The 72,089-nt window shown below is 35.2% G+C and overlaps 1 protein-coding gene and 2 long non-coding RNA genes across 14 annotated transcripts; 1 reads left to right on the top strand and 2 right to left on the bottom strand.

Annotated features, from left to right (window-relative positions):
* Positions 1 to 1,072: 1,072 nt before the first annotated feature.
* LOC138334419 (uncharacterized) lies at positions 1,073 to 7,569 on the bottom strand. The gene is made up of 5 exons (XM_069283087.1): positions 7,440 to 7,569; positions 6,244 to 6,434; positions 5,507 to 5,689; positions 5,101 to 5,243; positions 1,073 to 1,852 (listed from the first exon to the last, which is right to left on the bottom strand). The coding sequence occupies exons 2-5, from the start codon at positions 6,290 to 6,292 to the stop codon at positions 1,073 to 1,075; spliced, it is 1,155 nt and encodes a 384-aa protein (XP_069139188.1). The 5' UTR covers positions 6,293 to 6,434; positions 7,440 to 7,569.
* An 11,618-nt stretch (positions 7,570 to 19,187) lies between these two features.
* Positions 19,188 to 29,637, top strand: LOC138334831 (uncharacterized). The gene is made up of 11 exons (XR_011210192.1): positions 19,188 to 19,644; positions 20,419 to 20,560; positions 21,424 to 21,665; positions 22,439 to 22,580; positions 23,442 to 23,683; positions 24,450 to 24,591; positions 25,455 to 25,696; positions 26,477 to 26,618; positions 27,485 to 27,726; positions 28,507 to 28,648; positions 29,514 to 29,637. It is a non-coding gene; the product is annotated as an uncharacterized lncRNA (long non-coding RNA).
* Positions 29,638 to 34,415: 4,778 nt separating this feature from the next.
* On the bottom strand, positions 34,416 to 63,368 carry LOC138334829 (uncharacterized). 12 transcript variants are annotated; one of them, XR_011210189.1, is made up of 10 exons: positions 54,174 to 54,221; positions 44,970 to 45,062; positions 41,050 to 44,099; positions 40,650 to 40,740; positions 39,729 to 40,232; positions 39,127 to 39,201; positions 38,686 to 38,763; positions 38,183 to 38,230; positions 37,558 to 37,627; positions 34,416 to 34,869 (listed from the first exon to the last, which is right to left on the bottom strand). It is a non-coding gene; the product is annotated as an uncharacterized lncRNA (long non-coding RNA). The 12 variants fall into 12 exon arrangements; XR_011210182.1 differs by lacking the exons at positions 39,127 to 39,201; positions 54,174 to 54,221 and adding an exon at positions 63,214 to 63,368; XR_011210186.1 differs by having other exon boundaries at positions 39,127 to 40,232.
* Positions 63,369 to 72,089: the final 8,721 nt, after the last annotated feature.

Raw genomic sequence — 72,089 nt, 5'->3', positions numbered from 1 at the left:
TCTCTACTTTGTCCTGTGACCGTCGTATCAAGATTACAAATGCGTATCGGATTTCAAAATGATTAATCCTATTTGGTGCGAAAAAGGAAACTACAAAAACAGTAATTGATTACAGTAATTACTTCTGAATTACTTCAAAAATTGCACATTTAAAAACTCATGTGTTATATATCCAAGTGACCAAGCATTAAACCAGGTGCAAAAACATGACAATACACAATACTTCAGCTATGATTAAAGGGTTTACAATCTGAACTATAAAATTTATGAATAAATTGTTGTACAGAACTAAAACCAATAGTCATTTAACCTTGAAAATGAATTATCTAAACTATGTACAATGTACGTGTACTCCATTTGTAAATAGCGCACACTCTCAGTGACTTTAGTACCGTATTAACAAACATAACTAAATTACAGGTTATCATTAACAGCAAAGTATAAAATTTATATCATGATAATACTATCATTCAAAATTCCAGTAAAAAGGCATACCTAAGTCATTGCATTCAAAACACCTGGGCTGCAGAGTTAACTGAAGGCTGGACGTGTGGCATCAGGACTACCTAGTGCACTATACACCTGCTCTGCCCACTCCGGGGCTTCTGCAACATTTCTAAACTTCTTGCTCACCGTACCTCTCTGTAGGACTTTCCCAAACCTTGTATATCTCTCTAGACTCTGTTCGCAGGACCATCCCACATGACTCATAATATCCACAGCATCACCGTATCCTGACACAGCCATAGTCACAGCAGACCCCCCTCTTATGCTATGGGTTGTCTCCCCTTCGTCTATACCCATGTCTTTTAAATAGCTTTTTAGCCTGTTATACATAGAAGAAGTTGAAACAGCCTCCTCCAGAACAAGTTTTCTTGTCCTGTCCAATGGCCTAAACAGATAGCCATATCTCAAGTCTATACCTACCGAATTTGCCCCAGAGATATACTTCTCCAAACCTGTAACTGGACACACACTTCTGTTGTCCATTCTCATCACGGTAAACTCATTGACCTTCCCATTATTCAAGGTTTTCCCGACTGTATGACCAAATAACAGACCAGCCCCATCCTCAAACTGATGAATCTCCTGCGTTAAAACATTTTGCCAAATCACCAGCCCTATCCCCACTGAAAAATTGCAACTTAAAGAAAGCCTGGTCTCGTAGAAGAACAAATCGTTCAGCGGGATTCTCGCTGACTTTAGAAAGAAGATCATCAATGTGGCTAAAAACCTTTGTTAACTTCCCAAAAAACAAAGGCTTGGCTTGACTAACTTTTACATGAGACTTCGCTTGCTCCTGCTGGATAGCCTTTACATATTTCTGTACCCTCAAGCTACTTGCTGGGTTCCCAGAACACAAACCTTCGTCCCATTCCACCCCAAGTCCCCTCACCTTAAAGATGGACTTTAACTGACCAACAAGTGACTGAACTGTTCCCGCAGACAATCTGGATGGGCATTCACATTCTGATGGCCCAACCCTACCCAAGTATGGGCAATTAACCGAATGAATTCGTGTCTTCCCTTTCCCATCCTTCTTTATAAGGAAATGGCAAATATCCTCTGGAGAAATACGCCTTATATTGCAAACAGATATATCAAAGAATGCTAGCAATTCACGTTCCAAAGCTGATTTCTTCTGATTATAAGGAGTACTATCAACACTTCGTTCAAGCTCTGCGAGCCTGCTGTGAACTGTCGCTGGCATACGAATCACTGACTGGGGGGATTCCAGCCTGGACAGGAGGGCTCCAGGAAAATTACAGGAATAGGCGATATTGGTCAAAGGGCAGCAAGAAGCACCTGTAATCACCATCGGGGTCCATGGTACCGGGAACACTACCGATCCCTGCAACATTGGAAATTGTAATAACACCTCAACTTGACTACTACCAGTACCACTATCAATATACACAAAATGCTCATTCAACTAATTGGAAATTAGGGAAAGGCAAGCCTGGCCACCATCAAGGGAGTACGTAAAGCAACTGGACTGAAGCCAGACTTTGATGGACCCAAAATGACACTAGTATCACCCGTTGTCCCCAGTTCGAGCCAGTCTGTAGCATGTGAACATAGCTTTGGCCACCATGAAGGCAACACCTCAGGTTTTGGAAAAACGAAAGTGCACTGCTTTGGTTTTTGTTCTATCAAGAACTTAAGAACAGAAGAAATTAGGCAAAATGGGGGAAAGACATAAGGAAACCTCTCAGAAGAAAGGTCCTGAGCAAAAATGTTCACACCTGCCGACTCTGGTAATGGGTATGGGGTAAAATGGCGTAAACGCTGGCCATCCCTTTCTAACATTGCATTAGAGTCCAGCGCCATGAGGTCCACAGTGTGGGGACCAAAAACTGATTGAACCCGCCCCCAAACAGACTCCGACAACTTGCAGTCTGCCAAAGACTTACGTCGGGATTCAAGATCTGCTGGGTTCTCTGCTGATGGTATGTACTGTAAGCGTAGGTCAATATTGCTTCTTTGTGTTATTGCAAAAATCCCCTTTATTAGATCATTTAACTCTGAGCTTCGACACCCCTGTCCTTCCCATGCAGCCACCACAGCCCTATTGTCAACATGTGCATCAACCCTGTGGTTTTTTTCATGCTCCCCTCATGGGTGGCAATAGTTTTTAGCACAGCGTCTGCCTCCTTAAGGTGGATAGGGCGGTCATCATCTGTTGGGAAGAAATCCCCAATGCCTCTTTGTTCTCCAACCACTGCTCCCCACCGAAACAGGGAAGCATCTGTTGCTATACTAACCTGGAGATGCCTCTCAGCTCTCCATGGCACCCATTCTGTAAAAGTGTCCATGAACTCCCCAATGCTGAATTTCCTCTCGGAGCTTGTCATCTAACATAACTGGTCGACTGTTCTTGCTTGCCCTACCGATAGCCCTATTGACCTCCCGAATAAACAACTTTGCACCAGGGACGGCTAGCATGAAAGAAATACACTTTCCGGCGAACCGTTGTAAAGTGTTTAAATCAACACACTGACCCTTGAGAACAGAATTTCTAAGTAACTTAAACTTCTCAATCTTGATGGGGGGAATACGAAAACACTGATTAGCCGAATCCACCAACATCCCAAGAAACTGTAGGATCTGGCTGGGCTGAAATACAGACTTCCGTAAGCCGATGAAATAGCCAACTCTTACAAGAACTTCACACACTATGTACAAAGCAGCTGTTGCTCTTTGAGGATTGCCACATTGATCTTTGCTCATTCCACCTTGAGCTGTAGCCTCACCAATCAACCTGTCGTCGATATACTGAAGACAGGGTACACCAAGCTGCCTACAGTAGCTTGTAACTGACATACCAGTCATTTGGTAAATATAAGCACTAGCTTTAAATCCAAAGGGAAGGGAAGTATAAACAAGGTACCATCCCCCAAACTGGACACCAAAATACTTCCTGGAGTTCACCGAAAGACTGATGTGGTCATACCCAGACTTGTCGTCAATGTTCGACATGTATGAACCCTTAGGGATAACCCGAGGAACTTCCTTCAGTGTATCAAGGGTAAAACTATTGTCCTTGATCCAAAGATTAAGAAACCGTTCATCATGACAGAGGCGAGGTTTACTAGGTTCAACTGTGAGTGGCATCACCAAATATGGTGGCTCAACTTCCCCAACCTTTCCCCATACGACCATAGACCCATTTGCTACTCTTTCCAAAAGAGACTGCAAGATAAATTCTTCATAACCTATGCATGTTTTGGAATTAGATAATAAGATAGGTGGCGGTGTATCAGAGTCATAAGAAACACCCCTGAAGTCTCCCTTAAAATGCACAAAATGCCTACTAACATCTACCCCATATTTTATCCAATCTAACACCTCCTCACATGCATTAATTCTTTCCCAAAACTGGAGGTATTCCGACTTACAAACATTTCCTGCTAAGAAATAATCTGGGTCCCGAAAAGGTAAGTCAGCCAAACTGAACTGGGCCCCTGAAGCCACTTCCTCTGCCCTGGCATGTTGGAATGGGGGCTGAAGAGCTTTTCCTCTGTAATTTACCCACCGACATGGAAGATCCCTTGCTGCAATCTTTGAGGGGTCAAACTTTAAACCGATCTCCCACTCTGGAATAGACGGCTCAAATCTGGCCCTCTTAACTGTTTGAGGGATATCCTGTGATCTACAACAAGTTAAAAGGATAAATCTAAATAGAGGAAAAACACTTCAGCCCTCATTCCACGCGACTTAAAAAGCCACTAAGGGATTAGCTACCCTTGGAACGAGAACCAAAGAGTGCAACAAAGACTTTCCCCTGCACATATCAATGTGTTACTAACCATGTATATTAAAAGAAAGGCATCCTAAAATAAATCAATTATAATTAGTTTTCATCATGTTAGGTAAACCTTCCTCATAACCGACCGAAAACATCAAAAAACTTTAAATTTGCTATCAAACAAAATATAAATCTACCACAAAACAGCTCCCATCAACTATCATTTTGCTATCAAATACCACAGCTATTGTTGACCTTAAAGACAATTAGCTATATCATGGCCCCATTTCCTTACAAAGGTTCTAGGACTTTTTGAGGACCTTAGGGCAATTAGCCACATAATGACCCATTTCTTTGCAAAGGTAGCATGTTCCCCTTTTCTTAACAAACCTGGGGCGCCCCTGCCTGGCACCTCCCATAGCCGAGAAATCTGGATAGGGGGGAAAATAACCCTGGCCAGGCATAAAAGGCATCACTGGTTGTGGTGGAGTCCCAGGAAAAGGAGGGTATGGGTATGGTGCATAACCCTGAGGATGTGTGTAGCCCTGGGACACGATTTCCCCTTTCGCCGGACTCTCCCTATGACTTTCTTTCTTCACCTCCCTCACATTTGATTTTAACCAATCAGCCACAGTGGCAGATATCTTTTTGTCCTCTGAGGAACCTAATAACTTTAAACAAAGTGTAGGCATATCAGGATTGTCTTCGTGTTGCCTACACACGCTTAAGGCTTTCGAATAAAATTCTATCTCAGCAGCACCTGCCCTCGAGGCACAATCTACTAGAACCTCTAAAGAAGCGATCAGTGACATTGGGGCGGTTAACGAAGGCCTCCCCGCCATAAATCTTACATTGCGGAGGGCCTCCTCCACCTTGTCTTTTCTTTGTGACTGAGTGGACACCGACAGCTGCTGCTCCATCTTTTTTAAGCGAGCCTCCATTGCTGAATCCTGGACGTGAGTGCTGACCTCTGCACCGGTTCCCACATCTGTGACTATAAACCAATACACAATGTCATACATACAGTAAACCTTGACTTTGACATGACTTAAACAAACATCATCATTTTTTTTTTTTTTTATTATATAACACTATAAGCAAGATCTTCACTAGGCATAGCTAGCAATATATATACACTGCCTTCATTTAGATTAGATAGTGACATTGACAAAAAGATCAGTACAAGACCATGACCCTTAAATCCTAAAAAATACGATCTTAACCTTCAGTCAAGATTTACAAACATCTTCAAAGTACCTGCGTTCTTTGAGATCCCACCCTCCTTTCCACCCTGCTGGCTGGTCTGTAGGACTGCTCCTTTGGGAGCACCGATGCTGTTAGCCAGAATAATGGCCAGGTGGAGTGCGTAACGGATATGTGTAGGCGATGTAGGTGATGTATCTTTGCCTGCTAGTGATAGGACTGTCTCCACATCTTGACCTGGATCAACAGAGGATTGAAAAATTACCACCCCAAAACTAAATAATTACTGCATCCAAAAAGTATTTATCTGCCATTCCTGATTGTCATCCTGTACAAAAATTTAATTTGTTAATCTGCTAAATAACAAAACAGTCCCAATTACAATTTTTTTTTTAATCCAAGCAATATTACAAACATGAATCCAAGCCGAATCCAAGCAATTCGAATATTTTAAGGTCCTTTTAACAGCCAGGGTCATTAGGACGTGCCAGGTTTGTTGGTGGAGGAAAGCCGGAGTACCCGGAGAAAAACCACCGACCAGCGGTCAGTATCTGGCAACTGCCCCACATGGGATTCAAACTCGCGACCCAGGGGTGGAGGGCATGTGGTAATATGTCGGTACATCCTAACCACTCGGCCACTGCGGCCCCCAAGCAATCTGGCTTCCTAGGGCATTACAAACATGATTAAAACCAGATTTTGTGTCAAGACACTCGATTTATCAAAAAGAACCCTATATATATTTATGAAAATGTACACTGCATAAATCTATTTCAAGAGACCCATAGTACCTGTCAACTTCTTAAATTCTCTACTGATCTCTTCCTCAGAGTAATCCATAAGGCTGTGATCCCCCTTAAGCCTGCTTGTCGCAGCCGAGTCTGTAATATCATCAGACCTGGTCGTCTTAATCTCGAGGACCAGCGGAAGGATATTCCTGTCGTTGAGGTTATGCTTTTGGCTTTAATACTTGATAAGACATCTACCGAGTAAGCAAACAAGAAGCAAAATAAGAAGCAAATAAAAGTAAATATCCAAATCATAAATGGTGATTTTCACGCACCAATGTCTTCTCGTAAAGGAAAAATATCCCCTCAATAAAATATTTGCTTGCTAAATAAAGGGTACATACTGTACTAGTAGATATATACAATTTTTTTTTTTTTTTTTTTCACACGCCTAACCAAAAGTTATTGCACATTTAAAGGTTGCTGAAGTATACCATAATTTAAAAGCACTGAATTAGGCTAATAGCTGTAAGCACATCGCCAAGCTCACCCCACTAGAAGTGTCAATCACTGAATTTATGGGTAGGTCAGCCTGCGAAATATGGCTATCATGTTCTACAAACAAGACTGAATCGGAGACTAAAAAACGCTATACAACAGACCATAACCCATATTGACCATCCCTCCGCACAACGTCCTGTATTACTGTTAGGCATACTTGTAAGTAAGTACATGCCGGACGACCACGTGGCCCAACCGAAAAATAAAAAATTCCCTTTTTTCTACGTTGCCATAAACATCTATGCAACACATAAATCTCCAAGAAAGAAAAATCCTCTGAATCTCCATACAACGAGTCAACAGCCGAACTACCAGACATTCACAAATCACAAACAGAAAATTCGTTGGTCTGCGGCCGCACCGTCTGACCTCCCAAAAATGAAAAGGCAAACACTGTTGGTCTCCGGCCGCACCGTCTGACCTCTCAAATCGAATAAACCATGTTCGAGTCTCCAGCTAAAACTGTCTGACATCAGCAACAATACAAAGTAAGAGGCAAAAGCCTAAAAGCCTGTTAATGCCAGCAGCCGAACTGCCCGACACAATCGAGAAAATACAAGAAACCTGGACCTCGGTCAAAACCACATGGTCCCCATCAAAAATAAATCGATTAAAAAAGTGTCTTCGGCCGTACCTACAGACACGAATTTCCCCAAACAATTTCACAAACAATACAAATATATATATATTCTACTTACGATGCTGTCTAAACACAGGCTAACGCCCAGGCCAGAACACGAAAATCTTCTCTCCGAAAAATGGCGCCTGCCTCGCTTCTCGAAAAGTGAAAAGTGACAAATCTCGTAATCTCTCGCGTGATTTCAGTTGAGATACAACGAAAAGTCAACGAGGTATACAAAAACTTCACGGATTTTTTATACACTGAAATGGAACGCGCCTCTATGAAAGTAAATCCATCGATCAATCACAAAAAATCAAACAAATCGTTTTGTAAACCCTTCTGGAACGAGGAGCTACAGAAACAGTGGGACAATGTTTGTGAAAACGAAAAAGCATGGCTAGGATTTACTGGAATTGGAAACCAAAAGCGCGCGCTCAAGGATACATACTGCAGGGAAAGGAAGATGTTCGACAAGCTACTTCGCAAATATAAACGTAACTATCAACTAAAGAAACAACAAATTATGGCAAGGAAACTTGAAAGCAATAATTCACGTGATTTTTCGCGGGAAATTGGCAAGATTGGTGTACAAAACGAAAGGAAGCATCTAATTCCTATGGAGGTTGTGGACGACAACCGTAATATACGTGATGATATTCCAAGTGTTTTAAACAGGTGGAAAATGGATTACTGCGATTTGTATAATGACATCAGTGACGAGGTCTCCACGGATGGGTCTACATCACATGACAACTATTCCATATAGAACGCGACACGAGCAGCCTTAATCAGCCCATCACCTATAAGGAAGTTGATGATGCAGTCTCGCGCGCAAAACAAAACAAGGCCGCAGGAGTTGACGGCATTCCATATGAAGCTCTAAAAAACGACGCAAGCAAGAGAATGTTATTCGATATTATCAGTACCTGTTTTATAAATGGAATTGTACCAGATGATTGGAAAAGGGGCATGGTTAACCCTATAATTAAACCGAAATCAACAAACCCCCGAGTACCTCTCTCATACCGTGGGATCACGTTACTTTCAACCCCATATAAAATATACTGTGACGTACTGAATACTCGTCTGTCTAAATGGCTAGAATCAAATAATTTAATTGAAGATGAACAGAACGGATTTCGGAGGAATAGAGGATGTCAAGATCATATATATGTACTGTATTCTATTATTAATAATCGGAAACGCTCCAATCAATCTACATATGCCTGTTTTATAGACTTGAAAAAAACGTTCGACACGGTTGACCGTGATCTTCTGTGGATTAAACTTAAACGTCTCGGAGTAAACGGGTACATGTTTAAGGCGATAAAGTCTCTTTATGATGACGCCAAATGTTGTATCATCTCACCGACTGGTTCAGCGTAGGAAGGGGATTAAAACAGGGCTGTTTGGCTTCACCGACACTTTTCTCATGGCTGTGTTAATGACTTGATCAAAGAACTTCGTGATATCGATAGTGGAATCATTGTAGATGATTTCAACATCTCTTCTCTTTTCTATGCAGACGATATTGTACTACTCGCGTCAACTCCGGACAAACTCCAACGCCTAATTGATCATGTCGGTTCATGGTGTAAAAAAAATGGAAGCTATCTGGAAGCGTCCAGAACCATCTGAAGTGTGCACAGGAGATACAAGAGATGATATATCCAAAATCGGGGTAAGCGGTAACCATGTTTCTGTTATGGCCCCAGTATTTCAAACACCTACGTACAGTGCATAATTTTTGCCACTTTTCGCCAATTGTCAAGTTCATGATCTCATGCTGCTTTACAAATCTAGTCTAGACCAATATCAACTGATTATATTATAATTTCGAACCCTTGTAAACAGCCTCTCAAAAGATTTTCTAAATCTAATACCGGATGATTGAGAGATACGATTTTGAAAATGTGTCGGTAAAAGTAACGTCATTATTGCGGTTGACATAAAGTAGTTTTTCGTGGTTGCGGAAAATGTAAAGTAAAAAAGTAACGTCATTGATTGTTGCGGTTGGGATAAAGTAGGTTTTATGAGTGCGGATTGTCAGATGAGTCCTAAATGGACGAAATGATACCATCTGGTGCAGCTTATCCCCCTTTTCGACTTACTGCATCGATTACTAAATTATTTATAATTAGGTGCCAGTAAACTGTGTATCTTTTTATATCGTTTTTTTAGCAATGATTCAAGTGTTTTTTTACATAGTCTATGAATATATGGATTTTAGAATATCAATTAATTTTTCTTTATCGGAGAGATTTTGATTTATATTATAGTTGGCAAGACATCTTACTCTTGCTTGCTGATTTAAAGAACAATGAAAAAAGAAGTGCTCTTTACATTTTCCATGTTTACCACCACCAAATATTTTTTTGATTTTTGTATCTTTCTTCGCTAATCTCAAAAAAAATTGGCACTCAAAACCCACTTTTGCTTTATTTTTGTTTTTTTTTCTATCTGCAATTTGAAATTAAAATTCAAAATTTTCAATTTCTTTGTAAAATAAAGTATTATGCTTTTCCACCTCTCCAATTAGAAGGAGTTTTGATTTTAATTTACAATGCGTATATATACTAATATTTCAGCAATAATATACAAAAATTCAATTCAATAGCTTAAAAACCTTTGTGTCTACATTACCTATAAGCCATTATCATTGGGTTCTCTGCCCAAGCTTCAATGTCTTAGATTGATTTTAATTAATTACAATAAGGATGGTCAATAAGAGATTGAACATGGGGCAACATTCCAAAATGTAGGTGCATTGATTGTTTCTCGGACCATCTTTGCAATTAGAACTATCTTTCTGTTTCACTCATTTTACATTGCATTAATTTGCTCTCAATTGGTACTATATTATTTTATGTGAGAAAATTTCAATGGAAAGTTTTCGATTGTTTTTTTTCTTCTGTAACATTAGTATGGTTTGATGAAAATCTCTATTCACTATCATATCTTGGGAGGTTTGACTCATGCAAAATCTCCCTGCCCCATGTATTTTGTCTTTTAAGTGGATATTCAATAATCGGTTTTAGCAACAAGATGGTTAAAAGTTTTTTGTAATCTTATCATATTTCTTTAGTTATTGAATAAATTTGTTTTGTTTCATAAATTGATTAAGTCTTTTTCCTGTTCAAAGCAATCTACTCATTCTTCCATTGCTTGGTATTGTATTCTATTACACAATTAAAATTCAATGGAATAATATTATGTCAGGTTATATTTATCAACACAAAACCTTTCATATGTTAAAAGTACATTGTTTTACCTATACATAATCTTTTTTATATAAACAAATATTTTTTTCAACTCAATTGTTTGTAGAAAAAAGTTTTTTGTTATCATTCTTAATGAAATTATTTAACAATTATTGGTTGAGTGAGGCAACTTAAAAATGGGGTTTCGTGCTGCGGTTGTGGGAGTGCCTCTCACCACTTTTAGATCAGACCCATAGCATATAAATTTGTCTTTCCAAAAAAGTATATTAAAGATCTACCTAATTTCCAAAATCCCATTCTGTTCTTAGCCTTAAGACCTTGTACCCCTAAATATGCTTCAAATTTATTCTTAATGATGTGACTTCCTTGGAGATAATAATGTGACTGGGGTAGTCTTTTAGTTTTTGTATTCCTAACACTTTTTCAAAAGAATGAACTAAAAAGTTTAAAATATGAAGGGTAACTCGTTGTCCAACCTTCATTCATAATCCCCATTAACATTTCATTTTCGTTTTTACTTTTTCTTATTTTATTGTTTCCAAATAAATTCAAAAAAACAATTTCTGGAGATCTTGCCCAATTTGAGGAGGGCGGATCTCGAGGTTAAACTGTCATTGAATTGGGATATTAAATGGGTAGAGCTTAGACTTTTTAATTTACAGTTACTTTACAAAATGTATGGTAAGATTTCTTAAATGGAGCCTGTCATTTAGTAGTCTTTTTAACCAGAAGTTAATTTTTGATTAACTAATAAATTATCATATCAATATATATTTCTGATAGGCTAGCATTGTATGAAAATGCCAAGTAATTAGATATTTATATTGCCCTTGATGATTCCAGGCCTTAAATTTTTCTTTCTGGATGTATTTACCACTCACCCCTACAAACCCCTTTTTGCCCCAATCCATATTGACCGGCGTTTTTTCAATGATTATCTTAAGATACAAGGATATATGGCCAAATTACATGTTATTAAAGTATCAAGATACATATTATTCATAGAGTCGTGGATCATCTGTTAAGTTGATGGAAGTGTCATCAGCAATCTGACTTCAATAGATATTCAGGAGTGATTTATTGTGATACCTTGTATTATCAGGTATGGCAATTTAATTGTTGAGCTTAAATTTATACATACACTATAGAATAATTATATTTGGAATGATGGGGTCACCCTGCCTAACTCCACGAGCAAGAAATTTTTAAAAAATTCAAGAACAAATGACCCATTATTTGTACACTAACCAACCATGTACTATACTTTTTAAAAAGTTTTTATCCAATTTAAAAAAGAAGGTCCAAAACCAATAAAAAGAGGAGATGTTTTACAAAATTAAATTAAAAGTCTAAAGAATCACGAAAGCTTTTTCATAATTCAATTTGCAAAAGTAAAACCTGGGATATTCCTTTTTTCTGTTTTAAATTTCACAAAGCATTAATTATTCTACTCGAAATCCACAATCTATCTCCTTCCATTTTAATAACCCCTTTTTGAGTTTACAATGATGTATACTATTTATTACTTTTTTAAATCTATTAGAAATTAATTGTTTGTTACAATCTGTTAGTCTACATTTAATAGAGTATATGGGTCTCCAATTTTTTAGATATATTACTTTTGATTTACACTTCTTTCGGGATACAAGTTATTCATACCCTGACGTTGGACTTAATTGAGAGCATACCAAGTGCATGTGCTTGATTAAAAGAATTTATCTAAAAATTATAAATATCAGCCCAGAAAAAATTTATTAAAATTCCACAAGTATAACCATCCAATCCTGGTGACTTTTTATTATTCATATTTTTTTAATGATTTCAAGACATTCGTCATAATTAATAGCACCTTCCTAGAATATTGTGTTGCTCAACAGAGAGTTTGGGGTTATAAAAGGATTATCATTGTGAAAAAATAAATTATCTGTTTTTGCTGTTTACATTGTCCATTAGTGGCTACCAGAGTTAGAGACATTTCATTAATTAATGTTTTTTGTTCATGTACAAATATCTTGTAGGATCTGGTAATTTCATCACCAAGTATTCTTTTTATAAAAGCTTTGGTTTTATTTTTTTTCTTGGTAGTGCACCTTTTCTCTAGATTACAAAAATTACCAAAATTTTTTTTCGATACAGTCGCTATGATGTTCCTATATGGGGATTTTTTTTTCATTCGCACAGTGGCTATTTCTTTGTCATTGTTTCAACTAATATGGAATTCGCTGCTTATAAAAACGCGTAGATTATTTTAATGCGTTATAGGGAACGTCGTCGTGGGACATATTCTTTACTAGTGCCGAAGAAGGAACACATTTTTGTTTTCTTGTCCTGTTTACCTGGTTTCTGTTACGACAAAACTGAATTCTAAAAAAATCGATGTATCGAGTAATTTACATATCGCGTGGATTATTTTTTCGATATATTTGCAGGGGAAACAGATGTTCTGAGTTAAGATGGGAACAAAACAGTAACATGCTTGACTCACCATGTTTAATTGGCTTATAGTTCATTCTGTTTCCCATTTTTAATCTCTCCTGTTTCTCTTATTTAGGTAGTTTGTGAATCAGAGGATGGATTTTTTTTGTTGTTCTTTGCCCTATTGAAACAGTAGAATGGTTAACGAGGTTCAAGTAAATGTGACCATTCCACAATCTCAAATATAATAATCTGGTTTGTTGGTAAGGGAACGGTAACATGAATCCTCTATTAGAATCTTTCAATTATCAAAGGTCAATTCAAATCTTTATTTTTTTTATTTTTTTTTTTTAATTACTTTTATTTATTTTCTGTGTTTTCATCGCGCACTGTAGCAGTTGGCGGCTCTTGTAGCGGCTACTTGGGACATACTCTTTATACAGAAGAACTACAGGAGTAAACACTTATTCAAATCTATGTATTTTTTTTAAATCAACAAAAACTAAATCAATCATCAGGGGGGGTTTTTTAACAAAACGTGGGGTTGTTGGGGTTTTTTTTTATGGTTAATTTTTGGGGTCTATTTGGGGGTGTGAAAAAAAACAATTATTGGGGCCTATTTTCATTGGATCTTCATGTTAATTTTGCTATACATTTTTTCCCCTTGTTCTGTTGCTACCTATGTTTTTTAAATAACAGAATGTATAGTTAAGGCTGGACATACAATTTCTTACACTAAAAATTACCATTGTCTAAATATATTAAAACTGATCAATACGGTACGGAAAACTTAATTGATTGTCTTAGTGGATTAAAAACATTAAACGCAAACTATCTCCCGATACAATCTCTCTGAGGTCATGGTAATTTGGACTTTATTTTTCGCCCATTTATTCAGCTATTGAAATGTACCAAAAACCGCAAATCCACCCACATTTTTTACTTTATTGACAAACCGACTACCTCATTCCATAATATAATTCTATTCAGTTTTTAATGGAAATTTTTCTTGACACAACACAAATGTAATTTCAGCGGGGGTGTTTTTAGAAAATCAACACACAAAATGGGAAAGTGGGTCTTTTTATAAAACTTAATATTGGCCTTAAAAACATTATTGAAAAATTGTGATTTGTTTACATATAATTTCCGATTTCGGATTTTTGTCGTGGAGTGTTTGAACTCCTACAAAAAACATCTGACAATATCGAAACATGCCTTGAATTCTTACATAGTGTGCTACAATCCGTGAGCGACTCATTTTTTTGATTAGATTCGATTGATTTTCGTTATTTGACAATTTCGTGGACCTACCTCTCAATTTTCCATCTCTTCGGTGATACACCGCAATCTTCTGCGTTACTTCAACGCAATCTCAAAGTCCCCTTGCACTTGGACACGGTGTGTTGGGCCCAAACATCTGTGAACCACACTGTAAATCGAACGTAGTTCACGCTCCGTTTGTTGCTTCTTCTGTACCTTTAACGAACACACTTTATGCAAATATCATCCGCCCTTTGAAAAATTGACAAAATAAACCGCAACCCACCATTTTTTACTTTATGTCTCAACCGCAACCTCCATCCTTCAAAAATTCAATTCAGTTTTCATGGAAATTTCTTGACACAAACAAATGTCATTCAGTCGGGGTGTTTTTAGAACATCAACACACAAATGGAAAGTGTTTATAATAAAATAATATGGCTTAAAACATTATGAAATTTTGAGGATTTGTTTACAAAAAAATCCGATTTCGATTTTTGTCGTGGAGTGTTTGAACTCCACAAAAAACATCGACAATATGCGAAACATGCCTTGAATTCTTCAATGTGTGCTACAATCCGTGAGCGACTCAGTTTTTTGATAGATTCTCTAGAATTTCGTTATTTGACAATTTCGTGGACCTACCCTCTCAATTTTCCATCACCTTCCGGTGATAACCGCAAACTCTGCGTTACTTCAACCGCAATCTCCAAAGTACGGTTGGACACGGTGTGGAAGCTATCTGTGAACCACAGTAAATCGAACGTAGTTCACTTCCGTCATTCTTCTGTACCTTTAACGAACACCGCTTTCTCTTTGGAAAACACTCCAATTGACATCAAAGACAAGTATAAATATCTGGGAATCTGGTTTGACCAACATCTTACATGGAACTTCGCCATACAGGAATTAGCTAAATCAGACAGCCGGGCACTTTGGAGTTGTCCGTAATAAGTAAATTTATCGCTTGTGGAGGAATGCCATACACTGTATATACCAGACTGTTTGAGTCCTTAGTACAACCAATTATGTTATATGGATCCTGCATCTGGGGGATAGCGGAACAACGATTAATAAATAACATACAAAATCGAGCGATGAAAGCTTATCTTTGGAGTAAATAAATATACGTCAAATGTTGGAGTTCTTGGAGATTTTGGATGGAAATCATGTCAAGCAAAACAACACATGGAAGTTTTTAGACTTTTAATGTAGATTACGTACTGTTAATACGGGTCGACTTTTACATAGAGTGTATATTTGGTCTTCCAGGAGAGGAAATTCTTGGGAAGCGAGAGTCCGTAAAACTAGGAAAAAAAAACTCAACGTTTTAGATATTGTCGATAACCAAACATCGGTAAAATGCAAACTGCAAAAAATATCTACGGTCCATTATCGTGACAGACCCTAGTTTGTTTAATGACCGAATTCGTTTGGTTCTACAAAAATCTTGGCCGTCTATCACGTTTAGTAGTACGTTGGTTTTTTTCTCTTTTGGTACGATAAACCCACTTGGATGATGTTCGATTACATATGTGTAGCTCCAGTGCAAGGTTCAACGAGTAAGGACAGCGGTCTGACTGGGGTCAGGATAGCCGACATAAGTCCAATAGCAGTATTCGGGACTCAAAGGACTTGGCCAGGTTTGCGGGAACAATAAAGGAAAATTAGAAAAAAATTGGTTTAACAAGGACCCGTCTTAGAGACCATAGCGACAGATTAGAAGCTTTTGTTGGGGGGTCTACGAAAGCAAAGAAACAACTTTCTGAAATAAAAGAAACTCTTACTTGCTGGGTAAGTGATGAAATTCTTCATTAATAAGCTACTTTTCCAAGATTTGAGCACGTTTAAAAAAATAGAAATCATTTATTTTATTCTTTCTCTTGCTTTCAGGGAAACCTGTTGAATAATGGTCTTTTGGAGCTGGGACAAATTTATGACTGGAACATTAGCATAACTTGAGATAGCGTTTCCAGGATAGAGTTAACCAGTAAGTTTCAAAAGAATTTTAGAAGAGCTTTACCTTTTCATAAATGAAGTTAGAGTACCTTTCGGTTTTGCGTGTGAGCCATTAACAGCGACAAAGTCACGCTTAACGAGGTTTTATAAGACATAGTAAAAATTGGTGAGCAATTCTAGAACGAATCTCGAGATAGAATCACTATTCAATCATTGAAGAAATAAACGAGAACAGACAGAAGGAATAGGTAAAATCTGTAGGTGTTCGATGGTAAAACGGCATAAGTTTGATCAGTGATGATGTGTCAAGAACCGCGAAGAAAGCCGAAAAAGCCCCCGCCGGAGGACGACTAATCAGCCAGCTTTCAGATAAGCCGAGACGAAAGTTAACTGTCATACACTATGTAACACCGTCATAGAAAGTGAGTGACCCCGAGAGAAGTGTTTATTTTGTTTTTTATTTTTTTTGTTGAAAGCGAAGGATTAAACATTTTTGATACCAGTTTTTAGAGAGGAACGTTTTTAGCATTTTATGTTTATGTTCTTGGATTTGCTCAGAGGTTTTTAATTTGGGTTTTTGGACCTTTCAATTGGTAATACCCTATGAAGGCTCTTTACTAAGAAACTGTTTTCACAGACAGTAAAATCATAAGGGCTAAGGGGTGAGAGATCCTTTTTTCGTGTAGCATTGATACTTCTATTCGTTGCCAAAATATTGCTTTATAAGACAGATAAATCACCAACACTAGAGATTTAAGAATGGTAGAAGGTATGGATTTAATACCCTGTAATAATCATTTCTTTATAGCTGGCGAAAGACTACACGTATTCCTTATACTCTAAGTTGAACGCTGAGTCTGGGGGTTGGTTTTTTTCGTGGACTTTTTGTTGGGAACCTAATTTTTTTAGACAGCAATGATTCATTACAAAAAGATGGATAACCAATTCTTGAATGAGTGAGGAATGAGTTATCTCGAGGAGGTAAGGTTCATTTGAATAAAATTGTCGTTGATTCCTGTAGTACAATAACTTTACCGGGTTTTGTAGTTACGTGGAAAAGTGCTTGGTGGAAACGCGTTCTCATGGGTACAGACAATATCAAATCGGTAAGTTTCAGAGAAGAAATTTTACACATTGGAAAAAATTCAGGGGTATTTTTTTTCATGATAATGATTAGGGTTGAAAGGGGGGTTGGTTAATAGTGGTAAAATTTGAAGGGTTAGAGTTGGTAGAGGGATGGGCTAGAAAGGAATAAACATTCATTAGTGGGGAAATGAGGGTTGTGGGTGACAGTTGGGATAAGCTGGGTTTCAATAAGAAGGGTTAAGAAGGAAGGGGTTTATGTTTTGTGTTGCCTGGGTTATAAGGAGTGACCTGGGGGGTGGGATTTGGTGGGAAGGGGGTGGTTATGGATCATTGGGTAGGTTGGTGAATGTTTCAGAGGGCAATTCAAAAGTGGGGTTGGATGAGGTTGAGAGTTTTTGGGATTTCCTGAAACATTTCATAGTTGTCATGAAAGGGTACTTGTCGGGTGGTGGGGAATATTGACAATGGTATTCTTTTTTAAAGAGCTAATAAGGGGGGTGGGGGAGTGTTTTACGGGGGTGACGTCGAGGATATGCAGGGATGTGGCGATTTAGAGAAGGATAATTCAGGTTGGACGTAGGGATCCTATGAGTGTGATTTATCGGATTAGGGGTTGTTGAAAGGTTTGGTTCTTGGTCGGAGCGGTTTGGGGGGAGCGTGGGAAAATTCAAAGGTTTTTCACTCGTGGGTTTTAGTAGGGGGTACCTTTGGGAGGGCTTATGGAGGATAGGTACCTGAGATATGTTGTGCACGGGGGTGGGGGTTTGGGGGTTCGAGGTGGGGTGGGGGGGGGGTTCCTTGGGGGGATTTGTTGAAAGTTGTCTGGTAATGGTGGAGTATGTAGGTGTCCCCATTACAATGGGTATTTGGTTGGTGGGGTACATATGTGACTTTGGTGTTATTTTGTCTATGATTGTGGGTTTCAGGTGTATGAGGCGTGCGGTACATTTTTGAGGAATGGGGATTCTTGAGATTTACTAATTAGGTAGGGGGGCAATGTATCAATTAATTGGGTCATAAGGTCATTTATAGGTTGTTAGATAGGGGTTTTGGGAATGATTCAAGGTTATATGGAGGCCTGGATTTGTGTGGTATTAAGGTGAGTATTTAGGGAATTAGTTGAGGGTTGTTTGGGACTCGTATATGGGGTTTGTTATCTGGGGGGTTGATTTTTTTTGATTTTATGGGGGGTTCTTGTTGTTTGGGGTGGATATTGGGTTGGAGTATTTTGTTTTTGTCACATGGGGTTGTTTGTATTGTTGATTTGGGGTACTTGGAGCTGGGGTTTTTAGGTATAAAGTTTTGATTATGGTTGGTAAATTGTAGATGTAATGTGTGGGATGATGTCCAAAATGGTTTTGTTATATTTGTGAGGTTCAAGTAGTTGTACATTTGTGGAGGAGGTTGAGAATGGTGGACTAATAGACACATGTTATTGGGGAGGTGTTGGTGGGTGGAGGATACAGTTGGGCGTGGTAAAGAATTTTCATAGTGTTTGATAAGGAGGGATGAAACGAATCATCTCGCAAAGTTAGGGTGTCCATGTTTCACGGGATGGGGGGAGTGTGAGTGTGGGGTTTTTTATGTCCTTGGAATCTTTCAGAGGTTGATAATTCCCTTTTTCACTTCAATTGGTATACATTTGTAATTTTAGAATCATCTCATTCAGAAAATCAGGGCAAATTTGAAATTTTTGGGGCTGTTTTGTATCCATATTTTATAAGCTGCACCATACTTTCTCTGTGTTATATCAGATGTATTATGACATAATATGTTATAATCATTTCTTTATGATATTGTTTTGATTACTAAGTTATATATCTATAGTATTGGGCCAGTTTTGGAACTTTGCTTTGGCTTAAATTTTCAGTTCTGGATATTTTTTGCTAGATATTCCAAAAATGGGGGGGTGGGGGTAAAGAATATGAGTTATCTCCCCCTGATCTTCAAGTTTAATTCAGTTGTTCATATTATCCTGTAGTACACTAACTATACTATAGTTATAAGTAAAAGTCAAAAGTCTAGGTTCAAATTTCATTGAAATATTTAAATTTTTATTTCTAAACTGTTTCAATTCTCATAATTTTTCTTACAGGAATTCCCATCGTCGATACGAGTACATAGCTTGCAGTACCAGACCAACCCATGCAGAGAGCAAACTCCCATTTTGGAATCAGACCTTATGGACATGTAGCTTTCCAAAAATGGTAAATTTGAAAAATATGTAAAATGCTATAGGATGACAACCGGATATGACGTTTTCATCATTCAGCGTCCCTGGACACCATTTGACTGAACCCAATCTGCATGTTTTTGACTGGAAATCGAATGTTGAAGGTATTTTGCTTGTACTTTATACATATTTGGTAGTCATTTTTAATACGGAAGCCTACCTGTCTTGATAACAACACTGTAAATTGGAGGATTTTGTTAAAAAAATCACATTACACATATGTTGTTAATATAGCTTAGCACTTGAACCAATATCTTAGAAAGTGATTATACAGAAGATGTTTATGTCACAATTATGACACAGGGGTTTGGGGCAGTATGACACAGGGGCTAGGGTCCTGGCCGGGGGGGGGGGGGGTTTTAAACATTACATGTAAGAAGTCAGCTGACTTAGAATATGATGTGTATTTCAATGATATTTAGTAAACTTCTATGAATCGGCGTGATACACTGTGATTAGGAGTTATTCAAGCATAATATTAGGCTTTAGGCATTATCTCTTTCCCTGTATTTATCTATTTATCATAATCACTAATCTATTTATCTGTACATGTAACTCAAATATTTTATGTATTTATTCATCATATGGATATAGTGTTGTTTGGTTCTGTAAAATATACAGTATAGTCTTCTTTTTGAATATTAAGTGTTTAAGACTGGTCAGGAATAGGTAATATATTCAGGCTGTAGGTCGGTGGTTTTCATTTGGGTACTCTGGGTTCCTCTAAGTACAATTGACTCATTCTTAAATGGCCATGAAACCTAATCGATCTATATAAAACACTTTCTGTTTTTGTGTTCATTAATCAGCTACTTTCACTCATTCATTTTAGTTATTTAATTATTTAATCATTTATTTATTCATTTCTTCTGTTTCAGCCGAGCTTTGAACATGGTACCTTTTGGGCCGACAAGTTTAACAGCTTATTCCTGACTTGAAGACAGCGCCAAGAGGAGTTAACTCATTTCACGAAAATACTAGACAGAGTTACCTTTCCATAAATGACCTGAGTATTTATTTGTGAGTATAATTTGTCTTTTTTCTCTATATATTTCTCTTATATACCTCTTTGGTTCAATTATCAGTGTTATTAATTTCTTCGAGATGGATAGTCGAGTGAAATTCGAGTTATCTCCCTTCCATTGTCTGTAGGTCTCTGGTAAACGGAGTTATTTAACAGTGAGATGGTGCAATTTTAGCGGTGAATTGTGTAATTCTTTCACTTCCAGATCTTGTAACTGACTAGTTTACATCATGATGTGAGTGAAGGATAAGCTTTATTCTATTTTTCAAAATTATTTTCTTTCTAATAGCCAGGATTCTTAAGTTCTGACCAGTTTTTCGAGTTCAAACGTTGCTCTAGATTTGATTTTATGTCCTTGGAATCTTTCAGAGGTTGATAATTCCCTTTTTCACTTCAATTGGTATACATTTGTAATTTTAGAATCATCTCATTCAGAAAATCAGGGCAAATTTGAAATTTTTGGGGCTGTTTTGTATCCATATTTTATAAGCTGCACCATACTTTCTCTGTGTTATATCAGATGTATTATGACATAATATGTTATAATCATTTCTTTATGATATTGTTTTGATTACTAAGTTATATATCTATAGTATTGGGCCAGTTCTGGAACTTTGCTTTGCTTAAATTTTCAGTTCTGGATATTTTTTGCTAGATATTGCAAAAATGGGGGGTGGGGGTAAAGAATATGAGTTATCTCCCCCTGATCTTCAAGTTTAATTCAGTTGTTCATATTATCCTGTAGTACACTAACTATACTATAGTTATAAGTAAAAGTCAAAAGTCTAGGTTCAAATTTCATTGAAATATTTAAATTTTTATTTCTAAACTGTTTCAATTCTCATAATTTTTCTTACAGGAATCCCCATCGTCGATACGAGTACATAGCTTGCCATACCAGACCAACCCATGCAGAGAGCAAACTCCCATTTTGGAATCAGACCTTATGGACATGTAGCTTTCCAAAAATGGTAATTTTGAAAAATATGTAAAATGCTATAGGATGACAACCGGATATGACGTTTTCATCATTCAGCGTCCCTGGACACCATTTGACTGAACCCAATCTGCATGTTTTTGACTGGAAATCGAATGTTGAAGGTATTTTGCTTGTACTTTATACATATTTGGTAGTCATTTTTAATACGGAAGCCTACCTGTCTTGATAACAACACTGTAAATTGGAGGATTTTGTTAAAAAAATCACATTACACATATGTTGTTAATATAGCTTAGCACTTGAACCAATATCTTAGAAAGTGATTATACAGAAGATGTTTATGTCACAATTATGACACAGGGGTTTGGGGCAGTATGACACAGGGGCTAGGGTCCTGGCCGGGGGGGGGGGGGGGGGGGGGGGGGGGGGGTTACATGTAAGAAGTCAGCTGACTTAGAATATGATGTGTATTTCAATGATATTTAGTAAACTTCTATGAATCGGCGTGATACACTGTGATTAGGAGTTATTCAAGCATAATATTAGGCTTTAGGCATTATCTCTTTCCCTGTATTTATCTATTTATCATAATCACTAATCTATTTATCTGTACATGTAACTCAAATATTTTATGTATTTATTCATCATATGGATATAGTGTTGTTTGGTTCTGTAAAATATACAGTATAGTCTTCTTTTTGAATATTAAGTGTTTAAGACTGGTCAGGAATAGGTAATATATTCAGGCTGTAGGTCGGTGGTTTTCATTTGGGTACTCTGGGTTCCTCTAAGTACAATTGACTCATTCTTAAATGGCCATGAAACCTAATCGATCTATATAAAACACTTTCTGTTTTTGTGTTCATTAATCAGCTACTTTCACTCATTCAGTTTAGTTATTTAATCATTTATTTATTCATTTCTTCTGTTTCAGCCGAGCTTTGAACATGGTACCTTTTGGGCCGACAAGTTTAACAGCTTATTCCTGACTTGAAGACAGCGCCAAGAGGAGTTAACTCATTTCACGAAAATACTAGACAGAGTTACCTTTCCATAAATGACCTGAGTATTTATTTGTGAGTATAATTTGTCTTTTTTCTCTATATATTTCTCTTATATACCTCTTTGGTTCAATTATCAGTGTTATTAATTTCTTCGAGATGGATAGTCGAGTGAAATTCGAGTTATCTCCCTTCCATTGTCTGTAGGTCTCTGGTAAACGGAGTTATTTAACAGTGAGATGGTGCAATTTTAGCGGTGAATTGTGTAACTTTCACTTCCAGATCTTGTAACTGACTAGTTTACATCATGATGTGAGTGAAGGATAAGCTTTATTCTATTTTTCAAAATTATTTTCTTTCTAATAGCCAGGATTCTTAAGTTCTGACCAGTTTTTCGAGTTCAAACGTTGCTCTAGATTTGATTTTATGTCCTTGGAATCTTTCAGAGGTTGATAATTCCCTTTTTCACTTCAATTGGTATACATTTGTAATTTTAGAATCATCTCATTCAGAAAATCAGGGCAAATTTGAAATTTTTGGGGCTGTTTTGTATCCATATTTTATAAGCTGCACCATACTTTCTCTGTGTTATATCAGATGTATTATGACATAATATGTTATAATCATTTCTTTATGATATTGTTTTGATTACTAAGTTATATATCTATAGTATTGGGCCAGTTCTGGAACTTTGCTTTGCTTAAATTTTCAGTTCTGGATATTTTTTGCTAGATATTGCAAAAATGGGGGGTGGGGGTAAAGAATATGAGTTATCTCCCCCTGATCTTCAAGTTTAATTCAGTTGTTCATATTATCCTGTAGTACACTAACTATACTATAGTTATAAGTAAAAGTCAAAAGTCTAGGTTCAAATTTCATTGAAATATTTAAATTTTTATTTCTAAACTGTTTCAATTCTCATAATTTTTCTTACAGGAATCCCCATCGTCGATACGAGTACATAGCTTGCACTACCAGACCAACCCATGCAGAGAGCAAACTCCCATTTTGGAATCAGACCTTATGGACATGTAGCTTTCCAAAAATGGTAATTTTGAAAAATATGTAAAATGCTATAGGATGACAACCGGATATGACGTTTTCATCATTCAGCGTCCCTGGACACCATTTGACTGAACCCAATCTGCATGTTTTTGACTGGAAATCGAATGTTGAAGGTATTTTGCTTGTACTTTATACATATTTGGTAGTCATTTTTAATACGGAAGCCTACCTGTCTTGATAACAACACTGTAAATTGGAGGATTTTGTTAAAAAAATCACATTACACATATGTTGTTAATATAGCTTAGCACTTGAACCAATATCTTAGAAAGTGATTATACAGAAGATGTTTATGTCACAATTATGACACAGGGGTTTGGGGCAGTATGACACAGGGGCTAGGGTCCTGGCCGGGGGGGGGGAGGGGGGGGGGTTACATGTAAGAAGTCAGCTGACTTAGAATATGATGTGTATTTCAATGATATTTAGTAAACTTCTATGAATCGGCGTGATACACTGTGATTAGGAGTTATTCAAGCATAATATTAGGCTTTAGGCATTATCTCTTTCCCTGTATTTATCTATTTATCATAATCACTAATCTATTTATCTGTACATGTAACTCAAATATTTTATGTATTTATTCATCATATGGATATATAGTGTTGTTTGGTTCTGTAAAATATACAGTATAGTCTTCTTTTTGAATATTAAGTGTTTAAGACTGGTCAGGAATAGGTAATATATTCAGGCTGTAGGTCGGTGGTTTTCATTTGGGTACTCTGGGTTCCTCTAAGTACAATTGACTCATTCTTAAATGGCCATGAAACCTAATCGATCTATATAAAACACTTTCTGTTTTTGTGTTCATTAATCAGCTACTTTCACTCATTCAGTTTAGTTATTTAATCATTTATTTATTCATTTCTTCTGTTTCAGCCGAGCTTTGAACATGGTACCTTTTGGGCCGACAAGTTTAACAGCTTATTCCTGACTTGAAGACAGCGCCAAGAGGAGTTAACTCATTTCACGAAAATACTAGACAGAGTTACCTTTCCATAAATGACCTGAGTATTTATTTGTGAGTATAATTTGTCTTTTTTCTCTATATATTTCTCTTATATACCTCTTTGGTTCAATTATCAGTGTTATTAATTTCTTCGAGATGGATAGTCGAGTGAAATTCGAGTTATCTCCCTTCCATTGTCTGTAGGTCTCTGGTAAACGGAGTTATTTAACAGTGAGATGGTGCAATTTTAGAGCGGTGAATTGTGTAACTTTCACTTCCAGATCTTGTAACTGACTAGTTTACATCATGATGTGAGTGAAGGATAAGCTTTATTCTATTTTTCAAAATTATTTTCTTTCTAATAGCCAGGATTCTTAAGTTCTGACCAGTTTTTCGAGTTCAAACGTTGCTCTAGATTTGATTTTATGTCCTTGGAATCTTTCAGAGGTTGATAATTCCCTTTTTCACTTCAATTGGTATACATTTGTAATTTTAGAATCATCTCATTCAGAAAATCAGGGCAAATTTGAAATTTTTGGGGCTGTTTTGTATCCATATTTTATAAGCTGCACCATACTTTCTCTGTGTTATATCAGATGTATTATGACATAATATGTTATAATCATTTCTTTATGATATTGTTTTGATTACTAAGTTATATATCTATAGTATTGGGCCAGTTCTGGAACTTTGCTTTGCTTAAATTTTCAGTTCTGGATATTTTTTGCTAGATATTGCAAAAATGGGGGGTGGGGGTAAAGAATATGAGTTATCTCCCCCTGATCTTCAAGTTTAATTCAGTTGTTCATATTATCCTGTAGTACACTAACTATACTATAGTTATAAGTAAAAGTCAAAAGTCTAGGTTCAAATTTCATTGAAATATTTAAATTTTTATTTCTAAACTGTTTCAATTCTCATAATTTTTCTTACAGGAATCCCCATCGTCGATACGAGTACATAGCTTGCCATACCAGACCAACCCATGCAGAGAGCAAACTCCCATTTTGGAATCAGACCTTATGGACATGTAGCTTTCCAAAAATGGTAATTTTGAAAAATATGTAAAATGCTATAGGATGACAACCGGATATGACGTTTTCATCATTCAGCGTCCCTGGACACCATTTGACTGAACCCAATCTGCATGTTTTTGACTGGAAATCGAATGTTGAAGGTATTTTGCTTGTACTTTATACATATTTGGTAGTCATTTTTAATACGGAAGCCTACCTGTCTTGATAACAACACTGTAAATTGGAGGATTTTGTTAAAAAAATCACATTACACATATGTTGTTAATATAGCTTAGCACTTGAACCAATATCTTAGAAAGTGATTATACAGAAGATGTTTATGTCACAATTATGACACAGGGGTTTGGGGCAGTATGACACAGGGGCTAGGGTCCTGGCCGGGGGGGGGGGGGAGGGGGGGGGGGGGGGTTACATGTAAGAAGTCAGCTGACTTAGAATATGATGTGTATTTCAATGATATTTAGTAAACTTCTATGAATCGGCGTGATACACTGTGATTAGGAGTTATTCAAGCATAATATTAGGCTTTAGGCATTATCTCTTTCCCTGTATTTATCTATTTATCATAATCACTAATCTATTTATCTGTACATGTAACTCAAATATTTTATGTATTTATTCATCATATGGATATAGTGTTGTTTGGTTCTGTAAAATATACAGTATAGTCTTCTTTTTGAATATTAAGTGTTTAAGACTGGTCAGGAATAGGTAATATATTCAGGCTGTAGGTCGGTGGTTTTCATTTGGGTACTCTGGGTTCCTCTAAGTACAATTGACTCATTCTTAAATGGCCATGAAACCTAATCGATCTATATAAAACACTTTCTGTTTTTGTGTTCATTAATCAGCTACTTTCACTCATTCATTTTAGTTATTTAATCATTTATTTATTCATTTATTCATTTCTTCTGTTTCAGCCGAGCTTTGAACATGGTACCTTTTGGGCCGACAAGTTTAACAGCTTATTCCTGACTTGAAGACAGCGCCAAGAGGAGTTAACTCATTTCACGAAAATACTAGACAGAGTTACCTTTCCATAAATGACCTGAGTATTTATTTGTGAGTATAATTTGTCTTTTTTCTCTATATATTTCTCTTATATACCTCTTTGGTTCAATTATCAGTGTTATTAATTTCTTCGAGATGGATAGTCGAGTGAAATTCGAGTTATCTCCCTTCCATTGTCTGTAGGTCTCTGGTAAACGGAGTTATTTAACAGTGAGATGGTGCAATTTTAGAGGTGAAATTGTGTAACTTTCACTTCCAGATCTTGTAACTGACTAGTTTACATCATGATGTGAGTGAAGGATAAGCTTTATTCTATTTTTCAAAATTATTTTCTTTCTAATAGCCACGATTCTTAAGTTCTGACCAGTTTTTTCGGGTTCAAACATTGCTCTAGATTTGATTTTATCTGTCCTTGGAATCTTTCAGAGGTTGATAATTCCCTTTTTCACTTCAATTGGTATACATTTGTAATTTTAGAATCATCTCATTCAGAAAATCAGGGCAAATTTGAAATTTTTGGGGCTGTTTTGTATCCATATTTTATAAGCTGCACCATACTTTCTCTGTGTTATATCAGATGTATTATGACATAATATGTTATAATCATTTCTTTATGATATTGTTTTGATTACTAAGTTATATATCTATAGTATTGGGCCAGTTCTGGAACTTTGCTTTGCTTAAATTTTCAGTTCTGGATATTTTTTGCTAGATATTGCAAAAATGGGGGGGGGGGGGTAAAGAATATGAGTTATCTCCCCCTGATCTTCAAGTTTAATTCAGTTGTTCATATTATCCTGTAGTACACTAACTATACTATAGTTATAAGTAAAAGTCAAAAGTCTAGGTTCAAATTTCATTGAAATATTTAAATTTTTATTTCTAAACTGTTTCAATTCTCATAATTTTTCTTACAGGAATCCCCATCGTCGATACGAGTACATAGCTTGCCATACCAGACCAACCCATGCAGAGAGCAAACTCCCATTTTGGAATCAGACCTTATGGACATGTAGCTTTCCAAAAATGGTAATTTTGAAAAATATGTAAAATGCTATAGGATGACAACCGGATATGACGTTTTCATCATTCAGCGTCCCTGGACACCATTTGACTGAACCCAATCTGCATGTTTTTGACTGGAAATCGAATGTTGAAGGTATTTTGCTTGTACTTTATACATATTTGGTAGTCATTTTTAATACGGAAGCCTACCTGTCTTGATAACAACACTGTAAATTGGAGGATTTTGTTAAAAAAATCACATTACACATATGTTGTTAATATAGCTTAGCACTTGAACCAATATCTTAGAAAGTGATTATACAGAAGATGTTTATGTCACAATTATGACACAGGGGTTTGGGGCAGTATGACACAGGGGCTAGGGTCCTGGCCGGGGGGGGGGGGGGGGGGGGGGGGGGGGGGGGTATGTAAGAAGTCAGCTGACTTAGAATATGATGTGTATTTCAATGATATTTAGTAAACTTCTATGAATCGGCGTGATACACTGTGATTAGGAGTTATTCAAGCATAATATTAGGCTTTAGGCATTATCTCTTTCCCTGTATTTATCTATTTATCATAATCACTAATCTATTTATCTGTACATGTAACTCAAATATTTTATGTATTTATTCATCATATGGATATAGTGTTGTTTGGTTCTGTAAAATATACAGTATAGTCTTCTTTTTGAATATTAAGTGTTTAAGACTGGTCAGGAATAGGTAATATATTCAGGCTGTAGGTCGGTGGTTTTCATTTGGGTACTCTGGGTTCCTCTAAGTACAATTGACTCATTCTTAAATGGCCATGAAACCTAATCGATCTATATAAAACACTTTCTGTTTTTGTGTTCATTAATCAGCTACTTTCACTCATTCATTTTAGTTATTTAATCATTTATTTATTCATTTATTCATTTCTTCTGTTTCAGCCGAGCTTTGAACATGGTACCTTTTGGGCCGACAAGTTTAACAGCTTATTCCTGACTTGAAGACAGCGCCAAGAGGAGTTAACTCATTTCACGAAAATACTAGACAGAGTTACCTTTCCATAAATGACCTGAGTATTTATTTGTGAGTATAATTTGTCTTTTTTCTCTATATATTTCTCTTATATACCTCTTTGGTTCAATTATCAGTGTTATTAATTTCTTCGAGATGGATAGTCGAGTGAAATTCGAGTTATCTCCCTTCCATTGTCTGTAGGTCTCTGGTAAACGGAGTTATTTAACAGTGAGATGGTGCAATTTTAGAGGTGAATTGTGTAATTCTTTCACTTCCAGATCTTGTAACTGACTAGTTTACATCAAGATGTGAGTGAAGGATAAGCTTTATTCTATTTTTCAAAATTATTTTCTTTCTAATAGCCACGATTCTTAAGTTCTGACCAGTTTTTCGGGTTCAAACGTTGCTCTAGATTTGATTTTATCTGTCCTTGGAATCTTTCAGAGGTTGATAATTCCCTTTTTCACTTCAATTGGTATACATTTGTAATTTTAGAATCATCTCATTCAGAAAATCAGGGCAAATTTGAAATTTTTGGGGCTGTTTTGTATCCATATTTTATAAGCTGCACCATACTTTCTCTGTGTTATATCAGATATATTATGACATAATATGTTATAATCATTTCTTTATGATATTGTTTTGATTACTAAGTTATATATCTATAGTATTGGGCCAGTTCTGGAACTTTGCTTTGCTTAAATTTTCAGTTCTGGATATTTTTTGCTAGATATTGCAAAAATGGGGGGTGGGGGTAAAGAATATGAGTTATCTCCCCCTGATCTTCAAGTTTAATTCAGTTGTTCATATTATCCTGTAGTACACTAACTATACTATAGTTATAAGTAAAAGTCAAAAGTCTAGGTTCAAATTTCATTGAAATATTTAAATTTTTATTTCTAAACTGTTTCAATTCTCATAATTTTTCTTACAGGAATCCCCATCGTCGATACGAGTACATAGCTTGCACTACCAGACCAACCCATGCAGAGAGCAAACTCCCATTTTGGAACCCAAAATGGGATCCAAAAATAGTAATTTTGAAAACTATGTAAAATTTTCATAGGAAATGAGTCAAACTTGATTCGAATGATTAGCCCGAGATATAGTATTTCAACATCCATATCAGTCCTCGCTGACCCCCGGAGTCAAAATGACTTAAAATTTCAAAAAAAAATCTTCTGAGTTCACAGGTTTGATAGAAGCAAATATTCTTCATAGATTAAAAAGTAAAATTCATAAAATTACTGATCGACTTCAAGAGCCAGTATATTAGTATTTAAATGTCTTTGTTTCATTCTAAACAAACTCAGGTGACCGTTAAGGCCCATGGGCCTCGTTATTTTTTATATTTTTATAGTTAAAATCGTGAATATTTAGATCCGCGTAATGGCTATAACACAGGGACTTGGTACTAAAGACTAAATGTACTATCACCTGCTCCCTTGTTTCACAAATTCATTTTTTCTAAAATAAGTTTATTTTGTGGAGACTTTTATTAAAGGCAGCAATAAACAAAATAAAGAAAATGTGAACGCAAAGTTTTTAAATATTGCTGACTTTTTATTACCGACGTTTTTCGTCCACAACTGACACTTTATGTATATAGTACCATGTAGAATGATTTTTATCGTTTTTTGATCTAGACCTCTAAAACGTCTAAAAATGGTCTTACAGCACTCTGGTGGGTCCATGATGTTATAATCTGTAACTAATTCTCAGATCCTGTGTCTGGTGGGTCCATGATGTTTAATCTGTAAAATTTCAGATCCTGTGTCTGGTGGGTCCATGATGTTATATCTGTAACTAATTCTCAGATCCCTGTGTCTGGTGGGTCCATGATGTTATAATCTGTAACTAATTCTCAGATCCCTGTGTCTGGTGGGTCCATGATGTTATAATCTGTAACTAATTCTCAGATCCCTGTGTCCTGGTGGGTCCATGATGTTATAATCTGTAACTAATTCTCAGATCCCTGTGTCTGGTGGGTCCATGATGTTATAATCTGTAACTAATTCTCAGATCCCTGTGTCTGGTGGGTCCATGATGTTATAATCTGTAACTAATTCTCAGATCCCTGTGTGTAAAGCTGATACAGATGCAGAGAGCTGATTGAACAGTGATATCGCTGACACGGAGAGAGAGAGAGAGAGAAAGAGAGAGAGAGAGTTTATCTTAACATATGTGTATAATTACTTAATTTATTGATATGTATTTGTATTTTTATTTGTAATCACTCTCGATGCTGACGACCGCTGTTCTTATCTCGCTGCTTTACTTAAAGTTAATCACATCCAGTGCCTTGGTCTCTATCTCCTGTCAATCTCGTGCTTTCTTATTACTTTTCTCTTCTGTCGCCAGCATCGGAAGGATATAAGAAACAATTTTTTAATAGTTCATATTATAAATAGGAAACGTAAGAGGAGGAGGGAGGGGGGTTAAAACCTTTTACAGTCAGTTATCTACTGTTGAGTGCTCCGACATATTGAAATGTTATCTTCAAGAGATAAATCTGGACTTCCATGTAGTAGTAGCTGCAGGTCTAAAGGAATGAAGTTGTTTAATGTTCGAAATAATTGTATTCTCTGGTCAGCGTAATTATTACATGTAAAGAAGGCATCCTCAACAGGATGCCCACATTGGCATTGCTGGTAATCTATTAAATTAGAGCGGAATAAATCATTTTTTAGGGTACTGCATCTATTTCTTAATCTGGTATGCAATATATTTTCTTTTCTATTCCCAATAGAATAATAAATAGGCTCTTTGGTAAGATTATTTAGAGAGTTTTTAAAAACGTTACAGTATATGTATGAAATACTATTTCTGATATTAATTTGTAGTAGGTTCCAAAGTCGGATTGTGGATGGAAAATATGATACGTTTGAGAGCTGGAGACGGAAATTAGGTAAAGTTGTTAGCATTTCAAAGATTTTAGGAAGAATTTTCTGAGACTAGTGGGGGTAACAATGAATAGAGGTAGTTGGGTGTAATTTTGTTATTTATTTTGTAAAATAGTTTTCTACGGGAAAGACGGGAAGTAAGTGGTTCTAGACTGCTTTCCAAATACAGGTGAATTTCTGCTAGCATAAGACGGTAGAGCAGTAATTATTGTAGCAGATTCAAGCTGAAGTTTTTCTAATTTTTCTGCGTCACTAAAAGAGCACCCATCACAATATATGACTTGTACAATTTTTATTACAGTTTCTTTAATAGGAGTATATTTAAGTTTTCGAAGAACGCTTACCTGTTTTGATTCCATTTACAATTAGCCTTCAAAGTTACTCCTAAGTGCTTATGGTTATCTACAAAATCTACACTTACATTATTGAATTTGACATCGATTAGGTGTTCATGTTCCGTATTAGAAATAGGTAAAGCTTCCGTCTTTTGGGGGTTAAAAGTTACCAACCATTTATTTGCCCAATTTTAAATTTTTATAAGGTCGTCGTTAATTTTAGTTTTTATTTCCAAAATTGATTCCCCAGAGCATAGCAAGGAAGTATCATCAGCAAATAATTTAGACAGACTTTCGAGGTTGTCAGAAATATCATTAATATACAATATAAAAAAGAGCGCACCTAATACTGAACCTTGGGGGACACCAGAATTTGTAGATTTGACGGAAGATTTTCTATATAGATATCTCCTACAAAAATATGCTGTTTCCGATTACTGATGTAATTTTTTAACCAATTTAGCAATTTTCTGCCTATATCATAATTTGCTAGTTTAACATTCAGTCCTTTGTGCCACACACGATCGAATGCTTCGGAAATATCACAGAAAACTAAACATGTTGAGTGCATTTTTTCAATATTTTCACATAGGGAATGGTAGATTTCAATAAGTTGGTGAGATGATGAATGTCCAGGTTGAAAACCTGACTGATATTTGTATATGAGTGAAGTATGAAGTAATTGTTCAGATATTTGACTACAAATCTTTCAAAAACTTTTGCTATTGTACTTAAGAGAGATATAGGTCTATAGTTAGGTGAATTATGCTTATCTGCCTTTTTAAAGGATGGCATGACTAAAGCTAATTTCCACGGTTTTGGGAAGATACCAGTATCCAAGGAAGATCTGAATATTAGAAATAAGGGTAATGCAATAGAAGATGCTGTGTGTTTTAGCATATTATGGCTGATTCCGTCGTGTCCTACTAGTTTATTGATAGGTAATATAAGGATTTAAGAATGCCTATGATGTCAGTCGGTTTAAATTGTTTGTTGGTTATATTAGCGTCATGCAGTCAGGGGGGCGTAGGACGTTAGGAAGTGGGGGGAGGGGGGCAATTGGAAAGTTGTAATTGGTCCCAAAAAGTGTTTGAACGCGTTTCGCGGGGCATAATAAAGAAGGAATTCTTCTTCATTAGCAAAAATATTTTAAAAATCAAAAATACGTTCAAATGGTGGATACAAGGAGTCCCTTTGACACAAACCCAGAATATTGTTAGAAATTATCATTTTAGGTCCTTTCTTCCTTTTTAAAAAAGGCGAAATAGATAAAAATTGCACATCAAGGAGAAATATACCTAGACCTTTATTAACACTGCAAAATTTGAAAGAACCGCACATGTAAAGTGAAATAGTCCGGCAAAGAAAACCAGTCTAAATGTATTCATTGCCTTCCAAAAGTCCTTGTATAGTATATCAAAATAACAGTAAACATCTGTTAAGTGTTGACCATTGAATTTATGGAAGAGCACTGTGTAAATTGAGCACAGTAACAAAAATAAATTCTGCTAACTCTTTAAAGCGAGGCTGCATGGAGAAGTCGACACAGACATATATAGGACATTTTAGGATTCCTATAATGTAAATTAATTTCAGATCATTTTTGATTTTTTTCTATTTCTTAAAGATGCTCCACCGCCGACAGAGCATAAATGATATTCATCATTTGAACAATAATTAGTGTTTAATCGTGTATATATATGTCTAATGGACACAAAAAATACTATAAAATAATTTATTTTGCCTTTGGTGCATGCGCAATCAGTACTTCATTCCATATAGGATAATGTGACACAGAATTTTTTCGGGATGCAATTAATTATTTTTCATATTTTTACTTATATACCGTATTTGACCCAATAAGTGCCCAGGGCGTTTAAAAAAATTGAAAAAGTGCTTATAAGACGAAATCATTGCAAATCTATACGGTTTGTGGTCTTTATTTATGCATAGGCAATTGAAATCATGGCCTCAAAAATGGGGAGGGGCGCTTATAGGGACATGGGCGCTTATTGGGTCGAATACGGTAATTAGTAAAATTAGAAGCTCAAACTTTTCAATGGTGGTAATGGTGTAAAATAAGTAACTTTTGTGACTGAAGATAATATTAAATCGTCTGCTCCTGTTTTTGATAGTGAAAAAATACTGTTTGTCAGCAGTGGAGCATCTTTAAGAAATTATACTGGATATATTAGCACTATTATTACAGACTTTAGTTTTCCTTTGCCAGACTATTTACTTTATAATTGATGTGGCAAATTTTGTTTCGAAATTAAAATAAATGTTGATTTTCATAACGCGGGTCGTCTTATGCTTCCCGCCGTGGTCCTAATTAGCGCGTGAGTTTACTCTCACTGCATCAGAGAGTAAAACAGGGAGATGAACTGTTAACATGGATTACACACGACATTCATTTATAAAGATCAAGATTACACTGGATACTTACAAACAAATGTCTTTAAGATCCAAATTAATTTTGGCCAAAGAAGTTACTCCGACAGTGTAGACTAGATATATATTTTCTGCTTCATACCTTATGCGAATATAAATTGAGTCATTTCTTAATATTTTAATTGAAATAAGAACACAAGACTGACATTCTTTTGAACGCTGTATTAGGCTGCTGGATTGGTATTATTGGACGCGTAAAATGTTTATATCCGAGTGAAACCAAGCGAGCCACCCAACCTGAAAAATCCTGCAGTGCAGGTTAGCAGGAGGTGCACCAGCACTCAATGCTTAAGATTTCAAATGCTGGATTTAAGATGGCCGCGAAACAAAAAGATGACCAAATAAGATAGTCCTTATTTTACATGACCGAATAAGATAGTTTTTATTAAATATTAACGAATAAGATAGTCTTTATTAAACAGTCTTAAAACGAATAAACATCCAGTGGACATCTAAGAAACATCTGTAGACACTGTATAAACACTGTAACCTCCAAAATAGGACATCTCCGTAAAGTTAGGTCCAATGTATGCTGGTCCTCTAGGATCCTACACCAAGTTTAGAACATTGCAACTTATATACACAGAAATCATTCCAAATTCTACAACAGAGAAAACATCATTAGTTCCTGCACAAATATAGACAATGCATGCATGCTGTCTGATCACTTTGATATTAAAATCTCTGATATTTGTCAATAAAATTGTTTGAAATTGAACTCGAACACTTGCAACTTAAAACAAACATTCTGATGATTAAATTATAATGACTGTATATATAAAGAACTAGATATCACACCATACATCTGGAATTTATAGAAATCCAGAAATTTGCCATTTGTCCGAATGTTAATCAAAAAGCCATATTTCTCACAGACTTCAGACCACTGACATTCTAATCTTACCATGATCTGATAATTAGGTATATTGTATTGAAATATTTTAAAGCTTTTAAGGATGCTCTGGTGAAAAGGGTTTTTTTTCTGATGACTTAACTGTTTTTCTAATATAGATTTTTGGAAAAAGGAGTTCATATCAAAGTTGACAATGGAATAAAAAGAATATGATAGTGTGCTTGATTTTGAGCTTTTACATTGTATGAATCGGATACTTATTTGATGTAAATTGTGGTGGTGGCATTAAAGTTCATTCTATACTGAAATATTATTATGAAAGACTAAGCATGTTAAATTTTTGCAGAACTTATATACAATCCGAAAACAAGAAAAGAATATAGAATTTGAACTTGTATATATATCTATTGCCCCTATACCTGCTAAATTTTGAAATTGTGTATATATAGCCCCTATACCTGCTAAATTTTGAAGATGATGAAAAAAATGTTTTTTTGTTTGTTTTTTTTTTTTTACAATTTTCACAGATTCAGCGCTTCACAGATTGAGCTTAGAATGTTTTGAATTTGTATAATAATATGGAACCTGCCTCAAAATGATCACTCATTGCACATTAAACTACCATGGTACGGTCTCGCTCTAAAGAATATTGAAAACAAATAAAGTTGATTCCTTAAGATGGCCGGTTCATGTCTTAACTTCATGATAAGGGAGACAACTTATGATAAGGGAGACAACTGATGGTTTGTTTTGTGTAGACGCTTGATTATTGACAGATGCCTCAATGCAAGCTCTGCAAACTCTTAAACGACACATGTAATTATGCTGAACAGGGTGCATCTTTTGAAATTATTCATAAATTAAATGTACTTATTTCAAAATAACAGTTATAACCTCCATAATCTAAGTTTGTGATTTTTTGTTTATTGATTAAATGCTGTTATAATTTTAGGATTGAAAATATTGACATCTAGGTGATATTTAAAAGGAAGATAACTACTTAATTGAAAATCGTTATCAATGACATAATGTTATAACTCTTGCTACATCTTGGTCTTCTATTCAATGATTATTGTATTACCATGATTTTCCTGTTCTGGTCTACAAGACAGATGGTCATAATAGCTCAAACCAGTATTTGTAGAAGAATAAAATTTGAAATTAACAATTATTTCCAATCAAATATTTTCAATTTATTTTTTTGTTTTCAATTAACTTACTTTATTTCATTAAACTAACAAATTAATCACTAAACAATAATTTATACAATTTTGAAATTTATGTTTATATTATTAACTATAGAATATAGGAAAGAAGTCCTTAGAAGTGAGAATGTGAATTAGTAGTTTTAATGATAGGGTCAGTTCGTACGCGCCTCCCATGTCGGTCCAGTCTAGTCGTTTGTGTCCTGTCAGTTGGGAGGTTTTTCGTCAATGTCTTGTAGAGTTAGTATAAGGATTAAAGAACTGTACTTTTCTATATTCTATAAAACAAAATTTGGAAAACAAGTTACAGGTACTCAAAAAACAAGACATGATATTAGATAGTTTGTTTACTACAATGGCTATCTTCAAACTTTGTACAAGATAGATTATGCAGGAAAGGAAGATTATTCATTATAAGAATGATTTTCAAAAATATGCTAAAAATGATCCTACTGGCTCTTACATTAACAAACGTGTCTTTATTGTTATAATCTAAAATTCTTCATTATTTGGAAAATATTACTACATGTAATTGTATAATTGGAAAATAAAAGCAGAGAAAAGAATTTAGAATTTTATCTTCTGCAATATTGATATGATTATATTATAAAACTTAACAATATTTTTAAATTATGGAGGTTTCTGTTTTGATAAAAAAGTAGGTTTTAATAAATGTGCTACAATGCTTCTTCCGAGTCTCCCTTGACACAAGCCCTCTTTTGACCCCTGGCCAAGACAGCATAGTCTATAAAGTGGTAAAGAGAGTGGGAGGACTGGTTTGACTTTGTCAGTATAATGTATAATGTAAAAGGTTGGGTGTGCTTGTTTGGTATCTTTAGTGAGATGCTCCAGTGAGATAGCACTATAAAAAGTTACTAAATGGCACAACGCTTAACATACTGCAGCCTCCGAAAATTTGGTCTGTGTAATGAATATTTACAACATGTTCTCTGTCTACAGTAACTAATCTATCAAATTTTGATTGTATATTATTAACAAAATTATTTATTCACCAATTACTTGAATATTCATTTGTCAATACCTCTATAATCTGACTGAATGTAACATAAAACAGATATACTTACTACTACATGTTTAATAACAAAATTGTTTTGCAAAATGTTTTTCTCATAATTTTAATATAGCATATTATGCCTTTATTTACATACACATTATTATAATGTGATGTTGTAATATTCAGTTTGGAGGAAATAAAGACTATTATTATTACCTGAATGGAGCTCTGTTCATCACTAATGGCCACAATCAAGGAACGTCTGCCATCGGTTGTCACTATCCTGCTTATTACGATGAAAAAAATATAGTATAATTAATAAAACAAATTAATTAAAAAATAAAATTATTTTAATCATTATCATAACAATATCATAAAAAAGCTCGCCTCTGGACGCTTGTTAATTTTAATTCAGGTTCCAGTTATACAATTACAATTCAAAATCATTGTGGATATTTTTCTTATAAAAAGACATTTTCCATTCTACAACATCTCTTCTGTCGTCCTGGATTTAGATGTCACTTGTTGGGATTGGGAATGGAGGTAGGGATGTTGGAAGGGCAAATGAAAAAATATTTAAAATAATTTAACATGATACTTTATTTGGTCAGGATAACCTATATCGATCATGTTTTAGCGATAGAACTTTACAATTCAAATACAACAAATAGTCCCTATCGAGGAATGATTGCCATCGGTTGTTGCTATCCTGATGATGTCACTGACTTATTATCCTGATGGTTGTCACTATTCTTTAAGTTGTCACTAATCTGATGGAGACATCCTTTTGAGATATTTACCATTTTGGATTGCCAGCAAAAGTCACCAAACTAAAGCTTACCGTAGTCAAGATCCTCACAGGGCAACAAAAGAGGTCCATATGCTGGAGCTGCCATTCGGGTGAGAAATAGTGAAAACAATCAGTATGGTGGAAAACATATGGATAATATATATATATATATCTGCTGATTTAAACCGGTGAATACATTGTTTATTGTTGTAGTTTCTATCAAAATTCACAGTTACTATTAAATTCCTTGTCTTCTTTTTGAGAAATAACATGAACAATAATTACAATTATTGTTAATGGACAAAAGGACGGACGAACCTGGACCACAGATAAATAGTATAAAGCTTGTAATTGTAACAACATTCTACATAATAAGAAATAGAATCATCTTATAAATGACCACATTACAAGTGATGATTAGAAACAAGGAGACTGACGAAAATATATAGAATGTAACAGAAAGGATATGTTCATCTAATCTAACTGTAATTACCAGAAAATGATAATTTAGTTTTTACCTCAGAAGTAAAGTACACTAATTAGATATATCCTACCTGTAATTATGAACTTTATATGTTTACCAAATTCTTCTGAACTCAAATATCAGCCTCAAACATCAAGCCGCAGACAAACTGAAAAAAAAGAGATGAACAGTGAATTGACAATGAAATTGATTTTTAGCAATTATCATATATTAATTACTGAAATGGTATTGATCAGTTTTTGTTTTATATTGAGTATATATTTGGTAATCTCTCTGATCAGAAAGAAACAGAGGATATTGATATTAATCAAGGGGAGACAATTCCAGATAGAAACAGAGTCAACCTTAATAAAAATATAGAAATATTTAGTGTTGCATGGAGGGAACCTCCACAGCCCTTTTGTTTACAAATAAACAAAGGTGTTTGCATCTCAAGAAAAACATAGATAAAGTCTAAGGAAAAGTGTATTATGTAACCGTCACATCACAACGCGTTATTTGTCACACCTACCTGCTGATCTCAGTACATATATAGGACAATGACAACCTGAACACTGGTTTTGATTTTTAAGGTCATCTCACTTATCTGTGAATAAATTTTTATTAAGATGTATCATCTTGCTAAACTTTTAGGTGCCAACTTGTGTAGAATTCCCCACCAAAAATTGATCAAAATTTTCATTAACTTCATACCTTGATTATTTCCCCATGCCAGAAACGAATTTTAACCAAAAACAGAGAATATTGATATCAATTAAGGGGGAGACAATCTAAGACAATTCAACATGAAACATAAAGTACGCTCTTCATGGAATTCGTCTGTGTCCAGTCGTCATTCATCTTGGCTTTGAATGCCAACTGAAACTTAAAGATCTTCAATTCTTAATTCAGATATTCATTATAATGATTCTAACAGCAATGACTTCTGTCACATTATTTTTAACTGAATAATGTATTTGATAATTGGACCACACCTTTGTGTCAAACATGTTCATTTCAACAAGTTTCATTTTCCCACCATTTTCACCTGTGCTTTGTTTATTGACATTCCTTCGTTAATGTCATTTTCACATTTCCTAACCCATTTCTCCTCATTAGCAAGATCTGACCTACCTCATTTTGGTATCAAAGGATTCTTGTTCGTTATTTTTCCTTCCTTCGAATTTTCCACTTCATTTGGCACTGGAAGGCAACTTTCAAGCCTTGACTTGTGGATTTTGGTCACAGGTGCCCCAATGGTAATCCAGGCGGGCTTTTTGTGATGACAGTTCCATTTTCTGATTGAAGGACAAAGGTTCTACAGCAATCGCACAGTCAATTCAATGCAGTTGTCCCCAACAGCACAGCACTACCCTTTAAAGTGTCTACGTTAACTATAAGTCGGAAAGGTTGCCGATAATTACGGGGACAAATTACCTATTTTCTGTCTTTCCGTCTAGAAAAGTAATCCCGCCCTATACCAGAACACTCTAGTATTGTACGTTTATCCTTTTGGAGCGAGCGCCGCTGTTAGTGACAAAAACTATGAAATTGATTGCGATTGTCATAGAACCATTTTTCAATCAAATCCTGATGGTTGTCACTATCCTGATGGATCAAAAGGCCCAGATGCTGGAGCTGTTATTTGGGTCAAAATAGTGATATCATTAGTATGGTTGTAAACATATGATTTAATAAATAAGACCACACAATACATTGTCTATTTTTATAGTTAATGTTCTATTAAAAATGTGAAGTTTTTGTTTTATTTTTCTTCTTAAATACTTCACTTTAACCTATCTTTCCTTTCCCAAATGTTCTAGACCTAAATGCCAACTTAAATATTTGATGTATTTTGAAAATGAAATATTCTTTTCTTGTAAAAGGAATTTGATTTTACCACTTATCTTCCAACCATCATAGTGTGGAGTGGAATGGATTTGGTTTGGATTGAAGAGGGTAAGGGAGGGGGACAATTAGACACTGCAATATCACTGCAGTTTAATTTCACAATTCAAATATAACTTTTCCTTTGAGTTTTAATAGTAAATTTACCTGAATGGAGCTCTGTTCGTCATTAATGGTCACTATCAAGCAACGTTTGCCATCATTTGTCTCTATCCTGGTGGTTGTCATAATCCTGGAGCTGCCATTGGGGAGAAATAGTGAAAACAATCAGTATGGTGGAAAACATATCTGCTGATCTAAACCGGAGATTACATTGTTTATTGTAATAGTTCCTATCAAATTTGCAGTTACCATTAAATTCCTTCTTTTTGAGATTAAGTAACATTAACCATAATTAATGGACAAAAGGACTGACAAACGCTTGACCACAGATGAAAAGCGAATATAACAGCGACTATCTGATGATAGTTTGCAAAACATGCACATTTGCAATAGAACTGAAATTAATTATACAATTTTGGTAATGGTAGTTTTATAAGGAATATACCCTAATTAAGCTCTGCTAATTACTAATGGTCGCTATCATGGAACGTCTGCTATCGGGTGTCACTGTCACTTTCTTCATGGTATCGCTATCCTGAAAATATGAAAATATTTGAAACAATTATTACATGCTGATTTTTTTATTTACATTTTTATTTACAAATTTTTTTTTTTTTTTTTTTTTTTTTACATTTTTTTTTTTTTTTTTTTTTTTTTTTTTTTTTTTTTTTTTTTTTTTTTTGTTTTTTTTTTTTTTTTTTTGTTTTTTGTTTTTTTTTTTTTTTTTTTTTCTTTTTTTCATAAAATTTTTTAATACCCCAGAACATTTGAAGACTGCCAAGGTTGGGGCCTTGGGGTCAGCCTTTTTAAATATAAACAGATGTCCCCTCGCAGGGGGGTTTTCATTCATCACACATTGACATTATAGACTTCTCTCTTTCTGTCTTTCTTTCTCTTTCTTTCTTCATTCTTTCTCTCTTTCTTTTCTTCTTTCTTTCTCTTTCTTTCTTCTTTCTCTCTTTCTTTCTTTCTTTCTTTCTTTCTTTCTTCCTTCTTTCTTTCTTTCTCTCTTTCTTTCTCTTCTTTCTCTTTCTTTCTATAAAAAGATATCCCCTCGCAGGGGGGCTTTCATTCATCACACATTGACATAAGAGACATTCTCTCTTTCTGTCTTTCTTTCTCTTTCTTCTTTCTTTCTTCTTTCTCTCTTTCTTACTTTCTCTTTCTCTCTTTCTTTCTTTCTCTCTTTCTTTCTTTCTTTCTTTCTTTCTCTTTCTTTCTATAAACAGATGTCCCCTCACAGGGGGGCTTTCATTCAACACACATTGACATTAGAGACTTTCTTTCTTTCTTTCTTTCTTTCTTTCTTTCTTTCTCTCTTTCTTTCTTCCTCTTTCTATCTTTTCTTTCTTTCTTTCTTTCTTTCTTTCTTTCTTTCTTTCTTTCTTTCTTTCTTTCTTTCTTTCTGTTTTCTTTCTTTTTTCTTTCTTCTTTCTTTCTCTTTCTTTCTTTCTATCTTTCTTACTTTCTTTTCATTTTCTTTCTTTCTTGTTTCTTTCTTCTTTCTTTCACTTTCTCTCTTTCTTACTTTCTTTCTTTCTTTCTCATGTATTTAAATACATGCTGCACTTTTATACTTCCTTTCACTCCTTTTTTACATACAATTTAATTCTACAACTTCCGTCTCTTCCTGTCGTCCTGGATTTAGATGGCATGTGGTGGAATGGGGAGGCTGGGCGAGGCGGGGCGGGACGGGTAATTATTTAAGGATATCACATTTCCTTAAATGGGGGGGAGCAGGGTGGGGCGGAGGGAATACGGGGAATTATCTAAGGATATCACATTGCCTTAAATGGCGCGGGGCAGGGTCAGGTGGGGAATGCCGGTAATTATCTAAGGATATCAAATTTCCTTAAATGGGGCGGGGCAGGATGGGGCGGGGAATGCCCGTAATTATCTAAGGATATCACATTTCCTTAACTGGGTGGGGCAGGGCGGGGCGGGGCGGGGCGGGGCGATAATTATTTAAGGATATCACATTTCCTTAAATGGGGCGGGGCAGGGTGGGGCGGGGAATGCCGGTAATTATCTAAGGATATCACATTTCCTTAACTGGGGTGGGGCAGGGCGGGGCGGGGCGGGGCGGGGCGGATAATTATTTAAGGATATCACATTTCCTTAAATGGGGCAGGTGGGGCGGGGCGAGGCGGGGTGGGGCATATAATTATTTAAGGATATCACAATACCTTAAGTGGGGTGGGGAGGGGGCGGGGCGAGGCAGGCAGGGGGTTGGAAGGGCAAATGAAACATTCATTGTATTTTAAATGACCACCATTTTAGTAGCAAACTTTGAACTTCTTCTCAAGTTCTATCAATACAATTAAGCTAAAATATGTCTGAAATAATCCTGACATGGTCCCAACCAAGTGTTCTTAAAAACACATTTTGAATTTCAAGGATGGGCGCAAAAGTCACCATTTTGAAAAACTTTTTATTTATATCTTTCCCATGTTACTGGTGCCGAGATTGGCCGATGACCATTAATTAGGTTCCATTCAATTTTGGGGTAGTTGCCAGGTTCTGACCTCTGGTCAGCGATTTCTTTCCACCTTTGACCCTGGCATGTACATAAATGACCCTGGCTGTTAATAAGACATAAAACTAATCGAATCAATTCTTTACACTGTTTTTGAACACGTCAACTGTGAGTGTACACAAAGTAGTTGTTAGAATGTTGAAGATAAATATGTGCTGTGTTTGTGCTAGGGCATAGGGTAATGTGAGTATTGTTAGGGAGAGGGACAAAAAAAAAAAAAAAAAACTATTGACTACTTTCTGTACACTTCAGTTGAGTCAAAATTTTTAGCATTGAACACAAGTTGTACTGGGAACCATTGCATACACAATGTATGTACCTTAAATAACACCACAGTTGTATTACTGCATGTGTTCATTGTCCCTCAAAACCTTAAGTACCAATGTTTTGTCTTTTTTTCAGCAACGTACATGTATAAAATTACAACCAATCAGAGGCCTCCGTATATCACATTGGCGGCCGATCTATCCGAAAATATGGTCATGCTGTTCGGCATCCCTTTAATCCCCATTTACCAATTTATACCAGAAAGTGGACCCTGGCAGCCATCTTGGAATTCCTATCTCATAAACCCTTTATGCACACTCCCACGAGTATGCATGTCAAGTTTCAAGTTTCTGGATAATCACTCCAAACCCTAACAGATAATGTTTACCTCAAACAACCTCATAGTTGTATCACTGCATGTGTCAAAGAGTGTACATTTTTGGGCGAGGGATTAGGGTTGGGACGATTATTGAGGGGTTACCACATCCTCAAGCAACATCAGTCCATGGACTTAACAAGGATATTACAGTACATCACATTACGTAATCCTTGTGCCAGGCTGGTGCCCTCCTCACACGGCCAGACCTACGGACGGACACAGGGGCTGGAGTGGGTGGTGTAGCTGGCTCATCGTCTGCAAGGCTAGGGCTATCCTCTCCTCTGCAGTCAAACGAAGCGGTGAAGTACACAACCTGCAAGAACACAACCTGCATTTCAGTAAACAAATAAAGGTGCATAATACACAATATTTGGTAGATATTCAAGTGAGAATCTGGCCTAAGCATGATCAGATATGTTTATGTGCACATGGTTACTGATATCACTATTTGAATATGTAGACATGAAGGATAGGGAAGGCAAAACAAATTATTTTTATTTATTTGCATATCCCATTGTATAACAATACAGATATTTTGTGATCCCCAGTTTAGAATATCCCTATTCTTCATGTATCCCTACAGTACACTGTATATGAAAAGGTATCATTTCTATTGTACCTCGATTGGTGATATTTTTACAGTACATAAATATTATGACATTTTCTAAGAAAACCACGACTCAAAATAAATTCTCCAAACATGAAAATTTTGTTATGTTTTAAACATGAATCCAACTGATTGTCTACTTTACAATAATATCAGATTGGTGTCAAATAAATCTAATTAAAATACAGATCCTTATAATCACTCCGTTACATAGCAATAGAGAAAATTCACTTCCCAGATTCTGGAAGCAGCAATTTGACTGGACAATTTGAATGGTTACCAGAACGTGACCCCTAATGGGATGTTGTCAGATCCTTATCGAATGGAGTGATACATGTAATAAGGATATGTATTTTAATCGTATTGGTCTGAAATTGGAGTTCTAATTGCACAGAGAAAACTCTATATATGTTAATGTACATGTATGTATACCCAGTCTGACCACATGTATGCTTTAAGATGACACCATTATCTGTTTAGAAGTCTTTCGAGCTACAATATTACAGCTAAGAGAGAACTTTTTTCACAGTAGAGAATAACATATTCTACACTTAGCGTTAAAATGTAACATCTTACCACGGCCTCCGACAGAGACAGACGTTGGCTAACCGCAACAGCAAGCGACGTTGCTGCTCGGCTCACCAGGCTCAGGCCACGGAAGGACACAGCCTACAAGAACAAGAGCAACAGAAGTTCAGTAAACAAATAAACAATTAACACACAATATTCTGCAATTATTTAAGTAAGAATCTGGTCGAATGAATTGATCAGGTATGTTCATGTGGATAAGATTAATTGATATCAGTAAAAGAAGACTAAATGAATAGAGAAGTTGGGGATAATCTACCTTAGGGTCATATTTTAAATGTTTACATTATCATGAATTATATTTTGTGATCCAGAGGGTAGAATGTCACTATCATTCATATACACAGTAGCTCGAGATACTCTGGCCCTGACACCAGACTTAGACATTATGACAGATACCAACAGGTAGATGTCTGGTTTAGGGCCAGAGCGCAATGCTATATCAAAACGTGGAATAAGCCGACACTGTTTGGTATCGGGTCAGGTCATCCCCGATTCAGACTGACCACCGAGAAGCACCACTAACCTTGGTCTATTCAACAAATGAATAATTTATCTACCCAAATACAGTAATCCGTCGAGATTAAAGGCGATTTACATACTTAGAGAAAATGGCAACGACAACGTGGGAAATTTAAAGTTTCGGAAAAGAAACTTAACTGTATTGACACAAAAGAATGTGCATGTGTTATAAAATGGATGGATTTGAGTAGATAAATTATTCATTTCAAAGATCAGAGCCAAAATTTATACAAGTTCTGTTCCACTTCCCCCAAGGATGTTTGTGGCATAATTTGGTTACAATCCATGCACAACTCTAGGCCAAGTAGCGATTTATAGGATTTACCTTTATTTACAAGTTCTGTTCCCCTTCCCCCAAGGATGTTTGTGGCCAAATTTGGTTACAATCAATGTAGAACTGCATGACTAGTAGCGATTTAAAGGAAATGTTGACGGACGGATGACGGACGCCGCGCCATGACATAAGCTTCGGGCCAGTTATATGTTATATGATTATATGCATTAATATTTAAATATCTCTATTTAATTAAAGAAATCTCTAATTAAAATATCTTTATTCAATAAGATATCTGTAATTTAAATAAAGATATCCCTATTTTAAATAAAGATGTGTAATTTGATTAAATACAGATATCTCTTTTTCTACTGAAAATAGATATCTTCTTTTAAATCACAGATATCTATTTCAAATTCTTGTCCAATCAAAAATAGAATTTTCAATAAAAATTAAAATATAGATATCTTTAATTGAATTAGAGAATATTTGAAATACAGGACTGTCTCAATTTGAATTTAAGACATCTGTATTTTAGTCATTCTCAGAAAAGTTCCAAATTACTGTCTTTTCTATATATTGACAATAATTGCCATTTTAGAAATATTTTAATAGGAAAAGATTTATGTATGAGGCTTAAAACTGACTTTACCAAGAAACTTTTAATGCACTTTGTTTTGAAAATAACAATTATGTTGAAGTTTTTTTTTCAATTCAAAGTAGGTCAACCACAGGAAATGGGCTTGTCACCAGAGAAATTACCCAAATTCATACTTAAACCTGGCAATGCAAGTTAAAAAGTATGCATTTGGAATTTAAGAAAAACAATGAATTTTTTTTTTTTTTTAAATTGCTTCTGAGACATTCCCCAGCTATGACAGTGTCATATCCAAGGAAGTGGCAGCCATTTTTCTTTTTGCTCTGCTTAGTTACCTTCACTGGCCAACCCCCTATATAAAGCACGGAACTTAATAAACGTGCGTCATTCCAAACAATTAGCTTGTCTCGGATACACATGCAACGATATGTTGTATTTAAAGGAACTACTAGTTAGTTCAAATTGAGATGTTACAGTTTGTACTATGATGAAGAGTAGAAATGAAAATCTTTAAAAATTGAAAACTTCTGTGGTGTTTATATTGTATACTGTCCTTGGTGTTACGTATACCAAATAGTGGTAAAATAGTAACACCACTGACAAATTTTGGTAATACCACAGAAATAAAAGAGTCACACAAGAAGAAATTTAACACACATTTTCATTAATTGTTATAATATTTGATGTATATATCTTCATAGATAAAATACATTTCAAAATAATGAATCACAAATACAATCGGCAACAGTACCACCATATTTAGTCTTGGTAACACTATGGACAAACATAGTAACACCACAGACAAGGACAAAGAAATACTGCTATTTTACTCCTTTTGTAACATTAGATATATTTCAAACTCTTTGAAATCATAGTATTTAATTGCACTGGTAGAACTTGAGAAGAAGTTCAAAATGTGTTTTCAAGATGGCGGCTGTGGTGGCCATCTTGGAATTTGAAAAAAAAATTCAAATTATTGAAAGACCAAAATAAAATCTTTGTCTCAAAGAATTATGTTTTAGAATCATTTTATATAATAAGTACCTGTATGCTATAAAAGTACAAGTATGTTGACTGGTGAGATATATTTGTCAACTGATTACGGAGTATGCATATTAAAGTAATATAATATATCATAAGCTATTATTTTGACTAATTAGTTTAAAATGAAATGAACAGATATTAATTACATTAATAGATTTTAAAACAGGATATTATGGTATTTAAGTATGGTAACACTATGGACATTTGACCTTGACGTGTGATCTAAATACAATATATGTTTCTGTCATAATTGGGAGCTTATCAATATACCAATATTGTTTTTGATATCTACAATGCTCTTTCTCTAAGTTTCTGAATTAAAATTATCCATTTATGGAGGTGATTTTTTCAGTTTTCTTTATGTTGGATTTGGAACATTTCTGATAATGACTCATTTTCACGTGCTCTGTGCGAAGATTAATATTGAAACACAAAGCAACAAGATCTAATTGTGACGGGTGCTGTCACAAGTAGTTCCTCCAATCTCCACAGAGCCTAATTTGACAAGTAAGAGTGACCTCCCCTGAATGATGAAGTGAAATTGTTTTACCGATAAATACATGTTATTTTGCAGAAATAGATATAGTGTTATATCGTTGGAAAACAATATCATTTATATCAGAAAAAATACAACAAAAATAAAAGTGGACCTAAAATGGTTCCCAGCTGACCTCCAAGAACAAGAAAGTAATATTTTTTTTGAATAATTATGGTATTTTTCACATTAAAAATTTAGAATCTGATTTAAACTACATATTGAAACAGATTCCAGGCAAATCGGACAAGTGGTAAATATCTATAAGCAGTTCAAATCTGAACAATGAAAGGCTGTGATGGCCATCTTGGATTCTGGTCAGAAAAAAATGAAACCAGTCGACACATCTGCAGGTCACTAGAAATAACCTCGCAAGTGATCTGACATATAGTTTTCGAGAAAATGGTCGGTCAAAGTCGTGACGAAAAAAGAAGAACCAGAAAAATAAGAAGAAGAATTTAAAAGAATAATAATAACAAGATCTAATTGTGACGGGTGCCATCACATAAAGTTCACAAAAGGGAGAATCAAGGGAGTTTTTTCCAATTTGATGTTTAAATACAGATATTTTAATTTCGTGTCAAATAGAGATATCTGTATGTAAAATAAGAATATCTGTATTGCTACAAAAATTAGAGATATCTTTAATTGAAATTAGAGATATCTGTTTTTTAATAAAAGATATCTCTATTTTGTGTTTAATTAGACACATCATGATTTTTAAATAGAAATATCTGTAATTCAAATACAAATTTATATCTCTTATTCAATTAAAGATATCTTTATTTAAATTAAAGATATCTCAAGTATCTATATATAGCAATAGTGGATTTTTATAGGCAAAGGGAGATCACTCTCAAGTTGTTACTTAAGGTTTTTATTACTTTCTGATAAACCAATGTGGCCTAGAAAGTATTTAATGATGTTCATGTTGCACGTACCAAACATTTGCTAAATAAATGTATTAAAGCTAAATTATGAAATAATACTGATAATAAAACTTTATCAAAATATAAACAAAATGAAAAGTTTGAAAATACGACTTAATTATTTATTTATTTATTTAATTAAATTTGTTTTCATTTTGTTGATAATCAACAAAACGAAAAGTATGAAAAATACGACTTAATTATTCATTTATATATGTAATGAATTAAATTTGTTTTTGTTAACTTTCCCTAGATATAATTATTCATTTTACAGATAGAGTCTGCAGTATATGATAACAGTAGGTAGCTTCTTAACAGAAGTAATTATCAACACACTCGCTGGTTTTGTCCTGAGCAATTAACCAAATACAATCTAGACTCTAGACTACATGTAACTACCAGAAACTCAAAGGTGAGAATCACAGGTAGCTGACCAATACCTGTATGTTTTGTGTGTGTTAATCACCTATCTAGGTTTAGTGCACTACTAGTTTACCTGTACTTTAAATGTTGTGCACTACTAGTGCACTAAGGGTAAAGGTTAGCTTACATTCATATACACTGTAGGTTATTGTCTTAAGATAAGTTAAAACAAGAGGCCCAGAGGGCCTGTATCGCTCACCTGGTTTGTAATGCCAAGTAATGTTCTGAATACAGGTTCATTGTTTCTTTTCTGAAGGAATTTTAATATTAACCTCTAAATCCCCTATTGGGGCCCCCCCCTCCCGCCCCCAGGGGGTCAGAGCCAAAATTTATACAAGTTCTGTTCCCCTTCCCCCAAGGATGTTTGTAGCCAAATTTGGTTACAATCCATGCAGAACTCTATGACTAGTAGCGATTTAAAGGATTTACCTCTATTTCCCCTATTGGGCCCCGCCCCTCCTGCCCCCAGGGGGTCAGAGCCAAAATTTATACAAGTTCTGTTCCCCTTCCTCAAAGGATGTTTGTGGCCAAATTTGGTTAAATTCCATTCAGAACTCTATGACAAGTAGTGATTTAAAGGATTTACCTCTATTTCCCCTATTGAGCCCCGCCCCTCCTGCCCCTGGGGGATCAGAGCCAAAATTTATACAAGTTCTGTTCCCCTTCCCCCAAGGATGTTTGTGGCTAAATTTGGTTACAATTCATGTAGAGCTCTAGGACAAGTAGAGATTTAAAGGATTTACCTCTATTTCCCCTATTGGGCCCCGCCCCTCCTGCCCCCGGGGGGGTCAGAGCCAAAATTTATACAAGTTCTGTTCCCCTTCCCCCAAGGATGTTTGTGGCCAAATTTAGTTACATTCCATTCAGAACTCTATGACTAGTAGCGATTTAAAGGATTTACCTCTATTTCCCCTATTGGGCCCCGCCCCTCCTGCCCCCGGGGGACCAGAGTCAAAATTTATACAAGTTCTGTTCCCCTTCCCCCAAGGATGTTTGTGGCCGAATTTGGTTACAATTCATGTAGAACTCTATGACTAGTAGCGATTTAAAGGATTTACCTCTATTTCCCCTATTGGGCCCCGCCCCTCCTGCCCCCTGGGGACCAGAGCCAAATAGTATACAAGTTCTGTTCCCCTTCCCCAAAGGATGTTTGTGGCCAAATTTGGTTACATTCCATTCAGAGCTCTATGACAAGTAGCGATTTAAAGGATTTACCGTATTTTTGCGCGTATAGTGCGCACCCGCGTATAGTGCGCAGGTACGTTTTTGAGTTTCATTTTGGGAAAAAAATATTTACAAAAAAAAATCTGTGTTTGTATCTTCAATCACAACATTTTGCATTGCCTCCAAACACTTTTGAAGAACAAAATCAAACGGTTCTTATTGTTTATCAGTGCTTAAAACAACCTTCTGTTCATTAAAATTAACTGCCGAGAGGAGTTTGACACGATGATTGACACTTTGTTTACACAACGGCAGGCCTAGTTAGCTTGTGAATTGCCGGTGACACTATAATGAGGAAATCAACAACGATGTTTTTACAATCAAATAATTAACCATACCTTGTGTAATTCCAAGTGGTATCAATCAAGTCTATTGTGTATCTGATAGGCATTTAGATTTAATCATTGTCCAAGATATTAGCTGGAAAGCCGACTGAGTAGGCTAATCAACCACAGGTGGCCGCCATATTTGATTACTGACTGCACGTTTCCGTATTCTCAATTATTTCAATTAGTATTGAAATCAGGATGATATCTTACAGAACCATTTCAAAAGATAGTAATAAGAGTAAATTTTACAGTCATACCATCATTTATAGTGCCGATTGGTCAGTGTTAATGTAGGAAGGTTTTAGTTTCGTATTTAATTTGCTGGCTCTGCATGTGGGATTACACCACTTCCGTAAACATTTGCAAGTTCAAAAGTTTTCACATGCTGGAGAAACTTATTTATAAGGTAATCTGTCTATTGTGACGAATTAATTACACACTTATACATCGTTTCAAGCTCCAGGCTATATTCATTTAGCCATTTAGATTTGGAGATACCTTACTGAATATTCACGATCGTAACATGAATCCGGTCATGAACACACGTGCTCTCAAAACGGACTTTCAAGGAATTAAAGAATAAAAATTTCAAGAGATGTTTTTCATTTTATTTTGAAATACGACTTAATTAATTCATTTATAATTTAATTAATTAAATTGGTTTTAGTTAACTTTCCCTAGAATAATCATTCATTTCACAGATAGAGTCGGCAGTATCTATGATAACAGTAGGTAGCTTCTTAATAGAGGAAGTATTATCAACTCACTCGCTGGTTTTGTCCTGAGCAATTAACCAAATACAATCTAGACTCTAGACTACATGTAACTACCAGAAATTCAAAGGTGAGAATCACAGGTAAAAGGTAAATGACCATTTGTATGTTTTTTGTGTGTTAATCACCTATCTAGGTTTAGTGCACACTACTAGTTTTACCTGTAGTTTTAAATGCAACTAGTGCACTAAGGGTAAATGTTAGCTTACATTCATATACACTGTAGTTTATTGTCTAAGATAAGTAAAAAAATGGATTAAGGCACAAGTTATTTTAACTTATGAAGCCTTCTTCAATCAGCATTAAATACAAGTGATGGCATACATGTATACAATGTACACTGTAAGTACATTGAATAAGTTGAATTTAACATATTATTTACATAATTACAAGATATACAATTATTATGGTTAAAAAATTCTACTGGGCTTTGTAAATGACTGCAAAAATTCAAATAAATAACAATTTATTTCCAAAGTCAAGTTTTCATTTCCATAAAGTAACAAATATAATTTACTTCTATGTTTAGGTCATTAAACACTTGGACCATATCAGCATGGACAGTAGTATCATTCTGACATTCAAGAAAGAAATGGTTAGCATACAATCAAAACACAAGTACAGTCTAGTGACAAATTTATACCGTAAATGTCATCTCTGGGAGAACTACACTGGTGTCTTATGACTGAGTACATTTTTACATTGTATTTATAACATGGTAGACTGTAGAAATAGCCTTGGGAAATTAAAGACTAAATAGATATCGTTTAAAAGAAGAAAACGGTAGTGGTTTGACATTATCATCTGAGTTGAGGAAAGGGGATTTTATTGTAGTAGAAAGTCGAAAATTTGGAATTCAAAAGTTGTCCTTATTTTTATAGTGAGGGAGTGAAAAGTTTTACGTACCGTGACGGGGCAATATAGTGAGGATTACCAGCTGGTCGACTGAATTATATTTTTTACCATATATGGAAGAGACAAAAATCCTGTGCGAGTTATCCCCCTTAATTTGTAGTCCGATCTAAGAAAAGTGTAATTTTATGAATGGGATTCGTTTACTACCCATAGTAACATGTAGTAATTTCAGGAGGAGCTCTTTAATGAAAAACAGTTTGTAAATCTAAAGGAAATCAACCGTGTGTATTAATTTTTACATAAAGGTACCGAAACGACTTTTCTATGTGTCCCGAAACGACCGGATTACCGGAACGTGACCCGAAACGACCGGATACCATTTTCACCGCACGTCGTTTTCGGGAATTGTGGCGTCTATAGAGGTACTAGCCAACAGTACTTATATTATGACAGGGAAATTACTTAAAGATGATTCGTCTGTTTTGACCTTCGATGAAGGTTAAGGTTAGTCCGCTAAACCTGCCTACAGTATATAGTATATTATTAGGCATTTTTTTTTTAAATTGCCTAATTTATATATTAGGCAAATCTTTTTAAAATGCCTATAATGATATACACATGTAGGCAGTCAGGTTTAGCGGACTAGGTTTAAAGTGATGAAACTATTGATAAACTATGGTGACAAAAAAATTAAAAAAATTCAGAAAATACACAAGTCCTCAATGATTACAATAGTACACATGTAACTTATAAGTGTCATTATGCATATGCACTAAAGCATTAAAAGCAATTATTACAATAAGCCTTCATTGGAGACTTCCGAATCATTTGTTAATAAAATGTAACCCTTCATCCAAACATGCTACCAATTCATCTCATTAGAGTAACCTGAAATCATAAGGGATTTTGAACCCCAGAAATTATTTTTATCAATCAACAATTTTAAATTTCAATCTTTGTCCCGCGTGTTTATTTAAAGGTCAGATTTTTATTTTGTTGATGTTATGAGGGTATAATGATAATGGATCACGTGTAAATTTATGTAACCCCGGCGAAGCCGGGTTACGCAAAATTTACACAATGTTCCATTATCATTATACCCTCATAATTACAGTTTTTCACGCAAAATAAATATACAAATTTATTCTCGCGACAGTTGCATATATCTCAATAAAATCCCACATATTTCTTTCTCTACGTCATTGTCAAACGAATTCGATTGTAAAATGATTGGAATTGAGTTCCATTCATATGTTCCCGCCAAAAGTGGGGAAAACATGATGATGACCCGACGTTGCTACGCTTTAATTTTAGCGACTACTTTACCGTACTAGAATTATGCGAAAATAATGGAATAATATATCATTTTGCATGATTTTATAGTTCCATATAAAGTGCAAAATGAATTTAACTATATTTTACGTACCGTGATCAAATATAGCAACAAGAAACTTTGGTCACTGAACTTAGAATGGATCTAGTACCATAGATGAAAATTAGACCCCTACAATGGCCCCTTAATTTATCCCTAAGAAAAACGTCTTAAATATAGTTTCAGGAATCGTCTTTATTTTATAAATTATAAAATGTCATGTTATTATTGGGAGGGAAACTTTTATCAGTTGTAAGAACTTGTGGCTAATCCCATGATTTTCTTGTAAGACAATAAAAACTTAGGCTACATACCTTTCCGCGAACAAAAGCCTTGCTTACGCACTGGAAAATCAATTCCATACCGATGAAAAGGGAAAATGAAAGACTCCATATTCGGATCGATGCAAAATGTGTGCGTGCGTTCAAATTATGGTGGCAAAGAGTATCTCTGAGAAATGGGCAGAGATTTGAATTGAAACCAATGATATTCCTGTCTGTCACGTGACCAAATTTATAATCAAAGTGTAAGGGCACATATCGGCGACTACTGAACAGAAATGATAACCCAAACTTTACTTGAAAACGCTCGTATGAGTCTATTACTCTTACATATATATCCCAGGGATTGAGAATTAGTTACAGATATTATAATCATGGACCCCCAGAATGCCCCAAGACCATTTTAAATTAGCCTAATAGAGGTATTACCATGTAGAAATAAGCCTATAATGATATACATCGTTTTTTTATTTAGAGCGGACTAGGTCTAAAACGTCTGAATGAAACTAATGGATTAGGGACTTGGTGCCTAAAAATTCATGTATACACAAGTATAAATTGTAACTAATTCTTCAGATTCCTTATTTATTTTATTAGGACGCATTTATGCACTAAACATTGTAATCCAAATCTAATAATTAAATTGTTTAATTTTCACACATTCGATATTCCATGATTACAATGTAACCCTTCATCCATATCATTTTACCAATTCATCTCACCGCAAATAAAAGCTAGTAACCCCTGAAGTATCGAGGATGGGAGGGCACTAGGCTACTAAATTGGAAATCAAAATTTTTTCAAAGTTTTCTAATCACTCCAAAAAATCTATTGTCCGCGTGTTTATTTCAAACAGATATTTTATTTAGATTATCATTAAAAATGGGGTAGTAAATTATGTAACCCCGTGGAAGTCCGGGTTACATAAGTTACTTTACACGGTGTTTTTTTTCTATTCTATACCCCACTGTTAAAAAGTTTTAGGTTACGTTAAATGTGGGTAAATTTATAATTCTCGCGAACAGACTTGCATATATTTTATTTCAAGGTTAAATTTGTAAAAATTTTTAAACTCTCAAATCGTCATGTCAAACTGTGTAAATTCGATAATTACAACAGATATTCCAAATTGGAACAGTAAGTTCATTTTAATATGTATTCCAAAAATTAAAAGTGGTTACATGTTGATGACCCGATTGCTTGCTATGTGACTATTTACCGTACTAATATTTGGTTTTAAAACCAATTGGTTCAAAATAAAGAAACAACCAAAAATCAATTCAATTTTATCCATTGTGCAAACCTGAAACAATGGGCTCGTTTGCACAAATAAGGTTAAACTTTAACTCAATCCACAAAGTTATCATTATTTTTAGCTTTACATAAACAACAATGGCCTCGTATCCCAAATTGTAACACTTAAATAATTTACCAACTCAGTCATCCTTAATATCCAATATAACAATGCCAACTTTTGGAGGAACTTTCACCAATCATTTGTAATTTTACAACTTTTGGTAACCCAAATTTTATTTGTTCAAAAATAAAAATCATTAAAATTGGAAATTTTGTAACCTTGTTTCCGCGAACAAAAGCCTTGTGTTAACGTTACAGTCATCCAAATTTCATGGCAACCTTTGTAACCTTTGATTGGTGTAAACTTATCTCAATAGGTGTAACCTTCATCCAAATTTCAAGGTATACTCTGACTTTTTTCACCATAAATTGGTGTAGCCTTCATCCAAAAAAGGGGTGTAATTTCTGTCACGTGACCACTTATCAAATCGGTGTAAGGGCACAAAAATGATTTATCGTATCACAAATGAGTGTAACCTTCATCAAAAAGGTGTAACCTTCATCCATACAATATGTGAGTAAACCTTCATCCCAAATTGGTGTAGCATAGACATCATCCAAACGGTTGTGAAAGTTCATCCACGACATTGGTGTAACCTTTTCCATGCAATTGGTTTAACCTATACCTCAAAATGTGTAATCATAAAAATGGTCTTAGGGCACTCTTAATCCACCAAATTATATAACCTGTCATTCTCAAGATTTGTGTATACCTTCAATCGTGTAATTACATCTGTAACTTTTCATCTAAGTAAATTGTTTTAAGGACCTTCATCCTCGAAATCCATGGTGTACAATCACAGTTCATTTTAATATGTATTCCGAAAATAAAATCTAGTAATACCTGAAGTATCGAGGATTAGGGCACTAGGCTATATCAGGGATAAAATTAAAGATTCAGTAAACGGTATAATTGTATCTCCAAATTGATTATTTGCATTACATAAAATGGTAATCCTTCACCATCATGTGGAGTACCCACTTTAAACTTTTCCCTAAATTTATCCTAGATCTTTTGCTCACTGTAAACCTTTTGTAAAGTGTTAAGTTCCCAAAAAAGGTGGTACCACAGCTGTATATCCTTGTTTGTTGCAACCATCTTACACCCGTGTGTAAAAAATTAGGATTACAATATCACAAAGTTACATGGTGTTAATTACACCATCTGAGACAGCTGTGGTAAAACTTTTTTATGTAACTAATTCCTTAAACATGTTTTCAGTGTTGTAATGTTACACCAAAAAAGGAGGCAGCTATAATTTACCTCTATGTGTAAAATTAATCCAGGTTAGGTGTAAATTTAAAATAGTGTACGTATACCTATAAATTGGTAAGCTTTCATCCTATTTATATCATTATTTCGATTAAATCTTGGTTTACTTACTATGAATAAAATATGGTGTAAAGCCTTATTCCTGAGTGTCAATGAGGTGTACATGGTCATCCAAAATTTTGTTACATTTATTGTTCTTAAAATAGATAATTGGTGTAACTTCATAAATACAATTGTGTACCTTCATAACCTCCAATGTAACGGTGTATTTACAAACCTCATCCCATCCAATTGGTGTAACCTTTCAACCAAAATGGTATTGGTGTAACCTTCATGTTCCCAATTTGGTGTAACAGTTCATCGTCGGTGTAACCTTCATTATGGTGAATTGGTGTACATTCATAAATTTGGTATATTTCATCCCAAATTGGTTAACCTTCATCCCATATACGGTGTAACCTTCATCCTAAATTCATCATTGTAACATCATGTAAATCGGTAGTAACCTTCATCCAAATTGGTAAAAAATTGCAGAATAAATCTAAATTAGGTGTAACATCATCCCAAATATCTGTAATCATCCAAATTTGGTAAGTAATTCATTTAATAGTTGTTTCCCAAATTGGTCAAATACTTTCAAAATAGCTTGTTTATAGCACCATCTACTTAAAATTTGAAAAAAAAAACAACTTAACTATATAATTTAACACAAAAAACGTGTATCAATTAAAATTCAGTTTCACATTTGTAACGATTCTTCTTCCTAAAAAAATTTACATCACAAATACATTTATCTAACATTTAACTTCTTAATTGTAATAATCGTAAAAAGTTTAAATCCACCCCAATCTACATAGATCGATTTAAAACTATAACTATGGCATGGAGAATTGTTATTTTAAGAGATAATATTATTTTAAAACATATGTCGTTGCAAAGTTTTTAGCTTTGAAAAAATGTCCTGTATGTAATGTATAAATAATTCTTTTTTTTATTGATATTGTAGATTTAAAAAAAATGTTAAACATTAAAGTCATATGTAACAATTAAAAATGCATAAATTCCAAAATTATGGAAAATACAATATACAAAACATGATAATATCTATACATTCATTACATCAGATAATAGGGTTTTATTAGTATAAAAATTTGTCATGATCATTGTACGTAATTTCAAATGTTAAACATATTATACAATCAATTACCTAAATGATGGTGTCATCCATCTACATGTACATGTCAAACCATTAAAATTAATATTTGGTACATTTTTAATACCTAAATATTTAGGTCAAACTTTGCATTCAACATAAAACTTTAAAATTATGAAACAACAAATTTATTGTATATTTTATCTAAAGCCTTAGTTTTGGTTAACATCTTCATTACATGTTAACTTCCGTTGCAATATGTGTACATGTGAACATTACTTAGTTATCAAAATAATTTTTTAATGTATAAAGTCTTCTTTTTCAATATGTATAAACATTTGTGGCGTTACCATAAAAATTAATGTCTACATTTGATTTTTACTAAATCGGTAAACATATGTAAAATGTACCCATAATAAAATTGTAACCTTAAAATATTCTAATGAGTTTTAAAATACAAAACTATGAAATCAAAAATTACATTCGTTACGAATTTCATAAATATTAAATTGGTAATATTCAATCCAAATATATTAATTTATTTTTTAATAATTTCAACCACCTCAAATTTACATAAAATGTTCTACTCGAATAAAAATGTGAAAACTCTGTAAAAATTGTTCCAAACGCCGTATTTATTACAATTGGCGTATATTTTATGTCTATTAGTCTATAGGGTCATCAAAAATGGTGTATGTTATTTACATACCTTAACTTAACATAAACAGTACAATTTTACGATAAATAATCTGGTTACTTTTTTCTAAAAGTAAGTTAATGGTCACCTTGTAATGAATATTGTCCTTAAGTTTTTGTATTAACTAAATACTATTGATGTAAATGTTTTTCCCTAATTGTAAGCATGTACTAATTAGGATTTAAAATTGTGTCAGAAGTAGTAAATAGTATTCTTAACTTGCAGTAGCTTGTGGTAATTTGTATGTTTACTTCAATCTACTTCATGTTAAAATTTGTACCTTTCATATAAAGGTAGTAATGTATAAAGTAACACTGTACCTGTGGTTGTAAGGTTATGAAACTGAACAGGTTCACTTGTTTTGAATCCGTCAAAGATGCCTATGTTTGTAAAGTAACACCACTGTGGTGTAATTTGTTACATGTACCCTGGTGTAAAGTTAAAAAGCCATCCATGTCATTACAGGTATACCCGTTCAAAGTATAAGCCCATTACTTTTAATTTTGGTGTAAAGTTTTTACCACTGTGGTGTAAAAATTAACACCTTTGTTATTGTTTCTTCAAAAAATAAAGTAACACCGCTGTGGTGTAACCCCATGTAATTTATATCACTTTCAAATTGAAAAGAATTTGGTGTAAAGTGTAACCACTGTGGTGTAGCCGATAGGTAACACTTCAAATAAAGATCTGGTGTAAAGTAACACTGAATGTGGTGTAAGTTACCCTTTCAAGTTACCATTTGGTGTAAAGATTATCAACACCACTGTGTTTGTAAGGTAATTTACATATTTCAATAGTAACGAATTTGGTGTAATTGTAACAGTTTTGCTGTGGTGTTAAGGTTACACTTTCAAAGAATATATTTGGTGTAAAGTACACCACTGTGGTGTAAGGTTACCCTTTCAAATTACGCTTTGGTGTAAAGTAACACCACTGTGGTGTAAGGTAACCACTTCAAAACGAAGATTTGGTGTAAAGTAACACCACTGTGGTGTAAGGTTACCCTTTCAAAAGAATAGCTTTGGTGTAAAGTAACACCACTGTGGTGTAAGGTAACACTTCAAACGAAGTTCTGGTGTAAAGTAAACACCGCTGTGGTGTAAGGTTACCCTTTCAAATTTAAGATTTGTGGTGTAAAGTTACAGAAACCACTGTGGTGTAAGGTAAACTTAACCACTTCAAATTCGAAGATTTGGTGTAAAGTAACACCACTGTGGTGTAAGGTTAACACTTTTCAATAGGATTTTGTGTAAAAGTATAACTGGTGGTGTAAGTAGTACCACCTGGTGTAAAGTTACACTTTCAAATTGACTTTGGTGTAAGGTTTACACTTTCAAGTAATGAACTTGGTTGAAGGTAACACTTCAATGACTTTGGTGTAAATGGTGTAAAGTAACACCACTGTGGTGTAAGGTTAACCCTTTCAAGTATTTAGAATTTGGTGTAAAGTAACACCACTGTGGTGTAAGGTAACACTTTCAAACGAATGTTCTTGGTGTAAAAGTAAAGTAACACCGCTGTGGTGTAAGGTTACCCTTTCAAGTAAGAATTTGGTGTAAAGTAACACCACTGTGGTGTAAGGTAACACTTCAAAACGAAGATCTGGTGTAAAGTAACACCGACTGTGGTGTAAGGTTACCCTTTCGAAAATTAGACTTTGGTGTAAAGTAACACCACTGTGGTGTAAGGTAACACTTCAAAAGTGAGATTTGGTGTAAAGTAACACCGATGTGTGGTGTAAGGTTACCCTTTTAGGTGAAAAAAAGTGACTTGGTGTAAAGTAACACCACTGGGGTGTAACGTTACACTTTCAAGTGAGAATTTGGTGTAAAGTAAACACCACTGGGGTGTAACGTTACACTTTCATGTGAGAAATTTGGTGTAAAGTAACACCATTTTGGTGTAACGTTGCACATTACGTTACACCAACTTTTGGATTGAAGTTACACCAAAATTTGGGTAAACAATACACTAATTTTAGGTTTGTTTGGATTAACTTTACACCAGGAACGGTGTTTACCGTTTTTTTTACACCGATATTGGTGTTAAGTTACACTTTAAAAAAAACACCAAAAATGGATTAAGTTAACACTAAAAGTTTACAGTGTGCTTATGTTTTAATGAATATGACTTGGGCTAGGTTTACTCAACGAATTATGCATACAACTGCATGCCATGGAAATAGCTATATATAGTGCTACACACAGCGCTTAAAAGTTAGCATTTTACAATTGTACCACAGGGTTAAATGTCTATAGAGCCAAACGCCTGTGATTGTACATACATGTGTATGCGACACTAAATAAAGTTTCATGAATCTTGTAATTTACAGTGATTTGATTTCAATTCAATTTATTTTTTTTTTACGCGTGCCTTCAAAATCTAAAAAAGTTAATTTTAATTCTATAATTTTATAATGTACGCGTGCCTCCAAAAATCAAAGTTAATTCTATCTCTTTATAATGTACATGGTATAGAGAAACATAGAGTATTAAATTGACAGGTTTGGACACACTCCCGTATATGCGGGATAGTCTTGTATGAGGATATTTTTGTTACAAAAAAATGCATGATTCTGTGAAATTGAAAAGGATAAAGTCGTTTAAATAATTGTATTTGTATATAGACATATATCTAAGGAAGACGAATTGTTCAACCTTTTCAAACAAACTTCGATCAATTTTGTTGTGTAAAAATCATCACTTGAGGAGAGGAATTCTTTGAAAGATCTGATCGATTACTGATTGCAACGGAAAGTTCCACTTGATCCAATAGGAAGGTTTATATCATCATTTATATCGAATCTTGCAATATGAGTTACCATGCCGCTAAATGTAGCAAAAGGTTGGAATAGCAATATATAAATATGTCAAAGGTATGGCATTTCAATAAACATTTCAAGCTAAACTAAAAATAACACAAATTATAAAAATTCGGCTTTAGTAAATATTTAAGTTAAAAAATTCAGCAAACACAATGTCAAGTTAGACATTTGTCTTAAGGTTTAATGTCCATCCAAGGATTTATAAGTGAGCCACATAGACGTCGTTGTACTTGTCACACAGGTTTAATGTGTAAAGCAATGGTTTAAATCCATCCACACCATTATGTAGCCACCATAGACTCTGGTACTCCCGTCCATCCAATATGTAGCCACCATAGACTCTGGTACTCCCGTCCATCGTTTAAACAAATGTATGTACCATAGACTCTGGTACTCCCGTCCATCCCACAAATGTAGCCACCATAGACTCTGGTACTCCCGTCCATTCACATATCCAAATGTAGCCACCAAAGACTCTGGTACTCCCGTCCATCCACATATGTAGCCACCATAGTCTCTGGTACTCCCGTCCATCCACAATATGTAGCCACCATAGACTCTGGTACTCCCGTCCATCCATGCATATGTAGCCACCATAGACTCTGGTACTCCCGTCCATCCACATATGTAGCCACCATAGACTCTGGTACTAAGGAAGTCCATCCACATATGTAGCCACCATAGACTCTGGTACTCCCGTCCATCCACATATGTAGCCACCATAGACTCTGGTACTCCCGTCCATCCACATATGTAGCCACCATAGACTCTGGTACTCCCGTCCATCCACATATGTAGCCACCATAGACTCTGGTAGTCCCGTCCATCCACATATGTAGCCACCATAGACTCTGGTACTCCCGTCCATCCATCCACATATGTATGCCACCATAGACTCTGTACTCCCGTCCATCCACATATGTAGCCACCATAGACTCTGGTACTCCCGTCCATCCACATATGTAGCCACCATAGACTCTGGTACTCACCGTCCATCCATCCACATATGTAGCCACCATAGACTCTGGTTATCTCCCCGTCCATCCACATTATGTAGCCACCATAGACTCTGGTACTCCCGTCCATCCACATATGTAGCCACCATAGACTCTGGTACTCCCGTCCATCCACATATGTAGCTACCATATACTCTGGTACTCCCGTCCATCCACATATGTAGCCACCATAGACTCTGGTACTCCCGTGTATCCACATTTGTAGCCACCATAGACCCTGGTACTCCCGTCCATCCACATATGTAGCCACCATAGACTCTGGTACTCCCGTCCATCCACATATGTAGCTACCATAGACTCTGGTACTCCCGTCCATCCACATATGTAGCTACCATATACTCTGGTACTCCCGTCCATCCACATATGTAGCCACCATGGACTCTGATACTCCCGCCATCCACATATGTAGCCACCATAGACTCTGGTACTCCCGTCCATCCACATATATAGCCACCAAGACTCTGGTACTCCCGCCCATCCACATATGTAGCCACCATAGACTCTGGTACTCCCGTGTATCCACATCATTTTCATGCTCATTTGAGAATTAATACTGATTATGTAGCCACCATTATCGTAACTCCTAGTCATACAGCATATTTGTATATATATCCATATAACCCAGAATGAAGTATGTGTAACATTGTACATTTATGGATATCGAAACAGTGACCAATATGCCTAACGGTTTGACTCTACCAACAAATTAAATGTACATAAATATGTAAAGAATAATATCTCCAAAACCACATACCTGTGTGCATGAACATCTGATCCCAGCCACCACTTTTTTACCAAATGAAGCTACATGTAACAATCTATTATCGTATGTATACAGCGTAGCTCCTTTTGTTACTGAAGAAATTACACATTACAACGCACGACGAGCACGCGTTACTAAACTGTTTGGAGCGCGTGCGCGATTCCGTGCATACAGCTATATCATATAGTACATGACCGAGACCACAGGGGCTTGTTACATCGAAAGTAGAAGCGGGAGTTAATGTATTAAAGACTATTTAAAAATCTCATGAATATTTAAATGTTTCAAGAAGGTTGACGCCTTAATGCAATAGTATGGACACGATACCATAATATTCTCAACATATATGTTATATGCCCGTGATATTAATGGTAAAAAGGGGAAAAACAATGGTTTTAAAAAGTTTCTGTCTAACATTATAATGCATCTATGAAAAGGCAAAAACTAGAAGCGATTCATTATTTTCGTTTTCATCCATATTAAAACAAATCTTTGAATCTACAGCAGCTGTAGCTGCGATGACGTAGCTTTATTTTGAGTTACACAACAATGTGCCGATGGTGGGAATCCGGTATGTTCAGATCCTAGCTGGGTTGCATAATGGTATGACGACACTCACAATTATCATTTCTACATGCAGGTAACTTTAAATCGAAAAATTACCGTGTTAAGAACGCTTTGAAATAATCAAAATACATTGTAAAACTCATCTCAGTCATTCCGAAACGTTATATTTTTTCTCGGGGGGAGACTCCCGGACCCCCAAACAACAAAATTTCGCACGTTCGGCGCTCGCAAATTAACCAAAAGACATCGTAAAACTCATCTCAGCCATTCTAAATTGTAGATTTTTTCCCGAGAGAGAACCCAGAACCCCGCAAACACCAAAATCTCGCGCCTTCGGCGCTCGCAAAATCATCAAAATTCATCGTAAAACTCATCTCTGGCATTCTAAATCGTACAATTTTCCCTGGGCTCCTGTGAGTCATTAGGCCCTTTACCAAATTGTGAATTTCTTAGCTCTGCGGTCTCAGATTTTCCCCTGGGGAGTAGGTCATATTTACTATAGATACTATAGAGAAAACACATTTTTGAGCATAACTTGCTCAATTTCCGTAGAAAATGATTCAAACTTGGTTGGAAACTATATACTGAGATAGCATTTTATTATAACGGTAATACCCGAATTGGTCCTGGCTGAGCCCATGGGGCCAGACGGGGTTAAAATGACTGAAATTTTGAAAATCTTCTTTTGCATAATTTCATAGATGTGAAAAAAATGTTCACAAAAGTCCTTAACAACTTCAAGAGCCGGATGGATGCAAGGGGCCAATATAGTGTTACACTTTCTTATATTCTGTAACCGAACACAGGTGACCGTTAAGTCCTCTGGGCCTCTTTTAAAAATATTTTGAGAATGACAGGGTTCCTAGTTGATTCTATTTTGAAGTAGGAGGGCCTGCTAATGTTCCCTTTAAGTCATAAATATGAAATTAGTTGTACTGATCTGATGTAAGGCAAACAACTATATCAACTAAATAATACTCCATACTCATTCTTTCATATTAACTAATTATGGGGTCAGCTTTTGTCTACACATGTTGCTATCTGCAATTGCTAGAAGTTCAGATAGTGTCCAGTTTTGCCGAAAATTTGTATGTGCGTCATTTTATTTCTCCAAGCTATGTATGTGTTTTAAAATTTTTGGTTGTAATAGTTGCTTTTGATTGTTGGAATTCTAATATTATCCTATTTTTAATGTATGGATACTTGAATCCCAGACATTTTGAAAGGATATTGGTAATTGGCAAGGTAGGAGAGTGGTAACCTCTGATTAGCAAAGTCTTAAAAAATGGTTTGATACATATTGACATATAGGACGTTTTTGTGTCTTATTGTTGTCTTTATCTAATCTAAGGATTCCAATAAGGTTCAAATTTAGATGTCAGTTAAATTTGGCAATAGACTTCAGAGCTATTGCTGCAATAAAAATGCATTTGAGGCTTTTTTTTCTGTTTGTCAAAATCTAGGTTGTCAAAAAAGATGATTGTTTGAACAGTATACATAGCTCTTGTTGGTGATTCAGTCTCTTTTCAGCTTCTCTCGTCAATAAAAAGTAAGAGTTTAGCCAAATAGCATTACATTTTTCATTTTGTTTTCATTAATTTGTTATCTTCCTCTGAGAGTTATATAATAGATGTCAATAAGTTAGCCTTTGCAATTATTTTTCATGAATATTTAGGGGTATTTTTCTCAGAATTTGACAGAATCATAAAAATATATCCCATGTACATATATTGGAGCTTAATAATGGACTTGTGAACTGCACAAAATACTTTTTTGTTGGCAGCATTCTGTAACATGTCATTTGTTGAAAGAAAACATCAAAATGTCGAGTTTGTAGTCATGTTGCTGGTAAAGGGCCTGAACTGCTTTACAACTACTCACCTTTATCAGGCATTATTTACAGGCACAGTGCTTCAAGAGTCCTGACATGGGCGCAATATTGTATAATTGATCAAGATACATTTTATGATTGTGTTCAAGTTGACTCTACAGTAATATACAATTGTATGTGGTAGGGCAGTTTTTCACATGTTGTGAACAAGGTAGCTTTTGATGCCAAATGGTAGCTCCATCTGTATGCTACCCCAGTGAGTTGAGATAATTTGGTTGGGTGTTGATTCTGTCGAACCCCCACAAACAATTATACATAAACATTTGTAAATGAATTATTCACCATTGGATTTTATACAGAAACCTTATTTTTTCAAATAGCGTTTCACAGCATTGGACCATTTGTCCAGTTAAAGTTCTGAGCATATCATGTGTTGATGTCCTAATTTCTTGGAATGGCTTTTCATTTGGGGTCTAAGAAAGACAAAATGTGTTTTTATTTGGGTAAACAATTCTTATTCTTGTACATATCGGTCGTGTTTGAGATTAACTTTTCTTGTGCAATTTCTCAGTTAAAATCTAGGTGCAAGTTTCTTCAGTGGTGTACTGTTCAGATCATGTTATTATCCTTATTAGGCACTTTAAATATCAAACAAACAAAGAATCATTGGAGATGGTGAAAGAGGCGTATTATGCGTCTGTTTAAAGTGCTCTTGTTTACTTTTGCTGTCTCAACTCCAAAACATTGTCTTTCAGGTAGTTCTACCCAATGAAGACAATGGAGAAAAATAATACTGTTTCTTGTAGCCTTGTATCCAAAGAGGTGATTGTATTTTAAGAAACTCAAGTCAGTTAAATTAAGAGTTATTCACATGTTTTAAAACAGTGCCTGATCATTGAAAGCTTCAATATAAAATAAGTAAAAATCCAGTATGTTTATGTTTGTTTTATTTTCTCTAACGGTCCTGATGAAAGGAAATACTTTGGTGTCCTTTCCATTAGCACTAAAACATGTGTACAATAAAATCTTTATAAAGATTATTGTGAGGATGATGCACAAGGTTTTCAAAATGTGGATTTGCATGGAGGCAATTGGTAACTTGGAGAGCAAAACTAGGTGTTCCAGAAGAGTAAGTGTCTTCTGTTTTGTTGGTGACACCTGCTATGTAAATCTAGGTCAAATCCGGAAAATGCCAAAATATTTCAACAGAATTTAAGCTGACTGCATATTAACGAGCATACCAGACAGACATACTATTACCCCTTGAGAATGTGGACATACACGATCGTCTCTCTAATATAAAACAATTTTGTTTTGAGGGTTTTGCAACATTTTGTGATCCTGAGGGTAGAATATCCCTATCCTTCATATCCACTTAAGAAAGAGTATTTTTCTTTCATACATCGACGTTTTATTGCAATTTTCCAACTATAATATTCCGCCATTTTGAAATAAATTCGAAGAAATCCACGGTTGAAAGTAAATTTTTCCTACATGAAAAATTACGTGATATTTTCAACAAAAATTCCGTTGTTTGCATCTTTTACAGTAAAACCAGTCAAGTTTGTGAAAACAAATGTTAAAATTTTACCGAGGAAATAGAAATTCTGTTGACGCCGTGACGTCACGAGGCTTTATTGCATGGGTAGCCATGCAAGACAGCCTCAGGCGACATGAGTGTATTGCCCTAGACCAGCCAGTATTACACCCGTAGGTATGAAAGAATATCTCATCTTTGTGGGGGGGGGGGGGCATATATTATTTCTCATGCACCATAATTGTGTGGGGACATTGAATATCTCCTGTTAGTGGGGACATACATCATTTCTCATGCATCATAACTTTGTTGGTACATTGAATATCTCCTGTTAGTGAGGACATACATTATATCTCATGCCTCATAATTTTGTGGAGACATTGAATATCTCCTGTTAGTGGGGACATGCATCATTTCTCATGCATCATAATTTTGTGGAGACATTGAATATCTCCTGTTAGTGGGGACATGCATCATTTCTCATGCATCATAATTTTGTGGGTACATTGAATATCTCCTGTTAGTGGGGACATACATTATCTCATGCATCATAATTTTGTGGGGACATTGAATATTTCCTGTTAGTGGGGACATACATTATCTCATGCAGCACAATTTTGTGGGGACATCGAATATCTCCTGTTAGTGGGGACATACATTATATCTCATGCATCATAACTTTGTGGGGACATCGAATATCTCCTGTTAGTGGTGACATACATTATATCTCATGCATCATAACTTTGCGGGGGCATTGAATATTTCATGTTAGATGGGACCTATATTATATCTCGTACATCACAATTATTTGGGGACATTGAATACCTCTTCTTAGATGGGACATACATTTTATCTCATACACTTATCTCATCTTAGTGGGGACATTAAATCTCATGTTAGTTAGGACATACATGTATCCTAGTATAACCATTGTCCCCGCGTCTTAATCAGAGAAAAGTCCTTTGAACGAGTGTCTCTCATTTTTTTCATTATTTTGAAATTGTTGAAAATCAAAGTGAGATTATGGTGATTCAATGAGTGGATTTCCAATTCCAGGGAAAAAACAATTGTAGACATGGTAAAGGAGGGGTATTACTTTGGGCCGTTTTACGGCCACTCAGTGATAAGCAAAATATTTTGCATGAAGATACATTAGGGTCAGCTGCATATTGTATGCTATTCAGAATATCCGATTTTTTCTGCGCTCATGGTAATTTCAGAGGTCTTTTTCACCTCTCCCCATCCACCCCTCCCCTCTCACACAAGATTAGGTGGCTACAAGTTTATGTCCATCGCCCAGTCTCCTCCCTCCTACATTACCTGAATCCTTGACAGTTGGGCAGCAGGCATAATTCGAAAATCTTACCTCAGTGAAGGCGTTACTTGAAATTAAGCACATAAAACAAGTCTAAACAATTTTAAATCCTGCTTTAAACATTGGAAAACAGCATTTGCTTAGTGGACAGATAATACCATTCATTGAATATGACCTAATTTATGCACGTGACCTTGCCAATGTGACCCTAGGATGTAATCATCTCAAGCAGGTCATGTCAAGATCCTTATGCAGTAATAAATATCAATTTCAAGCTATCAAATCTTTGAAAAATCCCAGTTTTCAGCAAAAATATTAAAGTTTTTAATGCTAAAATAGAATAAATGCTTAACAAGGTCACTGTGACCTACTTTTTGAACTTTTCATCAGTTTTCTTAACTGAACTTCACAAACCCAATATTTACAGGCAAGATCTGCAAAAAATGTTATCTCTGTTCTAATACTTAAGTAATTAGGACTTAAACAATGAAAATTTGAATTTTCACCCTTTGACTTTTGACCTCTGAAATAACCATGAGCGCAGAAAAAAACGGATATATTGAATAGCATACAATATGCAGCTGATCCTAATGTATCTTCATACAAAATATTTTGCTTATCACTGAGTGGCCGTAAAACATGTGTCCTTACAAGGATGGTATGAGACGTGTGTTCTCACATTTACGGTGAAACCAGTCAGAGAGAGAGAGAGAGAGAGAGAGAGAGAGAGAGACAGAGAGAGAGAGAGAGAGAGAGACAGAGAGAGAGACAGAGAGAGTACTACATATATAACACAATCAAAGAAAAATGGTATGCAATTTCAGTGTGATGTCCACACTGACATATATATATGATATATTTCATGTAGAAGACGTAATTTAGAAATAAAAGGACGCACTTTAAATTATAGGAGTATATTATGTAATAATTGTCTAGCATAAACTCACAGAAATGAACTCAAAGAGTCGGATTTCCCTGTGTCCGTTCAAGGCCTGGAGTGCCGCGTATACGAATCCTATGATTTCGCGCCATTTGTTGACGTTATGTGACGTCATGATTCATTGTGCTCATCTTCGCGGTGGATATTTTGACTGCATTCCATAGCTTTTAATTTTCAAAGTGTTATTATTATTATTTAAAAAATAATAATAATTTTTTATTTACTCCTGTTATGCATTTGCATTAGTTAAATATATATTTACCGGAGCAACGCACAACCTCTCTATATGTATGAAAAAATGGCGGCCGCAAACTGAAGCTGTCAGTGTGTAGGATTGAATTTTGAAGATTGTGTTTTTTCTTTTATGTTTGTGTATCTGTTACCTTAGAAGTGCTTCGCACTTCGTGCCCTTCTGTGCCCTTATAAACAATGGGGACAACCTACGTCACCGGAAGTGATATCGGGCACACAAAAACAATGAAAAAACGCCCGCTTCAAGATGAAAATCGGCTGAAATTATGACATAAACGCAATGCATCTTCTAAACCTATCGTGCGTCAAAGACAGTGTATTGTTAGAGATTCTGTGGAGCTATTAAATATTGTCAAACTAGCTCAGATAATGCAAACACCTCGACACAATATTTTTCGAGTGCAGGGATATCGGTCACATTTTATTCAATAAAACGTTAAAAGTTGTAAATAAATAAATTTTGCTGTCACAAAACCGTCCCGTTTACTTATATGTAATATATGACTGTTGAAAGAAAATATTTCATTCATTATATCTGCTTGTGGAGAAACATAGACGGTTCTTAATTAGAAGTTATGAAAGTGATATCGGTCACACATAGAACTTTAGGGGTAACGGTCACATCCAAAGTTGCGAAAACTGAATATTACAGCATTGTACATGTAGTCGTTATTTACGCATTCATGCAACTCCAATGGATACCCCGTCAAAATACTTTTATTGAATTGATCTTTTAAACCCACCATCAGCAAAGGGTTGGCGAGCTATAAAAATAGACCCCCCCCCCCCCTGGCTCGTCATCCGTCCGTCTTTTATTTCTGGTATTTCTCTGAAATACTGGAGGGGTTTCATTAGATCCAGTTATGTATAATATATTTCGGAATCAATCCGAAATCGATTTATTTCGATACCGTTACATGTATTTGCCAGAGAGTATTACGGATCTTTTTCAAATTTCATGTTTAGAAAGTCATCTTTCTTGATTCTAATAGATGGACTTGTTGCTGTTTATCAAATTCAACATGTGAGCTTAATACTTAATGAACCTTTCTGGAATTTTATAAGTACTACATGTATCGCTCTCTTTACTCTTGTTGTGCATAATGCACCAATTGGAAAACGCGGTAGTCGACAACTTGAAGTTCGTTACCATGTAGACATACAATTATCAAATATCTTGTTCGATATAGACATTTTGATAATCATTTTTAACATAGGATTGTATTTATTAATGCTCATTTTTTGAGACAGATAAGATTACAACATAAGTAATATTTGGTTATCTTGAAATTATTTGACTACCACGGTGCATAGCATTCATATACATATATTTACTTTTTCACTGCAACCCTAATATGTATACTTACCAAGCGCATTTGACAGTCAGGGATGCATGATCTGCTATCCGCTTAATTTTATGTGATGTCACAATTTTTGTGCCATCGATCAAAGAAAATGGCTGTATCGTCCTTGACGATATTGATTTTTTTCTTTATAGATACAAATATCTTGGGATGTTATCATATAAGTGTTATCAAATGAAAATATATTCATTAAATTGCATTCAGTTGACAATTAGGGGAGTATGAATGCCAACTGGACATCTGTTAATTCAACATGAAGCGCTAAAGATATTGGACCAACATGTTAAATTGGCCGATTTGTAAATCCAATGGTAAACGTCACGATATCTCTTGGCCCTCTTGTATGTTATCAACTGATTTGCTTTTATAATTTGTTTGCATATGATCATTTGTGCTATTGTTGTTAAGTTATATTCTAAGTACCTTTTCAATCATTATTGTGTGTTAAGTCTGTGGAGAAATTATTAGTGAACTGACATGTAGAACTGTACTAACGCTATCAGCTAAAAACCCTCAGTGATCCTGTGTATCATGTATTCACGTATTTCTGTAGCTTATAGATCAGTGTGCTTTTCCTTTTGTTTACATCGGATGCCTTTACATCTTTAAGTTTTATGTAGTTTCTTGTATATTGTCACTGCGAAGTTTTTAAATTATAATTACTTTAGCACAGTAACGTACTTCAAAATAGTACAATGGTACTCCATGGAGATGTAATTTGTCTGCTTGGTAAGGGTTGCCTCAGTTCTACTTTGCTTCAGCAAACATTCCACGCAAAGACAATGCAAGAACAAGGGGTGTGTACAAATACATGTATAGACAAAAACGAAACAATATACAGTGTACGAATAAGTATTCAGCAAAAATAGTTACGATAATAGTTAATGATGTAGTTACGATAATAGTTAATGATGTATCATGTATCTCGGTAGTAATTCCTCTTTACCTGAATGATTTTTTAGGGAAAACAACGCTGCAATATTTCAGCAATCTTTACGAAGCGACAAACCATTTCAAAATCTTTGGATGTGACCGTTACCCTGTGAACGACATCCTTTTTA

This window comes from Argopecten irradians, chromosome 11 (genome assembly GCF_041381155.1).
Source record: "Argopecten irradians isolate NY chromosome 11, Ai_NY, whole genome shotgun sequence".
Taxonomy (NCBI): Eukaryota; Metazoa; Mollusca; class Bivalvia; order Pectinida; family Pectinidae; genus Argopecten; species Argopecten irradians.
This window is presented reverse-complemented; position numbering and strand designations above follow the sequence as displayed.

Coding starts and splice junctions, on each gene's coding strand:
- LOC138334419 (XM_069283087.1), bottom strand. CDS start 6,292: ATGGATTACTCTGAGGAAGAGATCAGTAGAGAATTTAAGAAGTTGACA. Junction 5,690..6,243: donor AGAATTTAAGAAGTTGACAG/GTACTATGGGTC, acceptor CTGTTGATCCAG/GTCAAGATGTGGAGACAGTC. Junction 1,853..5,100: donor TGGAGGAGGCCCTCCGCAAT/GTAAGATTTATG, acceptor CCAATGTTGCAG/GGATCGGTAGTGTTCCCGGT.